The sequence below is a fragment of the Mirounga leonina genome, unplaced genomic scaffold (genome assembly GCF_011800145.1).
Source record: "Mirounga leonina isolate KUSES-001 unplaced genomic scaffold, KU_Mleo_1.0 Mir_82, whole genome shotgun sequence".
Classification (NCBI taxonomy): domain Eukaryota; kingdom Metazoa; phylum Chordata; class Mammalia; order Carnivora; family Phocidae; genus Mirounga; species Mirounga leonina.
Genome location: NW_023270825.1, coordinates 5,744,012 through 5,816,100, shown reverse-complemented (window position 1 = coordinate 5,816,100; position 72,089 = coordinate 5,744,012). Strand labels below are relative to the sequence as shown.

At 45.5% G+C, this 72,089-nt stretch overlaps 1 non-coding gene across 1 annotated transcript; it reads left to right on the top strand.

The window, feature by feature from the left end:
- The first annotated feature begins 30,745 nt into the window (after positions 1 to 30,745).
- On the top strand, positions 30,746 to 30,852 carry LOC118002785. The gene has a single exon (XR_004677160.1). It is a non-coding gene; the product is annotated as a U6 spliceosomal RNA (small nuclear RNA).
- The last annotated feature ends 41,237 nt before the right edge of the window (positions 30,853 to 72,089 follow it).

Here is a 72,089-nt window from a genome sequence, read left to right as displayed (position 1 = left end):
CTTCTCTAATCCCCACACTGGCTCTGCCAGGGAAGGATATTAACCCATCCCACAGATGAGGAAAGGATCATCCTGTTTCACACAGCTGGAAAGTGACAGCATCGAAACTCAAACCCAGGTCTGCTGAACTCCCCAGAAAAGCCCTCACAGCAGGCGACTGCATGGGACACCAGCTTGTGGAAAGTGAGGGAAGGGAGGCGGCCAGAAGGGTCTTTGCCCCAGTCTCAGACCACCCCTCACTGCCCCACTGCCTTTCTCAGGCAGGGCAGCTCTCCTTTCCTAGGATTGAGTTTCAGGATCCTTCCAAGCCAGGACTGCTCGTGAACACCATTCACAGACTCTTGCATTCCCCATGACCACATGCAGGTGTGACACCAACTTCACAACCATCATGAAGACCTTATGAGCTTCCTGTGGCTGTGTGACAAATGACAAATGTGGGGATGAGCTTGATGGTTTAAAACAATATATATTTATTATCCTGGAGTCAAGAAGTGAAAAATCAAGGTGTCAGGTGGGCTGTGCTCCTGCCGAAGTCTCCAGGGCAAAATCTTTCCTGGCCTCTTCCAGCTTCTGGTGGCCCCTGGCATTGCTTAGCTTCTGACTGCTTTGCTCCAATCTCTGCCTCTGGGGCCACATTGCCTCCTTTTCTACATCTGTCTGTCTTCTCTTTTCTGTCTCTTTTAAGAATGCCCATCTTTGGATTTAGGACCCACCTTAATCCAGGATGATCCCATCTTGAGATCCTTACCTTAATTACATCTGCCTGGGCCAATACTGCAAATATGCTCACATTCTAATGTTCCAAACAGGCATATCTTTTGAAGAGGGTTGGCCACTTGATCTGCTACAATGATCTTAATTCATTTTCTCCTCACTTCCAGCACTCCACCCGGCTCCCCATTGCCCACCCCCTCACGTAGGAGGGGGGTTGTTAGTGGGAAGAGCATGGGTTCTGTGTCCACTCAAACCCACTTTGAATCTTGGCTTTGCCACTGGGCCAGCTGCAGGACCCACACAGGCCACCTGACCTCTCCACACACCCCTATCTTCACCTCTCAAACGAGCAAACTCCACCTCCTCAGTTTAGGAGAATTATATCATCTAGTAAATGTAACCTGTTTGGTTTTTAACAAACAGAGGATACCCCTTGTGCCCCTCTACTTTTGTAAATACCCAGGAGATCAGACTAGTAAGGGGTTCTTTGAGAGGGCCACACAACCAGTCGAGGTCTATGAAGATTGGGATTTTATAAGCAGCTGCAATATTCATCTTCCAAAGACTCTGTTGGCCATCACTAACGAGTATGAGGACAAACCTTACACCAATATGTGAACTCACGCACATATTGGAAATCTACGCGCTTGGGGAGAAACTGAGGTGAGGTGACTTGCCCAGTGTTACAGCAGGACTTGAAGCCATGGCTTTAGAAAGTATCTCCTCCAGTGTTTCCCAAGACACCTTAGCTCTTGACAGTGATACAAAAAGCCTGCCTGTCCACAGCATTCCATCTGCCTAGATCTGGAGGATCTTCAGAATGCCCTTTCCACTTGACACTCCTATTTGTCCTTCAGGATCAATGCAAAGTTCCCCTCCACTGGCCCTCCTGTGGGCTCCCACACCATCCAGCTCACTTGTCCCCCTAAGCCCTATTCCTCATGTTGAATATAGCTGTTTGTGTGTTTGCCTTGCCCAGAACACTGTGGGCTCTTTGTGGGTGTGGACCCATGCGTGATCCACCCCTGCATCTCTGCCATCTAACTCAGGCATGACACCTAGTAGGACCTTGTCATACCCTAAGGCCACACCAACAAACTCAAGACCTAAGTTTCTTTGTCATTTGCAACATGATTGTTGTTCACAGGAGAAGGAAAAATAAAAGGGGACATTTGTGGTCAAATTGGTGGGAACCACTGAGCTAGTTGAAACCCTTCATTTTCCATAGAAGAAACCAGAGGGCTTGATGGGAAATATCTTGCCCAAGATCATAAAAGAAGGTGGTGACATACCAAGAAATGTGATCCAGAAAAATGATTCATAGTCCCCACTCCACTTCCTTGCTTGAGAGTAGGGAGAAGAGGGAAGGTGGTTACAAACAAGGGGAGATGACTCTTTCTGGGAACATTGGTTCTGCAATTAGCTGGGGGTCCGGGGCCAAGTCATTCTGGCTCCAAGACCATATTTAAATCTTCCACTTTTTTAATTTGTTAATTAAAAAAACTTTCTCAGAAGTACCTGGGTCAATCTCTGCTGATAACTGAGTTGCCTGTGCCTCCATGGACACAAACAGTACATTTCACCACATGCTGGCTGCTCTGTGGGCTGCACCTGCATAGGGGCTTAGAGAATTCAAGAGTCATTGAAGGGGTACCTGTGGAAGGGAATTGCCAGCTAGGCCAAGAAGGCTGAATTTGAAAGTCAGTTGAGTTAACTAAAAAAAACAAGGTGGGGAAGAGTATGAAGGAAGAGGAAAAAGAAAGCAAGGGGTGGGGGTGACAGACAACAAGATGAGGGAAGCAGGCTCTGGGTCACAGTCTTACAGAGTTTGCTCTTAACACCATCACCAAAGGTCTAAGCAAAGGAGGAGCATATCAAGTTTCTTTTGTTTTGTTTTCTTTTCTTTTTTAGAGATCAAGCAGGTTGCACTAAAAAGAATTTCAGAGTTAGAAGGAAGAGTCCACAGGACTGCCCTCACTTCCAACACCAGTTAAAAGTTTGGGGATCTCCAAGGCCATCCATCAATAACATACTAAAAAGACTCAGAGAAGCTGATGAAAGCTGTGAAACTTGTGGTTACAGTTTATTACAGCTAAAGGATGCAGACTAAAATCAGACAAAAGAATTGTAGAGGCCAGAGGTTCCAAAGGCAGAGTTTCCAGTTGTCCTCTGCCTGTGGAGTCATGGACAGCAAAACTTTCCCAGTGTCAGTATGTGACAATATGCATGGAGTACTGCCAACCATGAAGCTCACCCAAGCCTTGATATTCAATCTTTACTCAGGCTCATTCTCATAAACCTGTTTGGCTGCCAATGTGGTTGACCTGTCCCCATTCCCTCTAGAGGTCAAGCTGATGCCTCATGACCCAAAGCCCCCCACCCCAAATCACATTGTTGGTATAGCCCAAAGTCCCCAGGGAAACAAAGATACTCCTATCAGGAATAACATTCCAAGCGCTTAAACATTTCTTTCAAAGAGCTGAGGGCAAAGGCCAGGCCTCTCTTTGAGCAAGGCGAAATGCTCTACTACATAGGAATGGATTAGAGAGGGGCTGACGTAGAGACTGGACGACCCTATAGAAGTGATTGCAGAATCCAAGTAAACGATGGTAGTGGAGGGGATGCTGATGGTGGAGAGGAAGACATACTCAAGAGAGGTCTGATCAGTTTCTTTGGAGATGTAAGAAATTCTGAGAATTTCCTCTCCAACAAAGATGGGCTAGCAGGAACTGGATTTACTATGCTGAGTGAAACAAACAAAATAACCGGGGGAAGGGGGGAATATATATATAATTTTTTTGAGAGAGGGAGAAAAGAGGGGGAGGTGCAGAGGGAGAGGGAGACAGAATCCCAAGCAGGCTCCATGCCCAGCATGGAGCCCAACAGAGGGCTCAATCTCCCAACTGTGAGATCATGAGCTGAGCCAAAATCAAGAGTCAGACCCTGAACTGACTGAGCCACCCAGGCACATTTATATATATATATATTATAATATATATATATGTATAAAATACATGTCTTGATAGATACAGATAGATATACATATGCATATATGTATATATCAAGAGTTTTCAGGATGATGAAGCACAATAGGCAATGGAGGGCAATGATCCCAGTGAGATAAGAAACAAATGTGGTGAGGTGTCACAATTGTCCCAGTTTACTGCTTTGAGAGTTTCCAGGAAAAGTTGAAGACGTGGAGCTGAGAACAAGAGAAAATAAAGCACTGGAGAGAAGACAGCTGCAGAGAGAAGGACAGACAGACATACAGAGAAAGAGAACTCCAGAGATCTGCAGAGTGTTCCCAGAGCATCCAGCTGAGTTTGGACCACAGCATATGTGTGAGGAAACTATGCAAGGCTAATGAAAGAACCATCCAATGGTCCCATCCAAGGGACAAGTGCTGGGGCTCACACAGAGCCAAGAGTAGTCCCTGTTGCTACCCACAAGACTGGAAAGCCTCATGATTCATGGAGCATTGTGTAGAGCAGTCAGAAAAGTTGAGTTTAATAAAGGAAAATAATTAGCCTTAGATTGAATACTACTCTTATTCTGCCTAAAAAAACTTAAAAGCAAAACCCGAAAAGAGCCACTTATTTTCAAGTATATTAATTACCCCACATAACAAAACTCAAAAATATAAAAATATAAAACTATCCAATACCTAACAAGGTAAAATTCACAACGTGTGGCATTCAAGCAAAAAGTAATAGACATTCAAAGAAGCAGAAAAAATATGATCAATAAAAAGACCAAAATAAAACTTCTAGAGATGAAAACTATAATGCCTGAGATAGGAAATTCACTATATGGGACTAATAGCAGATTAGGCCTTGAAGAAGAAAAAATTAACAGTTTGAAGACATAAAATAGAAACTATCCAAAATGAAGCAGAAACAGGAAAAAAAAAAAAAACAGTTTAATGAACAGAGCATTAAATGCACCTGTGAGCTGTGTGACAACTTCAAGTGGCCTAAAATATATGAAATTGAGTCCCAGAAGATGAGGAGAGGTATGACCAAAAAATTTTTTTTAAATAATGGCTGAAATGTTTTTCCAGATTGGATGAAAACTCTGTTTTACAGATCCAAGGGGCTCAATGAACCACAAGAACAAGAAACATGAGTAAAACTCTATCAAAGCATATCTTCAAAAAAAAAAAAAAAGCATATCTTCAAATTATTCAAAACCAGTAGTAAAGAGAAAATCTTAAAGGCAGTAAGAGGAAGAAAAGTCACAACATACAGAGGAATAAATGTAAAAATTACAACACATTTCTTTTCAGAATAATGGGCCTGGGAAACAGTGGAGTGGCTTCCTTAAACTACTGGATAGAAAAACAAACAGCCAACCTCAAGTTCTATAACCAGCAAAAATATCTCCCAAGACAAAGGGGAAACCAAGACTTTGAAAAACATGCAAAAGTCAAAAAAAAATTATCTTTATTAGATAGAAGGAAAAATATTCCAGATGGAAATATTTCAAACAAAGAAGAAAGAGCACCCAAATGGTAAATATACATGGGCAAACACATTAGATGTTTTTCTTACTATTCAAATTTCTTTAAAGGTAGTTGGTCATTTGAACAAAAATAATAACAATGTAGCATGGAATTTATAAGATATAAAAAGTAAAATATGGGGCAACAATAACACAAAGGGCAGGAAGGAAGAAATGGGAGTATGTTATTATAAAGTTCTTATTCTATACTTATATAGATGATATTCAGAAGAAATAAAACATCACTTCAAGTTAGACTGATAAGTTAAAGCAACCACTAGAGTTATCAAATCAATAGTTATGGCTAATAATCCAATGAAAGAGATACACTGTAATCATAAAAATACTCAAATGATGAACATTAAGGAGGGCACTTGTTGTAATGAGCATTGGGTGTTATATGCAACTGATGAATCACTAAATTCTACCCCTGAAATTAATAATACATTATATGTTAACTAACTGGAATTTAAAAAAAAAAAAAAAAAATACTCACATATTTCAAAATTAGGAAGAACAAAAGGAAAACAAGAACAACAGATTGGACAAATAGAAAAATAAAACAGCAAGACAGTAGATTTAAATCTATATCAATAATCACATTAAATATAAATGGTCTAAACATCACCAATTGGGTGATTTTTTTAAAAAACATAATACAATAAATGATGCTGGAATAACTGAATATCTACATGGGGGGGGGATTACCTCAATCCATACCCCACACCATATTCAAAAACTAACTCAAAATGGATTATGGATCTAAATTGTACCTAAAATTACAAATCTTCTGGGAGAAAACATAGAAATCCATCTTCATAACTTCATTTTTCTTCCTCTGGACATTTTCTCAGGCCATTCTCTCTACCTGGAGTACCCTTTCCTTCACTTCTGTGTATCAAGATGTTATATGAACAACAGTTCTTTCAAATCTATACTTTTTCAGGATGCACATCAAATATGATCTCTTCCACATTCTCTGAATCCTTCCAGGTAGAATTAATCTCTCATGTTTTGTAATTTTCCAACCTGTTCTGGTTTTGTCAGTATTTCTCACTGACTATCTAGAATTCTTGAGATATATAGATATCCTAATTTTCCTACAAGACAGGAAGCTCCTTGAAGGCAGAGATCAGATCTAATTTATATTCTAATTTCTCCCAGTGCTTAGCAAGGTACTTGGCACCGAGTAGGCATTACCAACATTTGCCAAGACCTTGCCGTATGCCAAGAGTGATGGAGGTGACAGCTCAGAGCCAGCCCATGTGTCCTGCTGCTGGGATTCTAAGAGCTGGAAGCATACCTGTTAATTGAGCCTGTTCATTGCCTTCATGATCACTGCAAACATCAAACATTAGAACCACCATTATACTGTAAGTACTAAACAGTATAAATTTGGGTAGTTCAATATCTTTACCCGACATGTCCAGTTCAGGGGCTAATGCATATGTGTAATAGAATCTCTTGATCACTCAAGAATTGCATTGGTCACTTTCAGTAATAATTTCTTGTTTTTTGAATGCTATTTCTTTTTTTGAGACAGAGAGAGAGAGAGAGAGCGTGTGTGTGCACAGGCAGCAGGAGAGGGAGAGAGAATCTTAAGCAGGATCCTCGCTCAGAACTTGATCTCACAACCCTGAGATCATGACCTGAGCCTAAATCAAGAGTCAGACACTTAACAGACACTCAATGAGGGGCGCCTTGAATGTTATTTCTATTTGGTGCCATTATATCACTGAAACAGGGACTTGGCCTCAATTTTAGCACTGCTGGGAAAAAAATGTAGATTTTATTATAAATTTACATCCAAAGACGTGGGCTTGCAGGACCAGGGAGGATTTTTCCGGATAAGAGTCTCCCAAGGAGGCTGGACCCATTCTCAACCAGATCTGCAATTAGCAGGAAGAAACTGGCATCCGTGATCTAGCTCATTAAATGAATAGTTGAATGTGCTGGCGTCTGCATGGGGTGCCGAAAATGCTGTCCCAAACACTGCCTCTCCCTCAAGACAATTTCATTGCAAGGAATGTACGAAAGCCATGGTAATTCCAGCGACTCTAGGCACACAGAGGAAAGGCACTTAGCTCAGACCTGGGGGAAAGAGTGGCAGCTTCCTGGAAGAGAAGTCATCAAGACAGACTGAAGGAAGTCTACGATCTAACCAGAAACAGGTTGACTCATGCAGAGTTTTCTGGGCAACGCCCAGATACCGCAGAGCAGAGGGCCACTCGGGGCCCTTGGGAGAAGGGCGGGTGAAGCCAACGGGTGAGAGGTATGAGTAGGGATGGGCTGGAGCAGGAGGTAGAGCCAGATCACGAAGGACAAAGGGCCCAGAGTGCAGAGCTCAGTATTTGGGATCTACTTTGAAGGCAGTGGGGGTTAATGAGAAGTTCAAATACACAGGAGAGGGCATGTGATTGGTTGCCCTAGTGGGCGGAGCTTGAAGGACCCCAAAGAGACTGGTGCAGCCTGCTTCAGAAGAGGGGAGGCCATGTGGAACGGGTGGTGCCGGCCGAAGTGCCCGGAGAATAATCAAATCCCAGAGAAATAAGCGTTAAGTCACAAACTGAGTAAATGGGAGGAAGCCTAGTCACAGGGTGCTATGAGGGCCTCAGGAGGTCAGGAAAGGCTCCCCAAAGAAGTGACATTTAGGTGGAGACCAAAGAGGTGAGAAAAGTCGATGAGACATGAGAAAGCCTCCAGGCACAGGGGCACAGCGTGTGCTAAGGCCCTGAGGCAGGCAGAGCAGCTCTGGCCTCTTCTAGGCTTTCCACACCCATCTTCCATGAATCCCCCACTCCAGTCACCCTGAGCATATCCAGTGCTTTCCCATCTTCCTGTCGGTGTTGCTCGTCCTTTCCCTGGGGGCCCTGGGGCCGATTCCAGGGGCACCTCCTCTGTGAAGTCCTCAGTAGCTTGCCTGGCACTTGGCCACTCACTGCAACATGTAAATGCATCTCCTCTCTGGGGTTTATCATTTCTGAAAATATTTACACATTTGGCTTTCCCACTAAATTGCAAGCATCCTGGTCCAGAGACTGTGCTTTGTTTTGTCTTGTTTTCCTCTCTGGCTTTCCCCATGGTTTGGCACACGGAAGTCCCTCCATGAGCGGGGACTTTTACATTAAGAGATTCATCCAGGTTACTTAACCCTCAGCACTGTTGACATTTGGGGCCGATACTTCTTTGTTGTGGGGACTGTTCCCTATGCAGGAGGATGTTTAGCAGCAGCCCTTGTCCTGCCCTTTAGATGCCAGCGACATCCTCCACCCCAAACTGTGATCACTAAAAATGTCCCCAGATATTGCCAAATGTCCCCTGGGGGTAGAAGTTGCTCCCAGTTGAGAACCACTGGATTAGTCCAATGCAGGCTCTCACTTTTCCAGCAGGGAAACAGGGGATGGAGGTTGTCTGCCAGCCAGGCTTCCCTCCCTGGAGGACTTCCCGTCGACAAGCACACGTCAGGAGGGAACTGAAAGTAAAGAAAGGGGGAAAGAAACAGGTCTCCAAACACACAGATTTCCTTATCTTAGCTCTTCGGCCAAAATCAACTATTTGACCACGGAGTTGATCCCCATCTTATAAACAAGAAGGGAAGCGTCTGGAAAGACAACACCCTCCCTCGCAGGCACTGAGAAGGGCTGGCCCCCCTCCAGGCCCCGGGAGGTGGCCACGCGGAGTCTCCACAGGACACACAGCCCGGGAAAGGACAGCCCAGGTCCAGTCCCAGAAGCCTGGCCTGGGGCTGTAAAGTGACAGACTGAGCAGGGAACAAGTGAGGAAAGCAGCCCGATGGGATCAAACACAGGAACGCACACAGTGGGGAAGTTGTTCTCACACTAGAGATTTCCCAACCAGAACCAGAGTCGGTGTAAAGGCTGAGAGTGACGATGTGGGGGCCAGATCACGCAGCCTTGGATTCTGGCTCTGCCACCTCCTGAAAGCATAATACTGGCTAAATTATGCAGCTTCCTCACCTGGAAAATGGGCATCATCATCGCCCAGTGAGGAGAACTCACCGAGCACAGGGTAAGCACCTGCATGTGTCTCCTACTACCATCGTCTATGCACACACACCAGGTCAAGGAAGCAGGTTTTCTCTGAGAGATTTTAAATTAAGAATGGTAAGGAAGCTCTGTGACATCTGACGGGGGGTGACAGGAGAGGAAAAGTCCCGATCTGCCATGTAACCTACCTTCTCATTTCGGTGTCCTCGTTGATGGAAAAGAAGACAGTGAAACTGCTCCTACTTTCTTGTCAAAGCTGTAGTGAGGGTCAAATCAGATCTCACCGTTTTCCTAACATTTTTGACTATGACCCACAATAAGAAATATACAGTAAGATCTAGAACACACACACACACAACTGAAACAAAAATTTCATGAAACAATGATTTCCTTTACTGTGTATAATGCACTCTAATAAATTCTATTCTATTTGATTTAAATTTTTGCAATCCACGCAAGTGATCTCAGGATCCGCTAATGAGTCATGACCCTCCATTAGAAAAACACGAAGCTTTACAATAAATGGAAGAGAAATGGAAGAGTCATTGATAAAGCTGCAGAGTGATGGTCAACCCTAAGTTGGCAGATTAGTGTTATGGGTGGAGTTCCAGTTAAATATCCCTGCACATCAAGCAACCCTACAACATAGTGGCTTACACCAATAATTTATTATTAATTCTCACAGCTGGGAGGATTACATGAGCTTGCATGCATCCAGCTGGGACTGTAGTCATCTGAAAGCTCAGCTGGGCTGGACATCCAAGATGGTGCACTCCAAGGGCTAAAAAAGTGGATGCTGGTGGTCAGCTAGGAGGTCAGCTGAGGCGGTCACCTGGAACACTGGCTTCTCCAGGTGACATGGACTTCTCCCATTATGACAGCTGAGTTCAGAAAGAAAGCGAACCAAGAGTAAAGTTTCCAAGAAGCCAGAAGCAAAAGCCTCCGGGCCATTAAAGGCTACGGCTGGAAGTGGTCAAAGCAGTCACAGCATCATCTCAGATTCAAGAGGGAAGAAACAGACTTCACCCTTGAGAGGAAGGACAGAAAGTCCACATCGCAGAAGACCTTGTGGAATGGGAGACATGGCTGCATCCACCCGTGGAAAATACAATCTGCTGCAATGGCTAATTGGGTAATCCTTTCTCCCTCGGCTCACTCTGGGATTGCGAGTAGACTGCTTCATCTGCTCTGGGCTCCATTTCTCATCAATAGAAAACAGGAATTAATTAAATATGTCAAAAGACTTTCCAACTCCAAACTTCTGTGTTCAGGATAAAGTTGGGGGACACATACACCACCTTAGATTTTGTGTATTTGACATAGGCAAAAATCACCCCTCTAACTCACCCCGATTCTTGCTTTGTGTTTGCCAAGCCCTGAAACGCTCCCGTGGTTTTCATATCAGAAAAGACACCTCTTTTCCCTCCTACCAGCCTGGCAAAGTCATGCTGACAAGAACCTCATGGGCTGTCCTTAGTTTTCACTCCTCAAACCGATCAAGACATGAACAAGGTTCTCCGAAGTACCCATTTGGTGAGAACGGATCAGTGGCACGATGAATACTTGCAGCAGGCAGGGAACCTCGTTCTCCCATCAGTCCTACACAAGCCACACAGGAAAGAAGCAAAAACCGCTAGGATTTGATGAAGCATCACCTTGTCAGGCTTAGAGGACGTAGAAAATAAATGCACAGCCAGAACTACAAAAAGAACATGTCTGCCAGACTTCAAGATCAATTCCAGGATAAACCAAAATGACTGCTTTTCAGGGGGAATCGTATTTCTTGTCCACTGCATCAAGAAGCTATAGGCACTTAAAGTATTTGAATCTGTTCTTCTTCTCTTTGGATACAATCACTAATCTTTCTTCCTTGCCTTTTTTCTTTCTTTTTTTTTTTTCCCCCCTGGGGAGGCAACCTACTCACCTGGCACATAAAATACTCATATTATGACACGCAGGCTTTAGAGATTTACATGAGAATCAGCAAACCTTATTTTAGCCCAATATAGAGAATGTGTGATGCATGGAGGGAACTCTGGGCTTATTCCCCAGATAAGTCATTTATTTCTTTCCTCAAAGAAAAATCCAATATCCTGAGATCAGATGCATATTGAAGCTTTGGTGGGAAAGAAGCAGACGGGGCTGGATTAACATGTTCACATCGGCCTCTCCCCGTAGAGTGATGTGTGAAGATGCAGGGAGCCTCTGTGGAGGAATGTCCCATGCTGGGCAAGGGCAGTGCTTCTGACCTGGTCGTTGGCCACACCGTCCTGGAACGGGTTAGCGTCCACCTCACCTGAGCAATTCTGGAAGCACTTTCTGATTTACCAACTCATGAGGGAGGCATGTTTACTCTCCTTGCTTCAAGAGACTCTTTAACAGCAAGCAGAAGACAGCAAGCCTGGCCTTCACGCCTCTTCAGGTCCTCCTTCCTACCCACTGGTGCTGCATGCCCAGCTACACCGCTCAGGTCACGCTGTTGCAGGGGTCAGGGCTTGGCACATGCTGCTCCCTCTGCCTATGACGCCCTTCCCCGCCCCGTCCCTGCTTAGAAGCACCTACTCATTTGGGGGTCTTCAGCCCAGGGCCGCCCACGGTCGACCCTCCATGGAGTTTGCCTCTCCCACCCCTGCCCCCCACTCCCCAGAGCTCCCTGAACGGACTTCGATTGTGTGCTTTAACAAGCCACCGCCTCCCTCACCAGCATGCCAGTTTCTTAAAGACAGAAACTCATATTTTTGTGTAGCTGGAACCCCAATCAGCGCCTCATACAGAGAAACACTGGTACATTTTAATCGAATAACCAGACAGACAGCAGAAAGAATGACCAATCAGCCACCAACTAGGTTGCAGACCTTATATCCCCAACATCATCTTTCAGGCTGATTATTTGGAACCAGCCTCAAAAAATGGCACCATCCTCCATGGTAGATCCTCACAGCAGGAACCCAGGAGTCTTTCCCGGTCCCTGCCTCTTCCTCACACCACACCTCCTTCCCATCCCCAAGTCCTGCCCACGCCACCTCTAAAACAGGTCTTACAAGCCCACCCACCTCTCTCCTTCCTCAAGGTCCTGCCATCTCTCACCCAGATCCCCTTAAACAAAGGATTTGTTGCCCCAGCCAACAGCCCCGAGCCAGTCACCCCCTTCACCCAATAGCATGTGCTTCCCAGAGCAACCCCCAGCCAGAGACTAACAGGAGTCTGAAGACCGGGCCATTTCACCAACACGGACCATCAATGCTCACCGTGGGGTAGACAGAGGGGCTGTCAGCCCGCATCCCAGCTGGACTCCCTCCTCCACACAGCCCTGCTGCCTCCCCTGACCTCCCACAGGAGTGAATCCCTAATTAACGCCCTGCCCGTCGCATTCCTATCTGCTTCCTGAGACGCTGACCTGCCATTCGTGTGGAGGTGGGTAGGATTCCATCCGAGCACCTGCACTTACTTCTAGTGTAGATACCGGGGTGCTGTAGAGGCCATTCGGGCTGCTCTCACAAAACACAAACATTTATTTCTTAGGTTCTGGAAGTCCAAGGTCAAGGTGCCTGCAGACTCAGTGTCCGGTGAGAACCTGCTTCCTGGTTCATAGGCAGCACCTTCTCGCTCTGTCCTCACCTGGCAGAAAGCACGAGGAAGCACGCTGGGGTCTCTTTTATAAGGACACTAATCCCATTCACCTCCCAAAGACCCTACTTCCTAGGATTCGGGATTAGAGCTTCACCATATGGATCTGGGGGACACAAACATGCAGTCCGCTGCACATGCCATGTCAAGCTGCATTCTTAAAAGGGGTCCACTGCTGAAAATCAGAAAATTATGAAAGCTTTTGCACCCCGCAGCACTTCCTCCTCAATGCAGCATTCCCAAAGATAGCTGATCAAAAGCAAGAAGAAAAGAAAGACAAGGAGGAAAGAAAGAGGGAAAAGAAGGAGGAAGACATCTGGGGCTTCCAACACAGTACAGGACCCTATGTGATGCTCTGCCCCCTCTCTGCCCTTTCTCCTACCTGTCTCACACACACACACACACACATTCACACAAATTTTCTGCATCAAGCTCATCTCCCCACTAGACTGGAGCCCCTTGAGGGCAGGGAGAGTGCCCACCCTTCTGTGTAGTGCACATCCAAGTCCCAGACAAGACAATCATGTGCCATAAGCTTGCAAGTAGTTTGTGCTCACTCCTCATCAACCTTATGGATCTACATTTCTTTTGTAGCTAACATTACTGTAGCTATAGAGTAAGTCTTGAAGTCAGGTAAAATGACTTCTCCCAGTTTACTCTTCTTTTTCAAAGTTATTTTAACTATTCTAGTTCCTTTCCATATAAATTTTAGAGTAAGTCTGCCGCTATCTACAAAATCATGTTTTGATAGGCCTTCTATTAAACCCCTTTGTCAACTTGGAGAGATTCTCTATCATACTGACTCTCCCAGCATGAACACAGCATGTCTCTCCATTCGCGTGACTTTCTTTGATTTCTTCCATCAGTATTTTGTAGTTTTCAGCATCTGAGCTCTGTTAAGAGTTTGCTTAGATTTATACCCAAGTATTGTTTGAGTGTTTATAAACAGTACTGTTTTTTTTTATTTCGATTTCCATGTGCTCATTGCTGGTATGTAGAGATAAAATCGTTTTTTTGTATGTTTATCTTGTATCCTACGACTTTGCTGAGCTCACTTATTAGTTCTAGGAGCATTTTTTTGTAGATTCCTTGCGATTTTCCACATAGACCATCGTGTCATATGCAGGTGTATATTTGTTTTGATTACTGCCTTCTATTTCTAGTACATGATCCTAATTTCCCATTTATAATGGTAGTCTAATGTCTCCATTTTAAACAAGTTTATGTAGAAAAAAGTGAACTGATTTACACGAAGATAGTAAATAAGTAGTAGTAAAGGAAGTGCATACGTGGGGCCAAAGTTGTAATCTCCTCACGCTGTTGAGGAACATTGCATTATATCATGTAATGCTCACACCAGCCCCACCCCGCCAGCTGGGGCCCACCTGGGCTACAAGGAGTGCTAGCAGGGAGCAGACAGGAGCAGAAGGTATTATTTTTGCCAAGTTTTTGCCAGCATCTGTATGGCACTAGCTCCATGCTCCTTAAAAACTCAGAATATCAGGGCGCCTGGGTTGCTCAGTCGTTAAGCGTCTGCCTTCGGCTCAGGTCATGATCCCAGGGTCCTGGGATCGAGCCACGCATCGGGCTCCCCGCTCAGCGGAGAGCCTGCTTCTCCCTCTCCCACTCCCCCTGCTTGTGTTCCCTCTCTCTCTGTGTCTCTGTCAAAAAAATAAATAAAATCTTAAAAAAAAAAAAAAACATGCATTTAAAAAAAAAAAACTCAGAATATCAGTCAGTTAGGTCAGCTGTAGGTAAAACTTCTGAATGAAGGCTTTCCACGTTGAGTTGCATAACCCAGAGAATCTTCGCCAGCGTGTCTGGTAGACCAGAACCCTCCTAACACACTCACCCGAGCTCCGCTCTCCCGTCGGCCACCCTAATTAGCTTTTGTGCAAACAGCCTCATCAGATCTAATAAAAATCTCTCCCTCCGAACAAGACGTTTCATGACATCACTCCCCTTGGGGAAGCTGGGAAGATGACCTTCCATTTGATGAAAGAGGAGGATTCGTTTTTATGGTCTGCCCCTGCTAATGTGTATTTAGACAGAGCAGGACGATCAATACTGAGGAGAGGATGCTGATTTGACTCACCGGAGTTGAGAAAAGGACGTTGCTTCCCCATCCATTTTTATAAATCACTTTAAAGGCCTATCGATCTGTCCCTGGGCACCGAGGGGCACTAACCCCTAGGGCAGCAGCTCGTCAAGCCTCTTAACCCTTTCTGGTATCCCGCTCCCAGCAAGAGCCATTGGCTTGCCGACACAGGCTGATGCTCCCTCCCGGGCCCGGAGCCTGGCTGAACCAGTTCTCCAAGTGTGACTTTCAAGGCATTTGGGAAATAAAGAGGTGCCCTTCACCCCTACCTACGCACATGCACGAGTGCACGCACGCTTGCACACATCATCTCAAGTACACCTATGGAGACCCCTGCAAACCCAGCACTGAAATAAAGCAAAAGCATGAGGGGCATATACAAGCAATAGGTCTGTAAACCACCTCTGAGCACCATGACAAAGGGGCCATTCGCTGTCTCTCCAACTCTATTTTGTCCCAGTCTCACCACTTGGGAAGGTGGGACAATGGTATGCAATGGAGGTCCTTCTGGGCCACCCCAAGTTGCAGGGACAACTCTGATCTGAGCCTCTCCTTCCCCCCGGCTCAGAGATGTCACCCACACATGTAACTAACGGTTCTCATCCACAGCACTACCAAGCACAGATGCACCATGGAGATAGCTCTTGAGATGTCCCAAGTTGTTATTAAAAATAGTCACTTAGGTGGCACCTGGGTGGCTCAGTCGGTTAAGCGTCTGCCTTCAGCTCGGGTCATGATCCCAGGGTCCTGGGATCGAGCCCCACATCGGGCTCCCTGCTCAGCGGGAGGCCTGCTTCTCCCTCTCGCTCTGCCATTCCCCCTGCTTGTGCTCTCTCTCTCTCTGTCAAATAAATAAATAAGATCTTAAAAAAAAATAGTCACTTAAAAGAGAGCTTTGGGATAGTTTTATAACTTAGACGAGAGCTCATCCCTGGAGTGGCATTACTATGGAGCATTTGAATCCCAGCCTGTCCTCCTGGGTCTGTGATTTCTCCCCACAGTGGCTTGATGTGCCTCTGCCTCAGCCACCCCCGGTGGCCCTTCATCTTTGCGGGGGGATTGTACGACACTGTGTGTCACTGGGGTTGGGTCTGCACAGGACTGTGAAGGGATGGGGTCCAGCCAGCAGCGAGAGCCCACGTGGGGCTCGGGGTGCAGGTGAACCATGCGAGTTGGGGTGCTGGGTGGCTTGAGCAGCAGTGACGGGGCACCTCCATTGTCCTCAGTGATGGCCAGTCTTGAGGGCCTCTGATAGGGCATCTGTTGTTGCAGGGTTCAGTGGACCCTTCTCAGGGGTTGGGGCTCAGGGCTTTCCAGGGAACACGAAACAGGAAGTGGGCATCAAGTGCAGGGGCGGCGGGGAAGGAAGGGGGACCTGCTCTGCCCTCGCACTAACCTTGAGGATGCCTCCTTTACCTTAATTACAAAAAAGCTCCAGCTCCATTAACTAAAACCAAAACTTCCAGCAGGGACAGGAAATAGATATTACCGACCGCATAAGGAAAGAGAACTGAGGGGAACCGAGGATTTGTTTTTGCCTGAGCCTCCTCCATTCCTTAGCCCCTTGCCCCCCGTTGTTACTCCTGCTCCTGCCTTGGTCCCTCCGGGCCACCCTCTTCCAATTTGGCAAGCAGGGTGGCCTTCCCAAGGCACCAAGAGACAGGTCAGCTCCCACTTAACCCTCAGTCTCCTGCGGTGAAGGGGATAAAATCAGACCTTTTTCTTGATGTTCAAGGTCCTTTGGAGTCTGGTCGCGGGGTGATCCTTGCTGCAGACCCGGCCTGCCCGTGGCCACGAACCCCATCCAGACACCAGAACCTCAGGGTCTCCCCATGGTGCGCCCCGCACCTCCTCTCCTTCATTCACGCTCCTGCCTCATCAGCCCCAACTTCAGGTGGAGAAACCAAGGTTTGGAGAGACTACGTTCCTTGCCCAAGGTCGCACACTGGGATGTGCCCAGACCCGAAGCCCACACCCTTTCTCCCACAGGAAAAGGGTCAGATGGTGAGGCCTTGCCCGTCTTCTCTGCCCGTTTGTACCCCAGATGGCGCAGAAGCAGCATGGCCTTCAGTTCCTGATGGCCCTGGTTTGAGGCCCAGCTCCTCCCTCCTTCCCAGGGTGACCTTTGCTGGGTCACTGAAGGCCTCAGGCTCTTATTCCGGGTGGAACGAGACACAACCTGGAAGGCTTACTGTGGCATCCTGGGTCTTTCATAAAAGTGCAGTGGCCTTCGGCAGGCAGAGCCCCCATTGCCAGGCTTCTCCCCACTTGGGAAAGTGGACAAGCATTCAGGGGAGGACTGGGGCTCACTTGGTGCCCCCTCAAGTTTCAGGGATAACTCTGATCTGCAAGTCCCCAGGGACATGACTGACTGTCCACCCCGTAGGATCAGAAAAAGTGCATGAAAGCACACTTGGAGCAAATGGGGAGATTACGGTGACCAACGCCTGGCTGCCTGGCTGGGGGTGGGGGGAGAGAGTGGGGGTTAGTGAAAGGGAAAGAGGCAAGGCTGGGAAGGAGCTGGAAAATGGTCTTATGGGCTGGACTCCCCCAGAGAAGTGCTGATCTGCAGAATCCTTTGTTCATAGAAGACTTTATTTGCCCATACCTTGCTGTGTGATCCTGAGTATGTTCCCGAACTTCTCTGAACCCCTTCCCTACAGCTGTAAAATCAGAACATTGGGCTAGCCTTTTAGATCTTTCCAGGCATTAAAAGCATCACCCATGTTCCCCCAAGTCTATGCCATAAGGCACAGTCACTGCCCTCCTGGGAGGTGTCAATGCTCCCATATTCAACCGAGGCTCTGAGAACCACGTTGTTGCTCCCAAGGTTGCAGAACGAGATGGGGGCTGGGCCAGGAGCAGAACCGGCTCCATCTGCCTCCAGGGCGGTGCCCTCCCTCCTTGCAGGCGCTGGCCTGAACCGGCTGGCCGGCCCCCCAAGCCTCCCATGCTGGTGGGAGGGCCGCCAGGAACAGCCAGTGTGTCCTCCGTGGTGGCCCATGCCAAGCAGCCCTGCCCAGACCGCACGAGGAGCTGGCCGTGGCCTGCCAGCCTGTTTCTCATTTAGAGCAAGCCCCGGCTGCAGCCCAGACATTCCAGAGGGGACATGCAGACGCCAATCCCGCCCATGGCTTGGGAAACCGGGCTGCAGGCAGCCCCGTGGTCAGAAAGTGCCACAGTGTTTTCCCTTCCCCGTCGACATTTTAAAAGTTGCTTAACCCCTCAAGGAGTTTGGGCCACTCGTTTTGGGCCCTGACCCTGGCATTCAAGGCCCCCATGGCCAGGAATACAAGTGAGTCTGCAGAGCAGGCCAGACTCCTCTCGCCCCCCGCGCGCTTCTGCATCGGGCCCCTCTGGGTCTGTGCGCACAGGCGGGTCTCCACGTCTCAGGCAGCCTCACCCCCAGCTGGGAGTCCAGAGGCTCCCTGCCTTGAACAATACAATGACACTAATTATGTATCAGCACTGGCTGGAGTGAGGTCCCCACCTCCTCCCGGGAAGGTGCAGGTGGGATCACTCTAGCTGTCCCTGGAAGGATCCTACCCTTCACACATCCTTGAGTGAGTTAATTATAGATTGCCTCCTAATGATATAAGTAGTGCTCCCGAATTCTGCCGAAGTGACAATTTGCCATCAACCTAAAGCCGCTGCCCGTGTTGCTAGCCAGCTGGGCATCTGGGCTCGAGGCTCGGAGTTCTTCCTGGCCGTCCCCCTCCACCTGCTGCCCGGCACCTAGATTATGCTTGCTTCGTCTGCTAGTCAAAACGAATTCTTTCTGCCGCCAGGGTGCCATTTCAGCCCCCAAAGGTAGGGCTTTTTCTTCTTTTCCCTTATCTGTTTTGTCCCCCCTCTGATTTATAAACCCTTGCTACTGAGACCAGGGGCTTTTAAAAGTGGTTCCCACGATATGGTGGTTCCTTAAAAAATTAAAAATGGAACTATCATGAGGTCTAGCAAGTCCACCTCTGGGTATACCGTCAGAAGAACTGAGAGCAGGGTCTTGAATAGATATTTGTATACAGATTCATCACAGCATTATTCCCAATAGCCAAAGTGTGGAAGCAGCCCTAGTGTCTCCCTGTGGATGAATGGATAAGCCACACGTGGTCCATCCAGACAATGGAATATTATTCAGCCTTAAAAGGGAAAGAGAATCTGACACCAGCCCCAACGTGGCTGGACCTCGTGTCACTGTGCTGGGTGACATAAGCCAGTCACAGAAGGGCAAATACTGAGTGATTCCACTCAGTGCAAGGTCAAAATCATAGAGACAGAGGAATGGGGGATGCCAGGAGCTGGGGGAGGGGGAATGGAGAGTTAGTGTTTAATGGGACAGAGTTCAGTTTTGCAGGATGAAAAGTATTCGGGGGATGGACGGAGGTGAAGGTTGTACGACAGTGTGAACGTACTTGGTACCACTCAGCTGTACACTTGAAAATGGTGAAGACGATCATTTTTATGTCATGTGTATTTTACCACAATAAAAAAAAAATTGGTTATAAAGAAAACAACAGGGGCGTCCGGGTGGCTCAGTCAGTTAAGCGTCTGCCTTCGGCTCGGGTCATGACCCCAGGGTCCTGGGATCGAGCCCCACATTGGGCTCCCTGCTCCGTGGGGAGTCTTCTTCTCCCTCTCCCTCTGTCTGCTATTCCACCCTCTTGTGCTCTCTCTCTCTTTCTCTCAGTCAAATAAATAAATAAAATCTTAAAAAAAAAAAAAAATAACAGCTCTCCAGCCTCCCCAGATTGGTGGCCTTAGGCTGACAGGATGACAAGTCACTCTGATGCTGCAGAAATCAGCGTCTCTACAGGGCAGAGCATCTTGCATGTGCAGACGCCATGCCAGCCAGGGTCAAACTCAGACCTCAGGGAGAGGGAGGGAAGTGAATGGCCCAGGGACACACACCGTGCAGAAACGAGACTGAGGGCAGGAATCTGGCCCTGAACCACACAGCACTCTCTCTGCGGGACAAAAAAAACATTCTGGGTAAAGCAGGATGCACACTCCCCTCCAGGAGACAGCCCTTCAGTGAGGCAGCTGGGAAGGATGCAAGTGCCTTTTTCCAGTGCCATTCTATCCTTCCCTGCCCCAAACACGGCCAGGCCATGGGTCATGACCCTCCTGACCAGCTTCCTTCCATCACCCCAGAGGCAGACCACCCTGGGAGTGCACAGACATTGCCAGGGATATACATGTGTCTTCCTCTGACCACCTGCCCTTCTCCTTATCCAGCTCCCAGTTACGGGCTTCGCCCAAGACCGGCCCACCCCCAACTCCAAGGATGGACACGTGACCCAGCCTGGCCAGTCAGAACACTGGAACCCCTACCACCAACCACAGGATATATATGTGACCCAAATGGGCCAATCAGAGTGGACTTCAGGCCTTACTCTAAAATGGTTGAGGTAAATACCATCTCTTTCCCCAAAGATAAAGGAGCTGCTAAGTTCGGAGCTGCTACTGATCATCTTTGCCACCTTAGAGAACATGAAGTCAACATAAAGAAAAACAGGGAAGAGAAAGAGAGCTTGCCACCATGTCTGAGCACCTAGATCTAGCCATACCTGATGCTTCTTTATCCCCAACCCTTTAATAAATTCTATTTTCTTCTTAAGCCATTTCGAATAGGGTTTCTGTCCCAAAATAAAATTCAACTGGATACAGAAACAGACCCTCAGATTTAATCCCTGCCAGCTTCCACCCACTCTTTTCCCTCTCCCCGTGCTACTAGCTGCCATAACACACCACCTGAAAACCTAAGTGGTTTAACACAACCAAGGTTTATTTCTGACTCACGTCCTGGTTCACCACAGAAGAAGGGAGGTGACTGGGGGGCTGGCCTGGCTCCAGGCAGCTTTCTGGGGACCCAGGTTCCTTCCAACAAGTGGACCACCACTTTGGGCCTCAGAGCATCCACTGGGGTACATGTCTGCCCCCAATGAATGAGGGGCCAGAGCATCAAGAGAGGACACAGCTGCTCTTAGCAGCCCAGTCCAGAGGGAACAGTTGCCCCTGCTCGTCCTCCACGAGTGAGAGCCTGGCCCAGAGAAAAGAGGCCGCACACAGCACCCATGTCTGTCTACCCTGCCCTCCCTGGTCCCTCTACCCACGCCCTGCCCCCGTTTGAAGCTGTTCCTCACAGCCGGATTCACAGTGTTTGCCCACCTCCCCACCACCTTCCACCCTCCTCGGCTCATCTACGGTTCCAGTGTGATGATCCCGAAAGGCTTTGCCCTCCCTGAAGGCCCGGTATGATTGACACTGCGGGCCTGGCACCATGAGCCCCACAGCCACCCTTAAAAGGAGGGGTGGAACGGGAGGGGGCTGGGCAAAGGCCAGGAGAGGGGTGGATACAAAACAATGCCCTTGGCACCCGGAATGCCTGTTTTGCTCTGATGGCTTCTGTCTCTCCTCTCCCCCATCGTCCGTCCCTCCGTCGCTGCCCGGACAGGACCCTCCAATGGAGACCTGGAGAGGACTTGCAGAATGTGTCCCAAACCCAGCTCATTTTACAGACGGGTAGTATGTGAGTTACAGGGTGGAGCCCAGATGCACATCCCATGGGCCCTGTCCAGGGCTGGACCTCTGGGCCAGCTCCCAAGCCCAGACCCAGGAGAGGACAGACAACAGGAAAGACCCTGCATTTACAGACCCCCTGCTGAGTGCCCCAGCCTGTGGAAGTTGCTTTTTGTATAACAGACTCTATTTCCATAATTAGTTCCTGATTCTGCCAGACAGGTAACAGGGCAGGCTCCTCGGAGAGGGGGCTGTGTGCACTCAGGAGGTGAGGAGGGCAGCCAGTCCACGGAGGAGCAGGGCTGAAGGCCGGACAGCGGGGGCTCTGTGCTGCCTGTCACTCACCTCCAGGTCCTACCTGGATCCCCGGAGCTGATCCCAGAGCTCCTCCCCGGTCCCTTGGCTGCCAGCAAGACAAGCGCGAGCTGGGCTGGTGCAGGACAGGGCCAGGGGGACAGGGACAGGGCCAGGACCAGGGGGACAGGGCCAGGGCCAGGGGGACGGGGACAGGGACAAGGAGACATCACGCATCAGCTCAGCCGCCAAAAGGGAGGAAAGGGAGGGAGAGAGAAAGAGAAACGTGGCCAAAATGAAGGCACTGGGAAAGAAAAGCCAAGAACAAAGCCCACTAATATTACTAGTTAAAGACCCGTTTCTCTGTAAACTTTAATTCATCCACTAAATGTCAAGCACCGTTGGCTGGAGCACCTTCTCCACACTTCCCCTGGTTATTAATGCGTACTTAGCGGCAGCGGGAATTAGAAGCTCCGTAATAATACCCTTTCCAAAACACTGCAGATGAACATTTCTGTTTGAAATCTAAGGAGAATTCTATTACGGCTGCAACACATTATGTGACAGGCCGGCGTTGGCGGGCTTTCGCTTCTGCCGCCCCCCACACCCGTGGCTGGAACTCCCAAAACAGGACCCATGCCTGTGGAATGTGGCCACGTGCGGTCGGGGGCAGGGGACACAGCCAACGTGGCCTATGGAATTCTGCTCCCCCGCGAGGCCTCGACAGCCTTCCCCGAGCTCCGTCCTCCTTACCGGAGGCATGCAGAGGGGGCGCCCGCAGGGTGTCTGGGGACCCCCCCAAACCCGCACCTCTTGCTCCAGCCCCAACCAACTCAGTGTCAGGAGGCCCCCTGGCTTGGGAGCTCAGAGTGTGAAAAATAAAGTCTGCTCTTTGTCTAACTGACCTTCTTACGCCAAGACTGGGGTGTTGGTCACCCGTGTGTGTTTTCACTTCCGCCCACACTGTGAAGGAGGTGACACGATTAGGTCCTGTTACACCTCCCTGTGTCCTTCAAGCTCTCTGTCATCGCTCACCAGGACCCAGAACTGGCCGGCCTGCCTACAGTCTCTCCCCTCCTATCCAAGTCAGAACATCTCCTAAAGCCCACGTGGCACCCCGTATCTCTTCAGCCCAGTTCCTTAGTGGAAAACCTAAGATCCTGCCAACGTCGGCCCATCCTGGCCTTCCCTGCCCCCATCTCACTCGTCCAGAGCTTCACCCCTCCACGCTCTGGCAGGATTGTGTGGCTCATGCTTCAGCATTGTGTGCGCTTCCTCAGGACCTTTGCATATGTTATCTCTGGAACACCCCTCCTCCTCTGCCTGGCTGACCCCTCCATCCTTCAGGCAGCCCCTCCTCCAGGAAGCCTCTGCGGCTCTCCCACCACTCTGCAGGCTGGTTCAGTGCCCCTCTGTGAGCCCACAGCCCCATATAATCTCCACGATAACCTCTGCCTGGTCCTGAGCCTGTCCCTCTCACCATGCAGGTGCTTAGGGCAGAGACTGGGTTCCAACCATCTCTGTGTTGCCAGTCCCCGGCACTGGTCCTGGCACATAGTAGATGCCTAACAAAAAAAAACTTGCCCAGTGAATGAAATTTGCTGAACTAGACACAATCCCTCCTTCTGGGTGTTCAAGTTTACCAGACCAGTGGGGTGACTTTGTGACGCACAGGATTGGCTAGGCGGGGCTATGCCTCCCAGATTTCACTCCCCACAGCCCTCCAGTTCGGAGGGGCCCCACACACACCCTCAAAGGACGCTTGGACGGTGGGGTGAAGTGGCAACCACTCTTGTGCTTTAAGCTCAGCACCCTGGGCGAGCACTTCTGTAGCTCACACCCAATGCCCATCTGCTGGCTTGCCTTAGCATGAGGCGAGGCTGCAACTGCCCCGTCATCACCCGCACACTCCTTCGGCTCTCCAGCCCTGGGACGCCGTGCCTTTCACTTCTCGGTGCAGGGCTCCAGCTCCTTCAGGCAGGACAGCCTGGAGGACATGACCAGCGCTGGGGGCAGCAACGTCCGTCCCCAAACACGGCAGCACTATGACTCCACTTGACTCCTGACGTTCCCACCTCCCACCTCATACCCTGCTGCCCTTCCCAACCCTTTGCTTTGCAGACTGGGAGCTCCAGCATCAGAAGTTAAGCCAACAGATGCCCAGGGACTGCTTGCACAGCTCCCACAGCGGTGTGAAGCCAAGTGCCTGCAGCAGACCATGCACTTGCTGGTGGTCCTGCTCCTCTGACCCAACCCTGATGGTAGAAGAAGATGGCCCTGCACTGGCTCAACAACCAGACTGAAACATGACGAGAAGCTCCGATATGGGAACACCGAAGCATCGTGGGGCAGAGATGCCAGGGGAAGCTCCAGAGAGGAGTGTCCTCCGAGCTCAGCCTTGAAGATCAGGAGCATCTGATGGAGGCAGCCTGTGGTCCCTAGGCTGAGGAAGGAGGCCCCGTCAGAGCCAGGCCTCTGCCGTGTGGGAGGACGGTCACCCAAGGGTCCCCAGCTCCAGCGCCCAAGCCTGAGGGGTCATGCTAACCCAGACTGGGGCTGCTTGGCCTTCCCCTGTGCCCGAGGTCCTCATCATTGGAGAATGAAGGTTAATCAATCCCAGGAGAAAACTGCTCGAACCAAACATGAAGTCAGAGAGTTGGGTGCTGGCATTTTTTATGGAAAAGAGAGCCGAGTCCGGGGGGAGACGTGGAGGTGGAGTTCGGCCAGTCTGAGGACAGAGTGGAGCTCTGCCTTGCTTCCAAGAGAGCACGGGATATGGCAAGCCCACGGCATCGCCCCCACCAGCAGTGTGCCCAGAAGCAGGGATGTGGCCACAGAGAGCTCTCGGGGGCCTGGGAAGATGCTCCCGGGCCTCCCTGCCGGTCTGCAAGCAGCTAGAAGACCACCATGAAAAGGCAAGGGACATGCAAGGGACCACATAGAGTAGAGAGATGGACAGGCAATGATCACAGGTGGCCCACACATGCTCCCCTTAGAAGGTGGACTCGACCCCAGAGCGAGGGGCCCCCCTAAACTGACTAAGATACATTTCTGTCATTTGGAATTAAGCTCGGTCATAAGGCCTTCAAGGAGGTCCTTGGCACCCCCGCAGATAGTGGCCTGAGATTTGCACAGAAACCAATCTCCAAGTTTGTATTTCAAGACGACTCCCATGCGTTCACCAGCACTGGAAATGCGGCCGCCGCCAGAGGGGCCAACGGCCGTGGGCCGAGGATTTCCAGCAGCAGTGGAAAAAGCCAGGGCAAGATTTAAAGCTAACCAACAAAACCAACTGGAAACAGGAGGAGAATTTGCTGTGAACATTGGTTTCAAGCTCACCCCATCCATAATTACTCACTTTGAAAGTGTCATGATTCTCCTGCCAAAATTATGGCTTCCCTCCCCTTATTAAGCCCCTTTCACGCCACTCCTTCTTCGCTCTGCAAAAATGGATTTCACTCAAAAAAGAAATTAGAAAAATAATTGATGTAATAAGCATAACCTTGAAAATACTTCTGCCAGAATTTAAGAGCAGAAGGGAAAGGAGGCCCAAAATAAAGGCATCTCTCTGGAAATCAGAAATCTAAATTAGTTCTAAGCACTGGCTACACCCACTTCCCCGCCAACTCCCTGAAGGTGAACATGAGCGATCCTGCTCCTGTTACACAGGAGACAGGACCGTGCGCTGCCTCGGGATGCATGGTGCCCGCCGGTCCTGCCTCCTGCTTGAACAGATGGGCAAACCGAGGCACACAGCTATGTCGGTTCTCTTCCCAGAATGCGGCTCCTCACCTCCTTTGAAGTTAGGTGTGGCCATATGCCTGGCTTTGGCCAACGAACCAGGAGTAGAAACAACGTGTGCCATTTCTGGTGGAAGCTCTAAGAGTCTCGGGGTGACTCCCCAGTCTCCCCCTTGCGCTGCTTCAGTGATCATGAGGGCCCGTGTGGAGGTGATTCTGCATCAGCCTGCACTTCGGAGCCCTCCCGCTGACCGGCGTTAGACACGTAGCAAGAGCCCAAGTCCAGCTTCGTTGTTTTTAAGCCGCAGCGTGTGGGGGTGTCTGTGACCGCAGCGTACTTGCTTCACCCTCACAGACACACAGCTCCGTGGTGCTGCTACGGATTCGCCGCTCTCGTTTTTCTGAGAATGGTCCCTAATGACAGGATCCATGTTTCATGTTGACTACCAGGCAATGCATGATGCGTGACCAAAACCTAGCATGTCGCCGGGCTTAGAATGTCTGTTCAACGACAGAATGAAAACTCCATGAGGAAATGAGTCCAAAAAAACAATGTAAATGATGGATCTTGAACTGGGGAGATAAATCTGACCCGTGAGCGGATAATGACAGTCCGCCCTCTGGGGGTGGATGAACAGGGCACACAGGCTCTTAACTCGTAGCCCAAAAACCCACCCAAGTAACTATGAACTATTGCTTCTTAAAGGCAAGGCAAAGAGGTCCAGAGCACTTAGGTGAATCACCCAAGGTCACAGCCAACCTGACTCCAAAGCCAGGGATGGTTCCCTGCCTGCCCGGGCGCTCGCACTCCAGTGCAGGAGCCCCAGGGGGAAGCCCATGCCCTCGCTGCTCACCTGCCCCTCCCGGTCAAGCACGCTCAGGCAAAAGCCCAAAGGTGAGACGAGCAAACACGTACCAAATGTCAATATAGCGTCGGCCTTCAGATGCCTTTTTGAGAATGTGGAAGCCAAAGGCATCAGGAAGCCTGCAGTAAAAAGAGCGCTGAGCTGGAGCACTGAGCTGGTTACAGGGAGTCCTACGCTCCAATCCTGCCAACTGATCACCTCTCTGCGCCTCAGTTTCTCCTGTTGGTATAGCAGACAGGCTGGACAAATTCACCCTTAGGACCTGTTCCAGCTCTGAAGTTCTACAGTTCCTGTAAACATACCTCTGGCTGATAAAGGAAAGAAAGTCGAACCCTTTTAAGAAAATCGCTAAAGCCCTAAAATTACGCGAGAGCCTTTGAGATCCGTGAAAGAAAAGCATTTGCTAAATCCCCTCTATTATTTCCAAAGGATATTTTCTATTATTATTATTTACCAAAGGAATTTCTGGACAGAGTTTAAGTGCCTCAGAGCCTACTAAATAACCATCTCTTCGAAACATAACAAAAGGTTCTGAATATTCTTGGCTGATGACTTTTTCTTTGAAACATGTTCTCCACTGAACAAAAGATTTTCTTCTTTTTCCCAATTTTTCTGAATTTAAGTGAAACACACACACAAAACCTCATCATGATTACCAACTTAAAATACTTTTTAAGTTAGCCAAAGAGCCTAAGAACACATTTATAATATCGATGATTCTCATTTCGGACATTCTCAGTATGATCCACTATCCTAGGAACTGGTTATTAGGAAGAAGACAAAAATGGGATGCATTTATCAAGAATGATGAGCCAGGCTCTGTGCCAAGAGCTTCACATTCATTCTCTTACTTAGACCTCTGCATAACCCAGGGAGATGGGGAAACTGAGTCTAAGAGACATTTAGTCTAGGCTGATCTAAGATCAGGCAGCTGGTAGGAGCTGAAGTTGGGTTCAAACAGGGGTCTCACGGACTCCAGAGTCCATGCTTTTAACCATCAGGCTATGTTCACTCCCATGCAATGTCTCATTGAATCCTGACGCTCAGCCTACAAGGCAAGGAGCCCCATTTTACAGATGAGGAAACTGGGAATGGGCCAGATCAAGTCACTGGTCCATTGTCACTCAGAGTGAGTGTCTATCAGGGAAGCCAGGATTCAAATTCTAGTCCATCAAAGTGGACAGCCCTTTGCCTGACTCCACACTCTTTCTGGGTAACACAAGCCTCAAGACGCATGTTCTTCTTGGCTGGGCCTACCTTGTGGCCCAAACACTGCTAATGCCAACTCCCAGAACTTCCAAGTCTTCAATGAATCGAAGAAAAAAGGAATTCTTTGCAATGCCAGTAAACATGTGTGGCTAAAGGAACTTTTAAATATCTGGAGCCAAGGTGGAGAGCTCTGCATTTGGTGGGCATTGCAGCAATGCCTACTTTTGCCCAGAGACCTAGGCCCTATCAATAATTCCACTGTGGGCAGCTGCTCGCAAAGGTTAACAACTCGACCCATAAAAACGTACGGCAAGTTGCAACTTGGCACTAGCCGCCTCAGACTGGGAGAGAAGCTAGCGTTTGCAAAATATGGTTCAAATAATCCCGCCTCCCCCCTTTTTTTTCTTCTTTAGTTTTAAGAGTGCAAGAAACATAGAAGTTTTGTGGTTTCACACTGGTCTTTTTATGGTTCAAAAGACTCCAAAACAGAGTTGATTAAAAAAATGCCTCTGCATAATGCCGACCATTGTGTGGGCATTTCCAAGGAAGCATGCCATCCGGTGCTGGGACTTTGGAGACTTGGATGTTCTTCATTGGCTTAAATAAAAGGTTTTGTTCTCAAACAAAAGGGACATCCTGACTCAACAACTGTTTGTGTTTTGACCTCTGCACCCAAATCCCAAATCTGCCCACAAGAGGCAATTTGATACAAGAGAATGAGCATGGACTTTGGATCCAGCCAGGAAAACTTAATGCCTAGCTCAGTTTCTTCCTAGCATTAGGACTCTGTGAATCTTAGGAATCTCAGAGGATCCTCTCTCCTCATCTCTATAATGGACACAGTAAGTTCTACCTTAGGGTTGTTGAAAAACTTGAAAGAGATGATGTATGTAAAGTACAAAGTAGATTCACCCATGCCTTCAAAAAATAATTGTTGAGTACCTACTAAGTGCCAAGCATTATTTTTAATATTGGAAAATCAACAGTGAACAAGGCAGACCCAGATGCTGCCCTAATATAGCTCACATTCTTGTTGGTGTGAGACCATAAATGAGTAAAGACATAAATGAGATCATATTTGATAATGAAGGCTTAAAGAGCTGAGGGTACTGCAGTAGAGAGTGATGGGGGGAGGGGCTGGGCTACTTCAGCAAGGGTAACCAGTGAGGGCCTCTCTGAGGAGTTGGCACTTGAACTGAAGCTGAGCGGTATGAAAGAGACATCCATGGAAAGATGGCTGGGGCAAAGTATTTCAGATGAAAGGATCAGCATGTGCAAAGGCCCTGGGGCAGAATGAGATGTCCAGGCTAGAACATGTGAGCTAGCAAGGAGTAGAGGAGGAGAGGCTACAAGGGAACACAACAGCCAGATCAGGGGATGCCTTGAAGGTCACAACAAGAGGTTGTTTTGGGCTTTATTCTAAGTTCAATGGGAAGCCATCTGTAGGTTTTAAGCAGTGAAATTACAGGATTAATTTCCATCCTGACTCTGCTAGATGGGGACAGAATCACAGTAAGATATTCAGGAAAAGAAGAAGACCAGCCAAGACACTTTCTCAGTCTAGCCAAAGATAATGAACTACCATGGCCACAATGGAGATGGAGAGAAGCATATTAATCTGGGAATACAACTTGTCGATGAAATTAGATGGAATCTGGAGAAAAGAAGTTTAACCTTTAGAAGCTGGATAAAGGAGTGTGGGAAGTGTGGCCAGTGAGATGGGAAGAAACCAGGAGAGTGCAATGTCCTGGAAACATAGCGGAGAAAGAATTTGGTAAAGAAGGGAAAGCCAGCTGAGCCAAGTGAGCAAGAAGAGGACAGAGAACAGCCTATTGGATTTGGCCAGATGAAGATCACATGGGTGACTTTGATTGATACACACCATTTCTGTGAAGGAGTTGGGAAGGCAGAGACTGAAAATAAGTTCAATACATGCAAGGTATTTTTAAAATTCCTCCTTTAGGAATGGAAATTGGGCACCTCATACCTTATCTATGGAGACTTAGACATTTCTTTCATGATAATAAAAATATCCATAATAATAGCAACTCATGAGCCTCAGATGTCCAGTCAGTATGGTAGACTGAGCAGACACTGGAAGACTATCCACCCCACCTACCCCCAGTCCAAACAAATAAAAATGTTGGATACAGTGTAACAATAAATTATTTAAGTACAAAATTAATTTCAAAAGTACAGAAAGGAAAATCTCCAGGAGCTCAAAATGAAAATAAAACCCAAACCAGAGTAGTTGATAAAAGCTGAAGACAAAAATCTCACAAGATATTGGAAGTGGTTATAGGAGCTAAAGTCTAGGGGAAGAACAAGACTTCAGGCTTAAGTGAGGAGAGTATGCCTCTGAGTCCCTTCATAAAGCCAGGAGCCATGAAGCATGACATGCCCATGAAACTCCAAGCTGAAATGTTATAAAAATTTGTCCAGAACCGATAAAACTCACAGGATCCTGAGTAGCTCCCCATGTGAATCTACTCAGAAGGGATCCCTCCAAAACTCAAGAGAACAAGACTCCTATGAAAGCCTCGCCCCTTCAAGATGAGCTCACAACAAAAAATTACAATCCACAGGAACAAAAAAACCACCCTGAGGTCTAGTAACAATCAAAAGACATAGCAAATGAGAGAAATTCACCTTAAGAACTAGAAATAAAAGAAAAAATAAAAGAACTGAGGGTTTTAGAGGGGAGGGGGGTGGGGGGATGAGTTAGCCCGGTGATGGGTATTAAGGAGGGCACGTATTGAATGGAGCACTGAGTGTTATATGCAAACAAGGAATCATGGAACACTACGTCAAAAACTAATGATGTAATGTATGGTGACTAACATAACATAATAAAATAAAATTTAAAAAAAGAAACTTTAAACACATGTAAAATCTTCAAAGAGAAATAGGAAAAAATACATACAAAAACAAGATTGAATGTCAAAGCAAAGGCACATCTGAAAAGAACTAAATGGAGATTCTAAAAATGAAAAATACACTCATTAAGGTAGAAAAGATAAATAGGTTAAGTAGAAGAATAGATACACTGAAGCAAAAATACTGAACTCTAAAACAGACATTTGGAAATCACACAGAATGCAGAAAAAATAAATAAGTGGATAATATGAAAGAGTAATTTAAGATCTGCCTAACAGAAAGGGAGCTCCTGTGCTCACTCTGGCAGCACATAGACTAAAATTAGAATGATACAGAGAAGATTAACATGGCCCCTACACAAGGATGAGATGCAAATTCATGAAGTGTTTCATATTTTTAAAAAAAGAAAAAAAGAGTAGCTCCAATATAGTAAGTTGAACTCTCTTTGTAGGTCTAAAATGGTTGACTATCAGCAATTTCATACAGTTTTACCTACAGTGTCTAATATAAGTGGTGGAAAGGAAAACAATAAAGAATGTGGGAGGGGCTCCTGGGTGGCTCAGTCGGTTAAGCATCCCAACTCTTGGTTTCGGCTCAGGTCATGGTCTCGGGGTCTTGAGATCAAGCCCCACATTGGGCTCTACGCTGGGTGAAGAGTTTGCTTGAGATTCTTTCCCCTCCCTCTCCCATCTCCTCTGTTCCTCCCTCTGCTTGCACTCTCTCTCTCTCCAAAAATAAATAAAATAAAATCTTAAAAAAAAAAAAAAGAATGTGGGAAAGAGACAATGTTTAGAGAGCTGACAGCTGAGAATTTTGCAGAATTAAAAAAACATGAGTCCTCATATTGACTCAAAACAATAGAAATAAAGTGTAGTGGACCTATCAAACATCAAAGACAAAGGAGGAAAGCTTAAAAATGACTAGAGAGAAAAGAAAGGAAGGACTGAATGATAGTTGAATGATAGCAGACCTCTTCCCATTCCTTTTCAAGTCCAGAAGACAATGAAACAATCTTATAAAGACTTACAGAAAATGATAAGCCCACCACTCAAGTGAGAGCTGTAAAGGACATATTCAGATACACACGGAAAAGGACAAACACATCACCCACAGACTCTTAACTAAGAAAAGTGCTACAACGAGAAAGCGAAGTCAGAAAGAAGGAGGGGAGTGCACAAAGCAGTGTGAGTCTACAAATTGGTAAATAGTTGGAAATCCAAATAAATATCAACTGAAAGGAAGTGAGAATGACTAAAGGAAGAGTAAAAATAGGGTAGAACTAAAATATTAAACAACACTAATATTCTTTAAAAAAGGGAAGAGTTCAGAATTTAAAGCATTTTCTAAGGTCACTGAGTAGTTAAGGCAGACGATACAGAGACCTGCAGATTTTGCTAAATATTCACCTTAAAATTTGAGGACAACTGCTAAAAATATAAATGTAGAATGTATTTCTTCGAAACCTGTAGTTACAAAAAATAAGATCAACCCTACAGACAGGGCTAGACACTTTTTCTATAAAGGGCCAGATAGTAAATATTTTCAACTTTGTACGGTTCCTGTCAAAACAATTCGACTCTGCAGCCATGGACCATCTGTAAGTCAATGAGCATAACTATGTTCCAATAAAGTTTTATTTACAAAACAGGTGACAGGCCAGGTTTGATTTGAAGACCATAATTTGCCACCTTTGCAAATGAAAGGACAAAAGAGAATAATCAAGAAAATGTATATATGTAAAAAACAAAAAAAAATAAGTCCATGAGGAATCACAATAAAAGTAAATGCATTAAATTTATCTATTAGAATATCCACATTGCAGAATGATACAGTGTGATGCCATGTATATACAGGTTTAAAACAGAACAACACCATCTACCATTTACGGATACACTCATGTGTAGTAAAGGAAAGAAAGGATGCATCCAATTCCAGAGAGTGTTGCCTCAGGCAGGAAGTGAGAAAAATAGATTTGGAGAAGGGTACAATGGAGAGTCAATATAACTGTCAAAGATTTTGTTTCCAGGGGGCGCCTGGGTGGCTCAGTCGTTAAGCGTCTGCCTTCGGCTCAGGTTATGATCCCAGGGTCCTGGGATCGAGCCCCGCATCGGGCTCCCTGCTTGGCGGGAAGCCTGCTTCTCTCTCTCTCGCACTCTCTCTGCTTCTGTTCCTGCTCTCGCTATCTCTCTCTGTCAAATAAATTAATAAATTAATAAATTAAATAAAAATCTTTAATAAAAAAATAAAAATAATTTTAAAAATAATAAAAAAAAAGATTGTGTTTCCAAAACAAACCAAAAAGCCAAAGCCAGTTTAGCAAAACATTAATATTTGTTAATTCTAGGTAGTGGGTACATGGGCATTACATTACTCTTCATATTTTTAAGTTCGAAAAGTGTCTTTTTTAAGCACTCATATCTCATTCAAACCATAGCAATCATTAGGAGAAGAGTATTACAAACTATATTTCCAGATGAGGAATTTGAAGTTCCACACAGGCCCAGAGACTTGGAAAAAATGAGACCATAATCTTCCAAATCAATTAAATGCACTCTAGATACTGCATGACATTTCTGGGAACTTGAAGACATCTATTTTGCAAACACCCTGTCTCTATGATCCCTGGGACCCCCATCTTTACCAGATACTTATTCTCTTCCAACCAATCCTCCTGCCTCACCCCCTTCCCACCCATCCTCTGCTCTCTAGACATTTATGGTGCGAAAATGCAGCTTGAATCATACCACACTCCACCTCTTCAGTGTCAGTTGTGGGCCTGAGGATATGAAAACAAAGAGGACATAGTTCTCTGTGTGATAATTTCCAACTCAACATCTACCTGGGCAAGCATTAACTTCTCTAAGCCTCCATTTCTTCATCTTTAAAATGGGCATCACCAACCCTACCATACAAGTTACCTAAGGTTTTTTCAAGAATAAAATGAAATCATCTAGTAGATATCTGTCCTTACAGAAAAATACCAAACTCCTGAGCACAGGGCCTCATAGGCTTACCCAGATCACACAGGTCACATTTGAAAAAAAAAAAAAAATGGTGTATTGTCCTGCACACACGTGGCCATCCCCAGAACACCCTAAGCCAATCACACACCCTCTGCAGGCCTCTGCTTCCCAGTCATTAAAGAACAGGTTGGTCCAGACAGTCTCTAAGAATACCTTCAGCTCTGCCATCTTGGGTCACCCACTTGGTTCCCCTGGGACCCATAAAAGCAGAACCTTCAAGGCTTGTCCTATGCAAACATCAGCCCCAGCCATGGTGAAGAACATGGCATCATTAGTATTGCTCATGATAAGTGGGATGTTGAGTTCCTAGAAATGAAAAGGCTTATTTATAGAGGTGTGGGAAAGGGAGCCAGCATTCCTGCTGCTATTACTCCAGCTGCCCACCACATGGGCCCCTGTCAGTTCCTGAATAGGCCAAGTTCCTCCCACCACTGGGCCTTTGCACACACACTGTCCTCTCTTTGTGGAATACTCTTCTCCACCCTTTCACCTAGTTAACGCCTACTCTGCTCTGCCACCAGGTCTCAGCTCAGTCTTCGTTTCGTCAGGAAAGCCCTCCTGGACTTTCCAGACTAGTCAAATTCACTGATTACACATTCTCATGGAGCTCCCTGTATCGGGTCATGTATTACCATGATAATGCTGTGGAACAAAACCTCCCCTAAGCTTCACACAATCACTGCATATTATTCCTATAAGTCTATAAGTCAGCAGGACTGTTCTACCAATCTGAGCCAGACTCAACTGCTCTCAGGTGGGTTCACACTTATATCTGGGGTCAGCTGGTGAGTCAAAGTTGGAGGCTGGTTCAGCTGGTATGACACTGCCATGCTCCACATGGCCTCTCATCCACAACAAGCTCACCTGGGCATGTGCTCATGGTGGTGGCAAGAAGCATGTAAGGCCTCTTGACACATAGATTTGGAATTGGTACAGCATCCCTCTCACTGCACTCCATTGGCCATAGTAAGTCACTGGCCATCCCATAGGCACGGGGTGGAGAAATAGCTTCCACCTCTTAATGGGAGGAAATGAAAAGTCACATTGCACAGGGAAGGTGGGGAGCTGGGACTATTTTTGCAATCAGTGTATCACACTCCATTTTGAAGTACACATCACAATCGTAATTTTCCCTTTTATTCATGTGACTAAACTGTGTAGTGTAAGCAACAAACCTTGGTTGTATTAAACCATTGAGATATTAGGACTATTTGTTATACAACATAACTAACCTATCCTGACTGATACAAATGTTTACAGCTGCCCACAGACCCCAAACCTCCAGCTCTATTCCTAGCCTATAAAGTCAATAGAAATGCATGTTGCTGTGGTTGTTTGGAGGTTAACACTCTGGCCCTAATTGAGATTCTTAGTAGAGTGGGCACTTTTATGTGTCCTGAGCATCTATGGTGTAATTGTATTTCTTCCACACAGAGAGGGTTCTCTAGAAACAGACAGAGGGTAGTGGGAGGGGGATCAGGACTTGGCACAAAAGAATCTTTCACTTGATGGTTTAAGTTCCACACCAGCTATTCATCTCAACAATCATTAACATTCACCTACTATTCCAGGCCTGTGCCAAACCCTAGGCATAGAAAGGGGAGATGCTCACTTAGTGAATAATTGAGTCCAACTCCCTGATTAAGCAGATGTTGAGCACAAGACTTTATACCATTTGCTGGGGCAGAGTCATTGACCAGTAATGGCTCCCCCAAAATATGTCCAAATTAAGGATAAATCCACCCAGCCTCCACTGACACAACCATCCATCCATTCATTCAATATCTTGAGCACCTGCTATATGCTATTCCAGAACACCCTGTACTAGTTACTGAGGATATATTGGAGAACAAGAGAAGCCAGAACCCTGCCCTGTGAAGCATTCATTCTGGTGAGGAGTGGACAGAAGTAGACAAGGTTATCCATGATGGTAGACATCAGAATCACTACAAGTGCTTTGGGCCACCCTTCTGCATTTGCATCAGTATCTGTAGGAAGTTATCCAGAAGCTGGTCCCATAGCAGTGTTTAGAAGCACTTAAGGAGTCCTGAGCACCCCTCCCAGAGGAGGAGACCAGCCTCCAAGCCAATATCAAATGTGGTAGGACCCACAAGTCTCAGATGAGCTCCAAGGGGACTACACAGTCTTGCCATGAAGAGACGCTCACCATGTGTTCCCTGTCCCAGCCACGTGCCAACCTACAGGAAAGAAGAGAGCGATGCTGGGATCCCACCACCCTTGGGGGCTCTACCCAAGCCTTCCACGTAGACCACAGTGAGGAGCTTCTAATAGCATGTTGTAGCTGGTGCGCTCAAGTAGCCACTTGGCTTGAAAAATAAATCAACAGTATTTGTTGCCAGAAAAGCCACAGCAGCCAACCCCTCTTTGAGGTTTGAGGGCCACACATGCTTGAGGCTTCCAGTGCTCGGGAACCAACAGGTCCATACTGTCAGAGGGAGGGCCCTCCAGAAGCATCACTAACAGCCTTGGTTGACACAGAGCTTTGGATTACTCAGCCGACCTTCTAAAGGCCACCTCTCCAACCAGAGCCCACTTCGGTGTGCTGCCCATCCTCAGCCATCCTGCAGGCCGTGAACGTGGGCTCGGGTGGGTGCAGCAAGGAGATCACACTGGTGGCTTTGGCAAACTCCTGGGGTTCCGCTTGCCAATGCCATGCCCCACCCTAAGCCTTGGTTTTCATATGTACAAAATAAAGATGTAATAACAACCTCCCCCAACCGCCAGGGTAATTGTGATTTTTTTAAGTGAGATACATGGATATAGCTCCTACCATAGAATCAGAATATTTGCTGACTTACAATATTAATGCCTTCATATTAGAGCATGCACTGAGTTCTTGCCATGAGCTGGGCATGGGGCACAGCTGTCTTCATGCATCACTCGTTTAATCACTTAACTGTACGGGTGGGCATCTTTATTATACCCGTTTCATAAACACTGAGGCTCAGAGAGATTACTTGTGGGCACGTGGTTAGAAACAGGGCTTAAGCTCTGAGTGTGTTCGAGCCTCTTACTGAGGCTGCAGAAAGAGGCAAATGGGCACACCTCAGGGGCAGGCTCCACCTTCACTCTTGCCCTTGACCCTGTCTTCTCTTTTCTTGTTTCAGTGGCCTGGGCACACACCTTCCCTTCCAAAGTGCGCCAGAAGTGTGGGTCTCAAGACAGTGGGACCCCAAATCCAATGAGCCCAGGCCTATCAAAGAAAAAACATGCAAATGTATTAAGCAGGGTGGGAATGGATTTTTATGATTCTACCAAATGTCTGATAGTGGGAACATCGCCCACGACAAGTATGTATCAGCTCAAGAGAGGCAGGGAGCGTTTTAGGACACAGTGTGCACCCGGCCTGTGAGTGGCAGCTTCGGGGGTGGATGACAAAGCAGCCCAGAGGCTTCTCTCTCATGGAGGCTGGTGCCTGACTCCGAAGGGGCCGAGGGGCACCGGCTAGGTGTGGCTGGTCTCACAGCCAGCCTTGGCCACATGCTTGAATGTCTTCTGCCTCCCAATTCACTGCCCATTCCTGTCGCCCTGCCTGAGTCAGCTCCTTTCAAATCCCCATGCTACAGATCCAGAAACTGAGGTTTGCGGAGGTGACATGACCAGGGACACACAGTTCATAAGGACTTGGCCCCAGGACTTGGCCCAGGTCACAGACTCCAGGCTTAGCCCCTCACCCTGCCTACCTTCAACTTCCCCCATGAGGCCTAAGCAGGGAACGAGGCAACACACAGGTGGAATAGCTGATTCCAGTTGGCGGGGTTGAGACACACTTCAAACGATGGGCTCCGTGGAGCTAGGACGGCTCTGCCACAGGCATGCCATGTGCCCCTGCAGCAGACATGCACCTTGGCAACCCTCAGTCCCACATTCGTAAGTGGAGAACCCATGAGCTCCTGGGAGGCTCAGGTTAGGCCGTGGTGGTAAGAATGCCCTGCAGCCTGCAGACAATCTCAGACATCAACCGGCATCTGCAGAGCATGCGCCGCAGGCCAAGAGCTACAGGAAACCCTCCATTCACATGATCTCATGGTCCTTGCCTTTCTGGTGATGCTCATTTTTACACGCACAGCAGAAAACCAGTTCTAGAAGATCTCCAGAAGAGCAGAGCTACCTTTCCTGCACAAACTATTTCCATGAAATAATATGGGTTCTAAACCCCAGAGACTCAGACACTTTGTCTCCCTCTTCTGTGAAACTCACCATATACAACCTCCCCAGCTTCCCAAGACTTTTTGAGGCATCTTACGCTGGCACACTCACACTCTAAGATAGCCAACAAAATTGGAAATGCCGACCAGAACGCAGACTTCTCGGAGGGAGAGATGTCACCTCTCCACCCGCTTCTTTATCCCCGGGGTTTGAGTATTCCTGGTGCATAGTAAGTGCTCAATAAATATTTCTTGAATGAACAAATGCCTGAGCTAACAATAATGGGCATTTGAATAAAGCATTACAAGGCACATTCGAAGGCAAGTGTCCAGACATTGTCTTGTCCAGTCTTGATGAGAGGTGGTTGTTACGTTCCCACTTCGCAGATGAAGCAATGGACACTGACAGAGAACAGGAATCTCTTCACTTGAATGGCAAACCAAACCCTCTTTGCTTACCGAATTCCTTTTCATCCATCAAGGCTGAGATCCCATGCCACCTCCTCTGTGAAGCTTTCCCAGTCTTCCCCTATCTCCCAGAGCTCTTCATCAAAACACTATTACTTTTGTTCCCACTCTGGTGATACTAGGATTTGCTGTACACATACCCATCTTCCTCCTACTGGCCATGTCTTACACTTCTCACCTCCTCAGAAGTAACACAATGCTCAACACACAGTAGGTCCTCAAGCAAGGTATGCTGACTTAAATATGTCCTCAATAATCAACTTGTGGCTAAAATGTCAGAGCCGGAAAAGACTTTAAAGATCATCTATCGTCCCCCAATTTAGTAGTCTTGCTTGTGCTATCCAGAGAGTTAACAGCAAACAAGTCTCCTGCCTCCTTCCCAACCACCAGGCCCCCACCGACACCTAGATTTACCCTCCTGTGCCAACTCCAGTGGATTAGCAACAGTTGTCCCTGGCTCAAGCGGATAGCATGCCACAGTCAGTTAGCAACGTCTACCCCTGACACAAGATGGGGATATGGTAGAGGGTTGTCAGCTGACTGTGACATTAGACCATACTATTCACATCTATTAACATTATTGTTTATTGATAGATCCTGCCACCAGGACAAAATTTTAAAGTGATCCATTCCGCATCCTTGCCAAATTTTCCGTACCCAGCCCTTCTCTCCTGCTCTGCCTGTTTTTCTCTCCAATTAGTTTGGAGTGTTCTTCAAGGGCAAGTTTTGAGTTTGGTTAATTTCTGCACTCCCACCACCTGCACATAATACAAGGTCCTATGAGTGTGTGTGGGGGGAAATAAGTAAATTAAACTTGGTTCAACAATGATGGGTCCAGAAGGTAAGTGGGTGGACATGCAAATGGACAGTAGACTCTCAGATAACACTTCTCTAAATGTCCCGTCTGCATCAGCCTCACCAGGCAGGGTACAGAGAGAGCCTGGTTCCCTGGGGTTCCTGGATACAGGACTCTCACCCACCACTTTACGCGTGAGCTCACATTTCAGGGGTGTGGAAAGTGCATGCCCATCTTTCCAGCTGTGGGTTGGCACATTAGCAAAATATCCACAAAATATAGGTTTGGGGAAATCATCCTATAAAACAGAATGAACCATTTTCCAAAATAGAAAATTGCCCAATCGTTAAAGGGTTGGTTTGTTTTGTTTTGTTTTGTTTTTAACCATTCAAATATCCATGGCCTTTATTCCCAGTAGTCCTGTACCTGCTGTGTTACAGAGAAAGGGAAATGTGGATTTATTTGCTTTTTATATCCCTACTTTCTGTATGAGGCTCACATGCCAGCTATGTGTGAAGAAATATAAATATTCCAATTCACTTATAAAAGGATGTAGAGTTAGAATTCTGAACCTCCTGATTTCAATTGTTTACAAATTCTTTCTCCATGCTGCGATTTGTTCAAGGTATTTAATAAGCAAACGAGTCTATAAAAAGACAAAAAGCATATTGTTTTTCATTAAAGATGACCCTATGATCTCAAGCCTTTAAAAATATATTCTGCTTTTGCCTTTCCTAGAAGAAAGGAAACACTTTGATTTTTAGGAGGGAGGAAGGACAAAATGAAGTTGCATAAATTATAATAAAGAACCCCAAACAGAACAAAATATTTTTTAATTTAGTCTGTTTCAGTTCTAGAAGCTACTAAAAGTTGCCTCTCACAGCTCCATTTGTCCCTGTGTCTGAGAACCACAGAAATGGGTGGTAACTCATCCTGGGATATAGAACTCATGTTTGTCGGATGGGATGCTTGTCCGAACAAGAGCTGGTTGCGGCTGGGACCCCAGGGCCAGGCACTGGCTTCAGGTTTTCTTGCGATCAGCTTTATCTTATTTGGGGAAATTCACATTTCCATGTTCCCTTAGGTGTGTTCAATCAAGCATCCACTCCTTATTCCAAATCATGGGCAAAGTACCTATTTGGTGCAAGGAACTGGGCTGGGCTGTGGGAACCCAGAAATGGATGAGATCAGTTCTTGCCCTCCAGACGCTGACAGCCAAAAGCAGATGCCCCCAACTCTACTGAGTACAATCCAAGGGGCCCAGTAGCAGGCTGGTGGAAGCTGGGTTGAGGATGGGAGGTGATACTGTGATCTATTATAAGAAATATATATTTGGTCTCTGTCCCTATTTCTGGCACAGGGCTACTAAAACCCTTGGAATTTCCTAAGTGATAAGAGCCATAAAAGTGTCTTAATATTCATAACAAACTCCTTGCAACCATGCCTAAGTTTATGTTAATGATGACTTTTGGAATTTTGGGAAGCACCTAAGGATGGGGGCTGGTTGTCAGGGGAACAAGCCATGTGACTGGAGGTTTCAGTGCCACCCAATCTTGACCTCCGGGGAAGAAGAGAGGAGTTGGAATTTAAATCCTTCATGAATGGCCAGCGATTTTATCAGTCACACCTATGTAACAAAATCCAACCCTCCATAGAAACCCAAAAGGATGGTTTTGTAGTGCTTCTGAGTTGATAAACATGTGAAGATGTGGGGAGGGTGGCATGCTCAGAGAGGGTGGGGAAGCCCCAAGACCCTTCCTGCACTCTTTGCCTTGTGCGTCTCTTCCATCTTGCTGTTCCTGAGTTATATCTTTTTATGATAAACTGGTAACCTATTAAGCAAGATGTTTCTCTGAGTTCTGTGAGCCAAGCTAGCAAATCCATAGTGCCCAGGGAGGGAGTCATCATAATCTTCGATCAATAGCTGGTGGGTCAGAAGTACAAGAGACAACCTGGACTTGCAATTGGCATCTGAAGTGGGGGGCAAGGCAGGCTTGTAGGACTGAGCCTTTAACCGGTGGGGTCTGATGCTGTCTCCAGATAGATGGTGTCAGAATTGAGTTGAATTATGTCTGGTGTCAGACAACTGCTTGGTGTAGGGAAAACCTCACATATTGTAACCGGTGACCAGAAACCTAAGGATCTGGAGACCTGGGAAACAGACACAAAAAGTCACTTTCTTTCTCAGAGGCCTTCAAAGATATCTTTGTAAAGCTGATGGTGATTTTTTTAAAAATTCAGGGAGGCAGGCCAAGATGTGGCATAGGAAGACGCTGAACTCACGTCCTCCTGTGGAAATCTACAGCTGCAATACGGAATAATTTCCACTGGAAAAGAGCTGAGAACTAACTGAATAATTCCATCCACAACAAGGGGATAAAGGACCACATCAAGATGGGTAGGAGAGTCAGAGAGGCGGTTTTGCCAAAAATCCCATCCCCAGTATGGCAGCCCACACTAGGGAGGGATCTCACAGGTCCAGAGCCTCTCCCAGAGGAGTGAGGGGTTCATGACCCACATCAGGCACCCCACCCTTGGGACCTGCACCAGACAGATTAGACTTCAAAAATGTCTGGCTTTGGAAACCAATGGAGCTTATATCCAGGGGACCGCAGGGGCTGTGGGGATCTGAGATACTCCTTTCAAGGGGGCTCACACACTAACTCGCCAATCCTGGGACCCAGCTCAAAAGCAGCAGTTTGAAAGTGGTTAGATTATATATGGAGGATACGCTTTGCTAAACTTAAAGCATCTGCCGGAAGGGTAGACACCAGTTGAGGCTCTCTTGGGGTACAAGACGCTGACATGTGCCATTTTTGCGCTCTCCCTCTACCTTGCTAGCACAGACACAAACGTGCAAACACAACCTCGCTAAAGCTACAGATGTGTCCCGCCCCAGTGCTGCTCTTCCCTGGCTCCAGGGGGGTCACAGCATGCACTGCCCCCAGCACTCTCCCACAGCCTCACTAAGGTTGGCAGATGAATACAGTCCTCATAGGAGACATCCCTGGGTCCCCTGGCCATGGTGGCCAGAGGGGTTTGCATTTCTGGACTCCATGGGACTGTAACAATCAGAAAGACAACTCCTGGAAGCCTACTACACCCGGAAGACTGCACAGACAGCAGTCTTTCAGCAGTCTGCTGTGAGAAAGGCCCATCTTCTTACCCTAGAGCTTCAACCTGAGGTACAGGCTTCAGGTTCATTACACATCTAGAGGTTACAGAGGCACTCTCAGGGAATATAGGCAGGGAGAAACCACCTCTGAGCCCTCCTTCAGGCTAAGGGGAAGCTAAATGACACCTTAGACCAGATCGACTTAATAGATATATATAGAATATCCCATCCAAAAGCAGCAGAATACACATTCTTCTTCAAGTGCATATGGAACATTCCCCAGGATAGATCACATGTTGGGTCACAAAACAAGTCCCAATAAAGTTCAGAGGACTAAAATCATATCAAGCGTCTTCTCCAACCACAATGGTATGAAACTAGAGATCAATTACAAGAAGAAAAACTGGGAAAATGACAAATATGTGGAGATTAAACAATATGCTACTGAATAACCAATGGGTCAATTAAGAAATCAAAGGGGAAATAAAAAAAAAATACCTTGAGACAAACAAAAATGGAAGCACAACAGTTTAAAATCTATGGGGTGTAGCAAAGGCAGTTTTAAGGGGAATTTCACAGAGACACAGGCCCACCTCAAGAAATAAGAAAAATCTCAAACAGCAATCTAACTTTACACCTATAGGAACTATAAAAAGAAAAACAAAAGAAGCCCAAAGTTAGTAGAAGGAAGGAAAAGATAAAGAGTGAATAGAGACCAAAAAGGTAGAAATGATCCCTGAATCTAAGAGCTGGTTCTTTGAAAAGATAAACAAAATTGACAAACTTTTAACTAGATTCACCAAGAAGTAAGAAAGAAGTCTCAAATAAATAAAATCAGAAATGAAAGAGAAGTCACAGCTGATACCACAAAAATGCAAAGGATCACAAGAGACTACTATGAACAATTATATGCCAACAAATTGCACAACATAGAAGAAATAGACAAATTCCTAGAAACATACAATCTTCCAAGCCTGAATCATGAAGAAACAGAAAATCTAAATAGATGATCACTAGCAAGGAGATTAAATCAGTAATCAAAAACCTCTCAATAAACAAAAGTCCAGACCCAGACAGTATCACTGGTTAATTCCACCAAACATTCAAAGATTTAATAGCTTGGGGCACTTGGGTGTTCAGTGGGTTAAGCATCCAACCCTTGATCTCAAGGTCTTGTTCTCAGAGTTCGAGCCCCACATTGGGGCCTACTTAAAAATATATATTTGTATATATACACACACACACATTTGATAACTATCCTTCTCAAACTCTTCTAAATAATCAAAAAGGAGGAAACACTTCCAAACTCATTTTATGAGGCCAGCATTACCTGATACCAAAGCTAGACAAGGATACCACAATGAAAGACTACAAGCCAGTATCCCTGATTAACATACATGCAAAAATCCTCAGCAACAAAAATATTAGCAGACCGAATTCAACAACACATTAAAAAAATCATACACCATGATCAAGTGAGGATTTATTCCAGGAATGCAAGGATGGTTCAACATCTGTAATCAATCACTGTGGTACACCACATTAACAAAACGAAAGATAAAAATCATATGATCTTCTCAATAGATGCAGAAAAAAAGCATTTAACAGAAATCAACACCTATTTATGATAAAAATTCTCAACAAAATTGGTATAGAGAGAACATGCCTCAACATAATAAGGTCCATATATGATAAGCGAACAGCTAACATCATGCTCAATGGTGAAAAGCTGAAAGTTTTTCCTCTAAAATCAGGAAAACGACAAGGATGCCCACTCTCACCACTTTTATTCAACATAGTATTGGAAATCCTAGCCACAACAAATAAGTGGAAAAAAAGAAGCATCCATATGGGAAAGAAAGAAGTAAAACTGTCACTATTCTCAGATGACATGATATACTACATATAGGAAACCCTAAAGACAACTATTAAAAAACTGTTAGAACTGATAAATGAATTGAGTAAAGTTGCAGGATACAAAAATCAATATACAGAAATCTGTTGCATTTCTCTACACCAATAACAACCTATCAGGAAAGAATTAAAAAACAATCCCATTTACAATTACATCAAAAAGAATAAAATACCTAGGAATACATTTAACCAGTGAAGTGAAGGACCTGTATTCTGAAAACTGTAAGACATTGATGAAAGAAATTAAAGATGACACAAATAAATGGAAAGATATTCTGTGCTCATGGATTGGAAGAACTAATATTGTTAAAATGTCCATACTACCCAAAACAATCTGCAAATTCAGTGCAATCCCTATCAAAATTCCAATGGCATTTTTCACAAAACTAGACCAAACAATTCTAAAATTTGTGTGGAAAGACCCCAAGTTGTCAAAGCAATCTCTAGAAAGAATAACAAAACTGAAGATATCATGTTCCCTGTTTTCAAACTATACTACAAAGCTACAGTAATCAAAACAGCATAATTGACCTAAAAACAGACACGGAGATCAATGGAACAGAATACAGAGCCCAGAAATAAACCCATATATGTGGTCAATTAATTTATGACAGTCAATAATTGTGTTGGGAAACTGGACAGCCACATGCACAAGATTGTAACTAGATCATTTCTTACACCACACACAAAAATTAACTCAAAATGGATTAAAGACTTGAATGCAAGACCTGAAACCATGAAACTCTTAGAAGGCACATAGGCAGTAAGCTCCATTGGTCTCGTGTTGAATTTTTGGTTCTGACTCCAAAAACAAAGGCAACAAAAGCAAAACTATACAATGTTTGGGACCACATCAAACTAAAAAGCTTCTTCGCAGCAAAGGAAACCATCAACAACACGAGAAGGCAACCTACTGAATGGGAGAAAATATTTGCAAATCATGTATCTGATAAGGGGTTAAAACCCAAAATATATAAAGAACTCAACTAAACAATAAACAAAACATCCAGGTAAAAAATGGGCAGGGGTGCCTGGGTGGCTCAGTCAGTTAAGCAGCCAACTCTTGATTTCGGCTCAGGTCGTCATCTCAGGGTCATGAAATGGAGCCCCACGTCAGGGTCCATGCTCAGCGGGGAGTCTGTTTGTCCTTCTCCCTTTCCCCCTACCCCTTCCCCCACTCTCTCTATCTAAAATAAATAAATACATCTTTTTTAAAAAAAAATGGGTAGAGGATCTAGATAGACATTTTTCCAAAGAAGACATACAGATGATTAACAGGTACCTGAAAAGATGTTCAACATTACTAATTATCAAGGAAATACAAATCAAAACCAAAATGAGATATCACCTCATACCTGTTAGAATGGCTACTAACAAAAAAACAAGAAATAACAAGTGTTGGAGAGGATGTGGAAAAAGAGAACCCTCGTATACTGTTAGTCGGAATATAAACTAGTGCAACCACTCTGGAAAACAGTATGGAAGTTCCTCAAAAAAATTAAAAATAGAACTACCTTATGATCCAATTCTACATCTGGATATTTATCCAAAGAAAATGACAACACTAATTCAGAAAGATTTTGCCACTCTCCGTTCATGGCAGCATTATTTACAATAGCCAAGACAGGGAAACAACCTACGTGTCCATCAGTGGGGAGGTGGATAAAGAGGATGTGGTGTGTATATACAATGGAGTATTACTCAAGCCACTTGCAACAACATGGATGAACCTTGACAGTATTATGCTACATGAAATAAATCAGAGAGAGAAAAGCAAATACCATATGATTTCACTTATATGTGGAATCTAAAACACAAAACAAATGAGCAAAACAGAACTCATAGATACAGAGAACAGATTGGTGGTCATCAGAGGGGAAGAGTGTTGGGGTGGACACAATGAGTAAAGGAGGTCAATTGTGTGGCGACAGATGGTAACCAGACTTATTGAGGTGATCACTTTATAGTGTATACAAAAATCAAATTTTTATGCTATATGCCTGAAACTAATATCATGTTATATGCCAATTTTACCTTAATAAAGGTAAAATTAAAAAAGTGACGACCCCATGACAAGCCCCACACTGGGTGCTCCTCAGATGCTAGCTCATTTTATCATTTACTCTCAAGAGACTGACCCTCTAGGATGTGAGTAAATTTCTCAAGACCTGGAACCTGTATGTAGCTGACCAAGATCCAACCCAGCACTTCCAGCTCCAGACCCTGGGATGCTCTCTTCCCTGCACCACATTCTGCCTTAAGAGATGAATCCGGGGCATCTTTAAATGCCCAGCTGATTTCCAGACTTCAAATGAATCAACATGTCTGCAGAGTGTGTATTGGAAAGAACCCAGGAACTAGCTAAGTGATCCAATCACTTTATCTTGCAAGAGAGGAAATAGGGCCCAGGGAGGGGAATTGCCCTGCCCAGAGTCACACAGCCCTTAGAATCCAGGTCTTCCAACTCAGGGCTCCGCGTGCAACTCCATGCCACACGCATGCTCTCCCTTCCCTCCCTCCATCTTTTAATGACGTTTGGATACCAAGTCAAAAACTATCTCAGTGGAATCCCTGCAAATATTTTCCATTTGGTTTGCAGGTTAGAGAGACTCCTGCCTCGTGGTTTTAGACAATTTACGCTTCCATTCTCAAAACAGATTTTTCTCCTAATAAAGGCTTTTATTACTATTATCCACCTGTCATTACCAGGCATTAGACAATTATAGAGCACAGACTGGCTCTCCCACCATGAACCTTCCCCTCTGCTTTCGGCAGGGGGAGGGGCACACATAAACAGAACATTTCATTAAAAAAATAGAGATGAATCTTTAATTTTTTTTTTAAGCACTGCCAAGACTGCTACCTACGCTTTTTAAAACTTTGTTATGAAAAGTCATTGGCGTGAGTGAGAGGGGGATAAAAAAAAAGTGTGGGCTAGAAGCCGTCTCCAGCCCCATTTTGATTGCCAGACGATTGACAAAATAATTTGTACCCGTCGATGCTCATGAAGGGAATTTTTACAATGGATTTGCCAAGCAGATTTTTAATTTTAATCAGTAATGAAAAAATGACAACACGGATCACAACAAGACATCAGCTGCTGAGCGGGCTTTGCAGTCCCTGTCAGGCAGCCTCCATCAGGGACCCGCACCTCCGTGAACATCAATCACCAGTTTCAAACTCCTGTACATCTTCAGGATTTAATTAGACATTTAAGTTCTGTACCCGCAATTTGCAAAATTGTCACTTACCAAAAGTGCAAGACACTAAAAAATGTTCCGCATGAGTCCCGGGAGCCTGTTTGTTTACCTCCCGCCCTGGGGAGGACTGCAAGGTATCGGACACTCTCTCTCCCGGCTGCGGCTGCTGACCCACAGCTACAGATCATTTTCAAAAAGCAAACACTTAAAGGTTGATGATTATGGTAAAAAGCAGCCCAAACCATTGTGGAAGGACACGGGAGAGGAGGAATGGATGTGACCATGGTTTGTTCTCTTTGCGCAAGCTTATTCTGAAACCATCTCGGTCATGATGACTGGCCCTGGTCTGGAAAACAGAAGGGCTTTAGAAGCAGGTTGGTGTCCTGGCTCCATCGCGAACCAGCTGTGTGGCCCTGAGCCAGTCGCTACTCCTCTCTGAGCCTCGGCTTCCAATAAGCCCAGAAATAGATATGTAAAAATAAAGAAATAAGCAGCCTTCATTAATGAACTGCAAGAACCTACATAAAGTTCCTGTAGCATGCTTTATAGAGGTTAATTCCACCTTGCTTAGGGGATCAGGAAATGTCCCACCCATCTGAAGAGGGATGTACCATGCAGGTCATGCGAGTGAGAGACAGCTCAGCATTCCTACCTATTGTGGCCAAGAGGAAGGCTCCTGACAGCCAGCCTGGCTGGCCCGCCCTGTGACCGCCTGTCCAGGATCGCTGGCCAGCAGCCGTGACCAAAGACATGCACGACATAGAGTATATTTTGCCATCTGGGGCTTTCATCTTCCACCTTCAAAAGCCCCTAAAGCTGGGTTGCTTTGAAATCTTTGGAGCTTGGGGTTTTTCATTCTGTTTGGTTTTCTGGTCTAGATAAAACGAGTTATTCTTGGTTTAATTTTTCACTGATGGGAGAGTAGGTTGGAGGATGAAACTCCCAAGGTTCACTGAGGCTCTTAGCTCAGGTGCAGCGCTCAGGAAGCAGATTGGAAAATAAGCAGCACCTTCTCCTTTAAGAGAACCTTGGCTTAGGGAGGTGCATTATTGAAAAGAACATAAAAGGTGGATTGTGAAAGCCTATTACTCACAGATAAGAAATGCACCCCAGGCGAAGCTGAGGAGCACAGACTTCTTTTCTAGCTGAAGTTTCTTTCAAGTGATGGTTGGCCCCCACCCCTAAGAGTGGAGGGACGGGAGGGATGTTCTCACCTTGCACTCCAGTCTCCAAGTACGATGGACAAGCGCCCCAAACTACAAGTGTTAAACCAATTTACTAGTCAAAACTGACAAAATGTGCTTTACAGTTTCACCCCTACCAAGATTACCTGTCCTCACCTGGGCGAATCCCCGCTGCTTTCCTGAAGGAGACAGACAAGGCGCTGTCTCATTCCCCACTAGCCATCGTGGCAATCTTGTCTTCGGAGCGACCACGAGGGCCTTTCCCACGAAGATGCAGTCTGTCCCGTCTGCACTGCGGACTCACAGAACCCACAGCCCATGAATCAATGTCGGCAGGAACTGAGCCTTGGCAAGTCCAGGCTGGGGCTCTGAGGCCGGCGGCTCTAACCCCACTCAGGTGCCAAACCACTGTGTGACAGAGGCAAGCCACTGCCCCCCTCTGGGCCTCAGTTTCCCCATCTGAAAATCAAAGGTGCTGTTAGGATGACCACTAAAATTCCTTCCACCCCACAATGAGCCCTGATTCTGTGAAGCCATGACACTAATCTAGGGAGAAACAAACTAACACAAGTTTAGAATCTGTAGATCTAGCTTTGAATTCTAACTCTGCCATGAGTTTCTGCCTCTGTGTGTGTGAGCGTGTGCGTGCGCAACAAAGGTGTTGCCTCCTCCGAGAAGCCCTCCCTGATTTCTCTTCCCTGGGCTCCCGGGGGAAGGGCCTCTCAGGAGTGCCTGACCCAGATCCACCTGTACCATCTCACAGCTTTGCCACAGCTCCTTCCTGGGGTGTTAGTGGGAGCCATGCTGGGGGCTTTCACTTCATAATGTCACGGTCTGTTGACCTGTCCTTCCCTCGTCGGGTCTTGGGCCCTTTCATCTCTTTTATGGGCCCAGGTCCCCAGGATCCTCCTTGCATTTTTGTGTGTGTTCTCCTCTGGTTCCATCAATTTTGCCTCTATCAGCCTGCACCTGCAACACCCTTTAGGGGACGGGTCTGGGCTACCTGAGCTGCCTCATCTGCATTCAGAAAGTCTAAGCGCCCAGAAGTTTACCAGTCCCTTGGAAAGTCTTTGGCTGGTGCCTGGCCCAGCTCCCTGGCCTTCGGTCCTATGAGCTCAGAGGTACAACTTGTGCTCCAAAGCGCCCCTGTGGGATCAGGCTGAGAGGGGGGTTTGCCCGAAATCACGCCCTCGCTGAGCTTCTCCCCTGTCCTCTTCTCATCCCTACCCCTGCCTCTTACCAGCTTCTCCTGGGAGCACTTCCTTAACACATGGTTCTTGTGTGTGGATCTGTTTCTGAGCAGCCAAAGCTAAAACATCCCCATTGCTAAGGAAGGGTGTGGCACACAGTAGGTGCCCCTCAACAAATGTTTGTTGAATGAATGAGTGTATATCTCCCCGGACTCAGTAAGTGTTGGCTGGACACGTGAATTATTTCATAGAGATGGAAAGCCAGGTTAGGCCAGAGGAGGCCTTCCAGAAGAAGTCTACCTTGGAATATAAGCCCCACGAGAGTGGAGATTTGTATCAGGTTTCATCGCATCCACAGAGCCTGGCCCATCATGGGCTCTCAACAAATATTTATTGACTGGAAGAGCGAATGTGGTTCGCCCCTTTGCTGCCGACAAATGCAGCATCCTCCAGTTAAACATCTTCTCTGTTTGAAAAGAACCCTGGGACTTGGCTTTCCACCCTGATGCTGAACAGAGCCTGGGCCCCTTCTTTCCAGACTCCTCCCTCCCACCGGAGCCATGGGCTATGACCAGGACCAAGCAGGGCTGCAGGACAGCTAGGCCCATCTCAGCAAAAGTGTGTTCATGGCCCACACCCAGAAAAGACGCCCCTGGGCAGCATCACCCTGGGTGACCTGCCTGGAACTGAGGGAACAATGGCTGGGCAGAGCGATGCCAGCCCTCCGTGGGCCGAGGCGGGCTGGGGCGGCAGGTTCACACACTTCAGACATGTGTGTGAGCGCCCTTCATAATAGGGCTTTGTCCGGGCCCCAGTGAGCCAGCGTCTGCAAAGCCCTGGGAGGGTGCAGGCGGCGGCCCACATACACAACGCCACCCTCCAGCTCTGGGAGGCTTGGTCCAGAGTCTGCAAACACGAGGACTTCCAGGGAGTGGACGAGCTGATCCTAGGACCCCGCCTGCCAACACTTCTCTGTGGGGCTAGAAGTATACAAGGACTTACTCCCCGACAGTTTGGAAACAAGTCTTACTCCCTGGCCATTTGAAAAGAAGGACATGATGTGGACCATAAGGAAGAGGGAGGAAATCTCCAACCACTGAACACTTACTGGATACCAGGCCCTGTGCTATGTAGTCTATCTTCCTTTATCTCATCTCACCTCTGTGAGTGAGGAGGGCATCATCATAACTGGTATACAGATGAGCAAACTAGGCTCTGAGCCGGAGAGGGACTTGTCCACCCTCACCAGGACCCCAGGTGTCTCTGCCTCCAAGGCCTGTGCTCTTGCCCCTCCCCCACACAGATGTGCAGAGGCCTCCTCCTCCCTCCCTAAACATCCGCCACCCCTCACCTCTGTCAGAGCAGTCCCAGCTGGGTGGATGGTGCACATGGACTTGGCAGGGCATCCAAAATGTGATTTATATTTTATTAAAGTCTGAGGACTAAAAACAGAGATTCTTTACCAAAAGAAAGACAACAGAAAGCATGATAGGAGAGCTACAGGAGAAGGGGAGAAGGGTGGTGTGATGGCGGCCTGAGTGTTAGAAGCAGAAAGACCTGGGCTCAAGTGACAGCTCCACCACGTCCAAGCTGTGTGACCTAGGAGGAGTTCCTTAACCTCCTGAGCCTCTGCCCCATCACCTGTGTTTTGGGCAGAGAATCATGCCCTCCTACTACACCTAAGAGCATCACAAGAATGGTCTTGTCATATGACAAATACCCGATGAAGGTTTCCTATTAATATTACTATTGACCATCATCCTTCTCCTCATGTTTCTAGACCCAGTTCTGCCACTTATTGGCTGGGGAATTTAGACAAGGGGGTGAGTGTCTCTAGGTCTCAGTTTCTTCATCTACAAAATGGGAATATAGGTCTCCACCATGGAAGGCCATGAGGGTTAAGTGAGGTCATGTGCATTAATACTCTTAGTGTGGCGCCCAATGGACACACGCGTCGGCAAATCGTACCATCAAAACCCTACCAGTTTTCATTTGGCAGATCAACTGACTATGGCCAGTCCTCAAAGGTAGCAATGACAGTCACCTCAAGTGCACGTTGTGTCCACCTCCAGGGGCATCCATGTCCTGGGGAGGTATCTTACAGCAGCTCCCAGAAGCCGACTGGTCATCTAGTCCTACCTCGGCGTTTAGTAGCATCCTTTGGTAGCTTGAAATTGTCTGGGGTAGAAGTATTGACACCATGGAAATTGGCAAATTGCTGCAAATCAGGAATTTCCCCCCAAAACGCTGGTTGTTACACATTAACAGCACACCACACCACTGATTATTTCACTTCCTCTGACAACCTCAAGATAACGTATAACAACCAGACAGCACAGACCCGTCCTGCTGGAACGCACAAGAGATTTGAGACCACAGCCGAGATCCCAGCCTTGGGTCCGAGAGGTCCATTTCACAAATGAGGAAATGCAGGGCCAGACCCCATTTCTCAACACACTCTTGAGTCCTCAGGGGAATGACACCAGGCCATTAAAATCACAGGAACCATCAGAAGGTGCTTAGCAAGGATGCACAAACTGCCAGTTGAAGGATCACAACCCCTACACTGTCAGAGGCAGAGCCGGGGCCAGCGTCCAGAGGGCACTGTACCTTGGGAAGCAGCCAAACCCTGATCCATCCCACTCAGACAGCCAAGGGGGAAAGGTCAGTCTCCCAGTGATCGATTATCTGCAGGAACTATCCCCGTGCACACACCAGAAATGTAGACGCTGAGCCAAGGAAGCAGCCTTGCCCTTGGTCCAAAAAGCTGTCTGCCGGCCACAGGAAGGGAGAACGTGCTAGGAGAGAGACGTGAACGCCAAGGCGTAGCTCTAGTCGCTGTAGGACATGCTGCCCCTGCTGGCTTCAGCCCTGCCCGCCAGTCTTCCCAGTGCTGGGGCTAGCCCTCCCGGACCCCCTGCCTCTCACAGCAGCCTCTCCTTTTATTAAAATATTTTATTTATTTATTTGACAGAGAGAGTGAATGGAAGGGAGAGGGAGAGAGAATCTGAAGCAGACTCCTCACTGAGCATGGAGCCCGACTTGGGGCTTGATCCCACAACCCTGAGATCATGACCTGAGCTGAAATCAATAGTCGGTGCTTAACCCACTGAGCCTCCCAGGTGCCCCTGCAGCCTCTCCTTTGTCCTCCTTTGAGGTAGCTCATGTTTACTGAACACTTGGCTATATGACAGGCCCAAAGTGAGTGCTTCTGTGCATCCCAACACCTCATCCTCCCAGTGCCCAGGAGGTAGGCACTGCCAAGTCCTCGTTCTGCAGCTGAGAAAGCAAGGCTCAGAGAGTTTGAATAACTCAGCCAACATCACTCAGCTAGGTGACTTTGATAGTCAACAATAGAAACTCCAGGGCCCAAGGAAAAAGCCAACCAGTAAATATCTGTCAAGCTAGTGAATGAGTGACTAAAGGTAAGAGTTTTTTAAACTGTGAATTTTTTAAAACACAAATTTGATCTCGTTCCTGCCTTGCATAAAGCCCTTCCAAGCCACCATGACCTTCAGACTGAGCCCAAGCTCCTCGCCTGGCATTCGGAGCTCCCGTGGCTGCCCCACACACCTGCAGCATTCTCTGCCACTGCCCAGGCAGCATTGGAGGCCCCCAAGGGTGCTACCAGCGCCCTCCCAGGCCACCATGCTTCATGAGCTCCCAGAGAACACCCTCCACAGCACCTGCCTTGGCAATCCACAAAACCCTGGTTGGCCATTCACTCCCACCTATGTATGGCCTCCTATGAAGGCTTCCAGACCCTCCCAAGCAGACTCAGCAACTATTTCTCCGCTTCCAAGATACCTTGGTCCAGCTCCTAAATGGTTGTCCATGGCCTTCCCGCCTTCCCACTGGGCCTTAGGGTCCCAATGTCTGGGGTTGAAATATGTCCCTCCAAAATTCCTATGTTGGAGGCCCAACACCCAGTACCTCAGCACATGATCATAGTTGGAAAGAGAGCCTTTACAGAGTTAAAGTGAAGTTTTCAAGTTAAAATGAAGTCATCAGAGTCGGCTCTAATCCAATATGATGGGCGTCCTTCTGAGAAGGGAACATTTAGACACAGAGAGACACACAGGGAGATCACCACGTGAACATGAAGACAGCATTGACAAACAAAGGAGCGAGATCAGAATAGATTTTTCCTCAACCCACGGAAGGAACCAACCCTGGGGGCACCTTGATCTTGGACTTCTGGCTTCCAGAACCATGAGACAACCCATCTCTGTTGGTTTTACTCACCCAGGCCATAGTACTTTGTCATGGCAACCCCCAGAAACTAACCCAACTGGAGCCAGCACTGGACTCTCAAGCTTGTACCCCACACCCACCTCAGTGCCCGAGTCTGAGGAGTGGACATTCGGGTAAGCAAAGGGACAGGTGAGTACGATGTTTTGAGGTCAAAATAATAGACTTTTTACCAAATTAACTGATAACTGAGGCTTTTTTTCCTTCTGCTGGCCAGGCAATTTTCAAATAATACACCCTGGTAAAAAGAAATGGGGCATGAAGCAGGGGGCTTCATTCATCCAAGAGGATTTATTGAGCACCTGCTATATACCTAGGCCAGGCTTCCATATGTGCCTAATGCTCTGGAGCAAAATCAAAGAGTTCCACTGCAGTAGAAGACTTTTTCCACCCCACCTTCTCTCTCTCTCTCTCTCCCTCTCTCTCTCTCTCTCTCACACACACACACACACACCATCAATGAGCAGAATTTTCTCAGTTTCAAGTTCTTCCTGTCCTAAATTTCTCTTAAACTTTTGACTCTTTGTGCTAGTAGAAGATATCACCTATCATACTTCAAACTATACTTAGTGTATTTCATCATTTTAGGCTTAAAATGCCAACAATGTTTCACGACATTCTGCAAAGTACATCACGACCCTTTCTATTTTTAACTTGACAACCTCAGTTAAACTGTTTTTTAACTGCCGTTAAAAAAAAAAATTTTGTTTGTTTTGAGGGGCTAAGTTGGAGTTTATATATCCATCAGCAATTCAAGAAACATTGGTCAGTCCTACTATGTGCCAGGCACACGTGAGTGCCGGGCACAGAGCAGGTGAGGCTACTGAGAGGAGAGGTCGTGTCTCCACAAAGACCTCCCAGGCCCACTGCATGAGGGGCCAGTGTGGGCACTAAGGGGAGGACAGTTGCATGAGACCGTCCTTGTCCTAGATCTACCTGCGCTCTGCCCATCAGTCCAGCAAAGTTCCGGTTCCTGGACAGTTGAGGGGCAGGTGGTCAGGCCAAGCGGGGGGATGAGCTTTAGCTGCCCTGTGCTGCCAAAATAGGGAATTCAAACCTCATATGAGCACATCGGTCAGGAAGTGACCAGGAAAGGTCCAAAGCTGGTAAGGCCAGGCCTGTTGGATAGGAAGACAGGAGATCAGAGAGGCTGCCCCGATGTATCTCCAAATCCTCACGAAACTGCAATTCATTATGGGCACGTCTATCTGCCCGCTTACACTGTGAGCCATTTCAGAACTCTGCCTGCATCCCTGACCTACCCTGGCCCCAGGTGAGCTCTTGGCAAATGCTGCTGGGACTGAACTATTTCCAGCTAGGGTCACAGCAGGACAACAAGGTGGGGTGTGGCTCACCCTGAGCTCTTGGGACTCTGCCTCTCCCAACCCAGTGCTCCCCAGCCCACCCAGCACAGGACCTGGCCCCTTTCCCTAGGGGCCCAAGTTGGAGGAGATGAAACCAATAGGTCCTGAGCAAGCTCTGTGCGCACGCGCTCACTGGGGGCCTCCTGTCTGCTGCGAGACGGCAAGACCTCACACACCTGTGCGTGCTACACACTCACAATTCTCACACCGCAAGTCTGTCTAGCTCCAGTCGGACACTTCCGGCTGTGCCAGGCTCCATCACTCACGAGCCAGACGGTGATAGTGATTACCGTGACGACAGAAAGCCTGAGATGGCACACTCTCCATGAGCCTGGCACTGTCCTCTCCAACCACCCCTGAGGGAAATGTCGTTATACCCATTTGACAGTCGAGTGCACCGAGGCACAGAAAGGATGAAGACCTTGCTGGAAGTCTTGCAGCTGGTAGATGGCCAGGCCATCTCCCCCCAGTCCTCCCCCCAGGACTCTGACCCCCTCTGCAAACCTTTCAGCAACACTTGCCCCCCGTGTGCTGTGGGCTGTTGGGAGCCAGACAGCTTTGCCCTGTGGGTCCTGTGGGAGCCCCCCTCACGCAGGCCCTTTGCTGTGAAGCACCTCGTGGGGGAGCTCGGACTCCCGGGGCCAGGAGCTCACGGAACAGGGATTCCCATGTCAGGCAGAGCAGATGAAGGTGGTTGGAGGTCAGTGGGCCTTGTCAGGAGGTTGGATCCATTTTGTAGAAGAGTCACTCAGATGCAGAGACCAGAACCTGCTGGAAGGGGGCGAAGGACAAAGAGTTTTCATCGACCTCCCAGCCAGCTAAATACATACCTCCCACACACGCCTGTCAAAAGGCAAAGGAGGGGCTCCTGCACCCTGGCCTAGCTAAAGGAGCGCAAGTTTTGGAGACTGGTCCAAACCCAGTTCCTGCCATTTGTGAGCTGTGTGATCCATAGAACATCATGGAACCTCTCTGAGCCTTATATGCTGCAAAGAACAGAGGTGGAAATATTTTCAAGGCTTATGTGTAATTGAAAAACATTTTCTCCCACAGTACTGAGTAGTTTGTAGGAAAGGCAAATTCTCTTTTGTCTGGAAGGAAGGTAGAGCCTTCAACTAGTTCTTTTCCTCCCCTCCCCACCCCTCCTATCTTCAGTGGACCAGGCCCCTCCAGCTAATCCTGCTGTGTTGAATCCATGGGGAGGATGCTGAAATGGGTGCCCTGAGTCAGGGCTTCCTGGGTCCCCCAGGAGTCCCAGCTGCTGGGCCCTGACTTGCCCCTTGGCCTCTGGGAGGAAAGGGAAAGAAGCACAGTCCTCCACCGCACCCCTGGCTCCGGACCCTTTACCTGCCTCGGGGACCCTCCACGCAAGTCTCCAAAGACACTGTTCTTCCATTTTACGGATGAGGAAACCAAGGCTTAGATTGTTGAAATCAACCATGGACACATCAGGATCCAAATCTAACGCAGTAGAACCCCAACACCCAGCCACACACCCTGGGATCCGCGAGCAGCCCAATCTCACGGCACCTTCACTGTGCTCGCACCAGGGCCGGAAGTGAGATGCGCTCCTCGGCTGGAAACAGGCAAGAGCCGCCCCAGCCCTGCCAATCATCCGGCAGAACATATGCATCTCAAGGATGGAACAGTTGTATGCTCTTTTTTCCCCAAACTTAATATTTTGCATGTTCCTCTCTCAAACACCACAAACCTTCCTGTCGCCATGTTGCATAAGCCGCAGAGAGATTTTCTTTCTTATGTTTTACCCCACACAGCGGCTGTCTTCTGAGAAAAGAGATCGACCAAGGGACAAAATCTTGTAAATATTCCAGCCATTCACTTATCCAGCATAATTACCGTGCAAGGAGCAACATTTGGGCCTCAACTCACTAGCAGATAACTCACTTTATTATGCAATTAGCCAACACCCAGTTAGCGGGGTTTCAACGCATGCAAGCTCACGGGGGCAGCACAGGGTTCCAGGAGACCCTGTGTACCGGGACAGACACAACAAAGTGCTACCTGCCCCGGGGAAGATGCCTAGAGAAGGTTCATTTGGAAAAATGAAGGTGAGCTCCTAAAATCTTGGAATCCACCTCCTCCTCTCCATCCAATCTGCTTCCACAGGCCCCGGGACTTAGCTCGGGTTGCTCTAACAATGCAGACGGGATGTTCTAACTGACAGACGCTTATTTCTATTTATTCTGGAGGCTGGGAAGTCCAAGATCAAGATGCCAGCTGACTCAGTTCCTGCCAAGGTCCCTCTTCCTGTAGACAGCCGCCTTCCTACTGTGTCTTCCTGTGGTGGGAGAGAGCGCTTGGGTGTCTCTTCCTCCTCTAATAAGGGCACCAGCCCTAATGATTTAGGGCCTCACCCTTATGACCTTCTTTCACCTTCATCACCTCCCTAACTCCAAATACAGTCACACTGGGGATTAGGACTTCAATCTATGAATTGGGGGTGGACACAAACTTCAGTCCACTTGGGGGCTGAGTCTACTCCTCGCCACTTGTAAATGTAGAACGAAAGCAGAGGTATGTGCATGAACCCGTAATTCTTCCAGCCACCCTCTAAGGCGGACGTTCTCCTGGCTCACTTTACAGCAGGGCAAAGTGAAGCTTGGAGAGGTTGGAGGTCTTGCATTGGGTCGTACCAGCTTCAAACCCACCACTGAAAAGCACCAGAGTGCATGCCCATGCTTCTCAAACCTCCTGCACCGAAACCACTCAGAATGACTTAAAAATAAAGATTCCAGGACCTACCCCAGATGGACTGAATCAGAATCTCTGGAGCTTTGGCTAAGGAATCTGGATTTTTTTTTTTAAACACGCCTCCTGAATGATTTGTATAGACAGTGAAGTTTGGGAATCACTGAACGGCATGCCATCTGATGAGTTAGTCCAGGAAAGAGTGCACCTGCCAGGTTTTCAGCACCCATTTCCCAAGCCCAGCGCTCCACCTCTGCTGTCACACTGCTGGTGTTTTGCTTGCTGTTTAGGACAATATGCATTCAACACACTTCTAAGAGCCAGCCCACACCCTTCGTCCGCTCCTCCCAAAGAATCCTTTCCCTCCAGTTCTGACTGAGCGTGTCGTTCTGTTCAGAGCTGGTGTGCAGTCTTTTTCTTGATGACACCAGCAGGAATGAGGCATCTTCTCTGCCAAATTAATTACGTCCATCATCACTAAAAGAAACCCACTTAGCCCCGTAAGCCTAGCAGGTGATGGGGATGCCCAGGCCATACGCCCACATCAGCAACAGAAACTGACTGCAGGGGAAGGGGTAGAGGAGAGGCTCCAGGACTTGATGTCATCAGCCAAGGATGAGGAGCAACCTGGACTCAGGAAAACCCAGGTTTAAGTTCTGTCTGCCTTTTGCAAGCCTTTTGCAAGCTCCCAGCTCAGCGGGGAGTCTACTTCTTACTTCTCCCTCTCCCTCTGCCTGCTGCTCTCCCCTCCCCCCTGCTCATGCTCTCTCTCCCTCCCTCTCCCGCTCTCTCTCAAATAAATAAGTAAAATCTTAAAAAATAAAAATAAAAAAGACAAAGTGAGGAACTAGGCATATACATTGCTTCCAAACATGCCAGGTAGATGCAAGCATTTGGATTTATTTTGCACTCCAGAGTAGAGCTTCTTTGTTTTTAGAGGAAGAGGGAAACAAAGAAGGTGGGGAAGAAATGATTGTTTAAAAACAATGTACAGTCTTTCGAGGTGTATTAAAAAATGGTAAGATACTGGGGCGCCTGGGTGGCTCAGTTGGTTAAGCGACTGCCTTCGGCTCAGGTCATGATCCTGGAGTCCCTGGATCGAGTCCCGCATCGGGCTCCCTGCTCGGCAGGGAGTCTGCTTCTCCCTCTGACCCTCCCCCCTCTCATGTGCTTGCTCTCTCTCATTCTCTCTCTCTCAAATAAATAAATAAAATCTTTAAAAAAAATAAAATAAAATAAAATAAAAAATGGTAAGATACTGAGAGAAAGGAGAGAAGGACAGGGTGTTTCCCGAATCCCCACAGGCTGCTGTCACTGTGATCTAAGGCTGACTGATTTCACCATGACCAGCAGGGTCACGGGCATCTGGCCCTTCCCCTCCTCCACTCACCTGTGCTGGTCACAGCCCAGACCCCCAAACTCCTACCTCCTCTCCCAATACTTACACACACACACCCCAGGCGGGGTCTTTGCCATGCTGTTCCATCTGCCTGATGCTTTTCCCACAAAGGGGTGCCTGCTCACCCCCTCCTCCCTCCAGGCTCTGCTCAAATCTCATCAGCCAGGAGCTGCTAGACCTACGCCCCACCTGCCCCATGTACAGGGACCACCGTCTGGCACCTAGTGTGCTAACTTGTCTCCTCGCCAACATCCACTTCTGCCCCGTGAGCACCCGGACTTTGTGTATTCACACCCCCAGCAACCTGAACACTGCCTGGACACTCAATAAATACTTGATCAATATTGTCTCGTTAATTAATCAGTCACGGGCTTTATCTCATTTTATCTCCACGTCCCTTCTGACAGGTGGGTGTCCTTGTACCGCTTTTGTAAATAACAAAAATGAGGCTCAGAGAAACTGAGCAACTGGCTGAGGCCCCACAGCCAGCACGTGGCAGCAGGGGGTGCCAAGAATTCAAATCCAGGTTTGTCGGGATGCAATGCACAAACCTCACCATTTCACCCACAGCCTAGAGGGGAAGGTACAGAATCGATGAGCTATGTGTCTGAGGACATACTAGACTAATCAGAAGACCAATGAAACCCCTTTCTGAGCTTTCGATCTGGACATAAACCACAGGGAATAAACCTTTGGCTTCGCACTTCACTACCTACAGCAAGAGAGCCCCCTTCCCAGGGCTGTGGGATGTGAGGAATCAGAACACTCTGGGGTCCCCAGGGGTGAGCTCGGAGTATGGGAGAGGGGAAGGCCCTCTCTGTAAAGTCACCAGACGAGACAGAAACCTCACAGGTCCGCACTGAGGGTTTGGGAAGGTGGGGGAGCAGATCTTTGCTGAGGATCTGCTCTACCCAGGCTCGCAGAGCCCCTTCCCTTCCCTTCCACCCTCTTCTTGCCCTCTCAACGGCTGTGAATGGCAGAGGTCATTGACTCTGTCCACACCTCCAAGGGGCACCATTCATGTGGTCGACTCTGTGGGAGGTGCTCCTGTAGTGTGCGTGTGCCATGGCCACCCTGGACATCATTCCACTTTAGAGACAGGAAAACAAGGGCTCAGAGATGGGTCCTGCCTTATTTAAGGTTCCCAGTTGAACCACTGAGGCAGGATCCAAACCCACGCACACAGCCCACACTTAGCCCATCACCACCACAGCCCCCTATGCTCCCCACTCAAGCATATTATTTCACTAGGTCTTTGCCGTGACCCACGGAAAGTTGTGTTATAAAGGAGCAAACTCCCCAAATCAAAGGACTGTGACAGGGACAGCCTCCAATGTGACTCTCAACCTAATGAACCCACTATTTTACTGTAATCACAGCAATCTCAAAGGAAAGGTAAGACTTGCTGCAGTTTACCCTCAAACACTGTACAAGTCGGCAGCAACCCACCAGACATACCAGGACCAGAAGAAGGGAGAACTATCTAGAGTAGGTAGAAAGGCCCCCACTCTCACCCCACACCCTTGTCAGTCAGGCTCTGAGTGACCGAGTCCACCGGCATGTGGTCGGCTTGCCCACAGCTCAGAAGTGGTGAAATCAGAGCCAGAATCCAAGCCCTCCTGACACCACACCAGGCTGTTTGCCCCATACTTCCCTGCCCACTGGTGTCTCATTTATGCACACAGTGACCCGCCCACCAACTCCCAGGGCATTTTCCAGAACAGCCACAGTATTTCCCATCAGAGCCTTGCCTCTCCTCCATTAAGGGCTGCAGTCCATGTCCCCGCCCCTTGCCCCTGGTGGCCCTGGAGAGTGTCTAACAATGGAGGACTGCGTAAGTACAGCTGCGTGACCTCTGAGGCTCAGTCGTAGAGGGCAAGGCAACATCCTCGGGTCTCACAGGACACTCACCCTGAGAACCCAGCCACTATGAGGATGCCTTCAAGTGGCCCAGACAGCCAGCATCTGACCACAACCCCTGGCACGTCCTGAGCGAGAACCGCCCAGCTGAGCCCAGCCACCCCCACAATCAGGAGAGGCGATGATGATAAATGAGTATTGGTTTATCCCCCCAAGCGTGGGGTGGTTTGCTGCAGCAACAGACAACCAAAACACTCACCTTATAAAGGAGGAACAGCCTCAGAGTCATGCTGTGACACGTCCAAAGGGAGAGGTCAAACCACGCTGCGTGTCTGACCCTTGGCTCCTTCCCGGGAGCAGGTAGGAGGTAGAGGCCACTGCTTTGCCCCTTCTTCACTCCATTGCTTGTGTTCCTTCAGCTTATTAAACCACAGGGGCTTCTTATACTCAGCAAAGTAAAGGAGGGATGTTTGCTAACATCATTTCTGCACAGTTAGATGAATACAATATATCATGTTCTGTAATGACCATTCAGATAAAAATTATGTTCTCCTTACGAAGAGTCTCTCTCCCTTTTTCTCTCTCCCAAATCAACCCAAACTGCAAGAACTATGAAAAGTACAGCCTCTGAGATGTTACTCAATCTGTCAGATTTGCAGCCCATCATTGTAAGCATAATCATAATAAATAAAACATAAGCCTTGGTGTAACCAAGTTCATCACTGAAAGGTGCAAACCCGCCAGCCCGTCTGCCTATGATGCCTGCCGGACCATGTGGGGGATGTTGGGGGAACATAAAACCTTAGGAGGTGGTTAAATGCCCCCCATCAGCTGGGGAACTCTGGGAGCTCACCAGAACTAGTGCAACAACCCAGGCTGAGGCTGAGCAAGTTCCTTCCCACACACTCTGGTTTCTTCTCAAACTTCTCCAAGGCAACAGATTTTCACTTCCTTCTAAGATTTCCTTTTGCTCAGGGAAAGAAAGAGAATAGCACATACTGAGTTCTTACAACACGAGGCACTATGCTAGCCATACACAGAGTATCTCCAAGCTTCATAACCACCCTGGGAGGTGGGTATTAGGACCGATGGCAGAGCGTGGACTACGGTATCCAGACTGAAATGAGTTTGAATCCCTTCTGTGACTCTTGGTAGTTGTATAAACTCAATACTCAATAAATGAATACTTACTGGATGAAAAAGTATATTTTATATCATTTAATAAAGGATGCTGCTCATTATACTCTGAGCCTCAGTTTCCTAGTCTATAAAATAAGAATAATATTACCTGGCTAATGGTGTACAAGATTAAGTGAGATAATATATGTATAGGGTCTATGCATCTATAACAATCAATATATGGTCAATTAAGTCCAGCAAATATTTAATCACCATCATCATTGTTATTAGCTCTCATATATTTAGCATCTGCTAAATGCTAGAGGCTTTCTAAGCTTCCTGATCCTCATAATAATCCTTCAAGGTGGATAGTACAGTTGCCTTTATTATGTAATCTTTATGAGAGCTTAAGAAGTAAAAAGGTTAGTACAGAAAAATACAAGAACTTCCACTCTGGGAGTACAGCAGATCAAGTCCTCCAAGGTACTCTGTCATGTCAAAACAAGACTATCCTGAATAACATGCACTTCTGACACACTGCTGGGCTGGCAAGGCATATGGGGTCTCCAAATCCCCCACCCCATTCTTTCCCCAAATGTGAGCTAGACCTGTGAAGCAGGGATGAGGTAGCAATGCACGGAAAGCAGGAGTTCGCTTGCCTTGAAGATGAGCACCAATAAGAGTACTGTAATTTGCATTCTGACCCTTCAGCCAAAGTCAAAGCAGAGGAGCTGAGCCTAGTGATTCCTTGCAGATCTGGGATGCTCAAAGGTAATAGAAGTGTCTCCAGGTCTTTGGTGGCCCTGAATCACAACAGAACCAGTTAGAAATCTCTGGAGGAAAGCATCCCCAATTTAGGCTTACAAGCATCCACAGGTTAAAGATAAGCAATGAAAAGTTACAGAAATAGAAGGAGGCAAGTGTCCATGAGAGGCAGTGACAACAAACAACAGATGTAAACATCCAAAGATGGCAGATATTGAATAGTCTGATACATAATATATAACATCAAGTATGAAACATATAAGGACAGAAAGGAAGGAATTACAAAGATGAACAACCAACAAAAGATTATCAGGAATGACCAAACAGGTTTGAAAAATAACCAAATATAAGTTCTAAAAGTGAACTTTTTGATTGATTTTTAAAAACCTCAAAGGATGATTGTTTATACACAACTAAAAATAAAATTTATGAGCCCAAGAATAAGAGTCTGATTAAATTACCAAAATGCAGTAACAAGAGACAGGGAAATAGAAAACATAAAGGGAAACGTAGGAGATACGAAAATAGAATGAGAAGTGCTAACATATATCTAATCAGAGTCCCAGAAGGAGAGTGCAGAGACAGGCCATATTTGAAGAGATAATAGCTAAGAACTTTCTAGAACAGATGGGAAATATAAATCCAAGATTCAGGAATCACAATATATTCCAAGTAAGATTAAATATTTTAAATCCCCTCAAACGTCCTATGGTGAATCTTTAAAATACCAAAGACAAAAATATTTTTAAAGCAGTCAGATAAAAAGAAGAGATAATCTTCAAAAGTATGACAATAAGACTGAGGGAAAATTTTTGGCTCCAACAATGCAGCCAGAAGGCATATGTGAGTGCCTTCCACATGTGGAGATGCATTTAGTGTCAATCTAGAATTGTGTACTTCACAAAACTGTGTACCCAGCAAGAGCAAAAATGAAATGAAGATATATTCAGACACATGTGGTTGGTGGTAAACCAGCAAATCTTCCCTAAGGAAGGAAAACAAATGATCACAAAAAGAGCAGTGTGAGATGCAAGAGGGAATAACTGACAGACATGTATATAAAATTAACAAAAGTGTGTGTCTAAAATACTAATAGTCTAATTTATAAAGTTAAAGAAAATAACAGAATTAAAATATTAGACAACAGTAATATGTAAGTCAAGAAGGTGGTGATTTAATTTTGGATATTCCTTTTATTATTCAAAAGATATTACAATAATGCTTTATTTCATGGGTTGTTAAGTTAAATATGCATGGTTTAGTGTCCAAGATGATCAGAAAAATAATAACAAGAAAGAATAAATTTCAAAGCAGTAGAGGGAAGAGAAAAATGGAGTAAGAAGAAAAAGCAAATGGATAACTTTTTTAAAAACTCAAAAGGCAAGAAGGAAGAAAAGGGAATCATAGGAAAAAGAGAAATCACAAAGATAATAGAAACAATAAAAAATAAATCAGTAATCTAGATAAACATAAATGGACTAAACTAACCAATTCAAGACTGTCCAAATGGTTTTTGTTTTTTTAACTCAAGAAACACCCAGGTGTGAGCACCTGGTTGGCTCAGTCATTAAGTGTCTGCCTTCAGCTCAGGTCATGATCCCAGGGTCCTGGGATCGAGCCCCGCATCGGGCTCCCTGCTCCACGGGAAGCCTGCTTCTCCCTCTCCCTCTCCCCCTGCTTGTGTTCCCTCCCTCGCTGTGTCTCTCTCTGTCAAATAAATAAATAAAATCTTAAAAAAAAAAAAAAAGAAAGAAACACCCAGGTGTACCCACCACCTCATTTAAGAAGTAAAACATTATCAGCAAAATTGACACTTCTATGTACTCCTCCCTGATCATAAACCCATCCTCCCACCAGAAAGAAAATGAGTATCCAATTCAGGGCCTATTATAACCATCAATTCCCATATATTTTACTACAAATGTAAGTATTACTACACACAAAAAAAATCACACATTTTTTGACACATCACATTTTAATCAATATTATGTTCATGAGGTTTGTCCATTTTGATACATGTAACTTTAATTCATTAATTTTCACTGCTGTATTATTTGTATAAGACTATGCCACAATTGATTTCTCCATTTCCCCTGCTGGTTGGCATTGTTATTATAAAAACTGTTTACATTTGCAAAAGTTTCTCTCTAGGGTAAATATTCTTAGGTGTAGAATTTCTGGGTCATGGAATGTAAGTACCTTCAATTCTCTTAGATATTGACAAATTGAAAGTAGTTGTACCAGATTACCACATTTCTGGCAATGGCAGACTAATAATTAAGGCCAACTTCACCACTGTAAAACCTAGAAAATATGGATAAACTTTTAAATTAAAAATTAAATGCCTGAAGGCATTGGAGAGTTATCAAGATAGTGAAGAATTACGGCCAAGATTCAGGAGAAGGAAACTCAATGAGACAAGCTCAACATTTGGACAGCTTTTCCCCTAAAGGTGCCCACTGATTCTGGAAGGAGAGGCTGAGAGGCTGAAATTTTGATAAATTCATATAATTAGAGGGACAAAAATTAAAATTCAGGGACCATTAATAAGGGGGACTTAGTAAACCACTGACACCAAAATGGTATCCATTTTTCTTATGATTTTCTTTTCTTTTCTTTTTTCCTTGCCTTTTATGGAAGAATTGATTGGGTTTTGTTTTTTAACTGACTTTAGAGGGATCCACCCTATAATATGCTGTCCTTCAAAAGGAATGAGCCCAGTCTAAAACATCTCCACCCCAATTGTATTAAACACATCTGGCTTTGCTAGTAGCCTATGCCAGAATCAAGCATTAAGCCCAACATTCAATTTATCTCTACACATTTCCCAGTGCTCAATCTAAACCAGGCATACAAGGAAACAAAATTACATGGCTGAAAACAAAGAGACACTACGTAATATGGAAATTTCCCACAGGACCTCCTGGAAATGGAAGTATCAGACCCAGAGTTTTAAATTAACTAGCTTATTATGTTCAAGGAAATAAAAGATTGAGGATTACATCAGAGAACCAGAAACTATAAAAATGGATCAAATGTAAATTCTAGGACTGAAAAATTGAATAACTGAAATTTAAAAATCAGTGGATAGGTTTAATAACAAGATACAGCTAAAGGAATAATCAGTAAACTGAAAGATCTGTCAGAAGAAAATATCTAAAATGATGCATGGAGAAACATGAAGATAGGGGAAAAATGTAAGAGACATATGAGAAACTACCAAAAATCTAACATACGAAACTGGAGTCCCAGAAGAACAGAAGAGTGAGGAAGAAGCAATATCTAAAGAGATAATGGCTGAGAATTTTCAAAAAGTGGTAAATTATATTTGCAAAGATTCAAGAGGCACTATGAACCCCCATGCAAAATAAACACAAAGGGAACCACACCTAGACAGATCATACTAAAGCGATTAAACACCAAAGACAAAGAGAAAATCTTAAAAATCAGAGAGAAGAAAAAAAGAAGCACTACCTTCAAAAGAGCAAGAATAATACTAACATCTGACTTCTCTGCAGAACAAAAAAGCCAGAAGACAATAGAGCACTATCTACAAAGTACTGGAAACAAAATTTGTCAACACAAAATTCCCCAGCAAAAAAATGTCTTTCAATAATAAAGGTGAAATAATGACATTTTCAGATTGGGAAAAGTATATTTTCAGGCTGAGAAAATCCACACTAGCAGCCCACAAGAAAGGAAATACTGAAAGGCACTCTTGAGCAGAAAGCTTGGACACAGGCGACAATGACAAAATGATGGAAAGTTGAATGTGTGGGTAGATGTAAATGAATATCAACTGTATGGAAGTTAGTAATAATGACTTGTGGGGCATGGAATAGAGAAATAAAATGCAAGTAAACTATCATTTATAAGTAGATAAGTGGGGGAGTAAATAAGTTAAAGCCTTCTAAAACCCTTGCCAAGAAATGGGGAAAGTCCTGTTTCATATTAGATAGGAAAAAAAAAAAATCAAAGATTTCCATTGTAATCTCTGGGGCAGCAGTTATCAAAATGTGGTTAATAGAGCCCTAAGAGTTCCAGAGGGGTCTTCAAGGTCAAAACTATTTTCATAAAAATACTAAGGCATTATTTGCACTTTTTTTATCTTGTCGACATATGCACTGATATTGTAAAAGCTACAGTGGATAAAAATGCTGCTGCCTTAGCACAAATCATGAGAGTGCAAGAAACCACAGTACCAGTCATTGTAGTCTACACTACAATAGACTTGCAGGGAAAAGGTGGGATGCGGGGAGCCGATTTTATTCGACTATCCTTGATAGAATAGTTTTTTTTAAAGCATTAATTTCTATTAAATCATGACCCTTGACCACATATTTTTAACATTCCATGTGATGAAATGGGACATGGGCAAAAAGCACAGCTACTGCATCATGAAATAAAATGGTTGTCTCAAGGAAGAGCACTTGTGTGATTAAGTTGCAAGGTGAACTAACCACTTTTAATCCAACACCATTTCAGTTGGAAAGAAGAGCTAACAGACTATGGTTATTCCAACTTGGATATTTGGTAGTCCTCCTCTCAAAAATTAACAAAGTTAACATGTCACTTTAAGGAAAACAATTTATGGTGTGTATTACCCATGATATAATTTGAGTTTTCAAATTAGAAATTAGAAGTTAATATTTTGGAAAACTTTTTATTAGCCATCATGAACTTAGTGGTTCCCCAAATATTTAAAGACTTTTCTGGTAAGATTAATGCTGATATAAATAAGTGTAATTTTTATGTCACATAATCAAATATGTCAACATTTGGAAGACTTGCATAAGTCAAAGAAATAATATTTTTCAAATAATCAATATAGTGTTACAAAATTATGCAGGAGTAATGACCTATTCCAATTGCAAGAGAAACCAATGGATTTTAATGAAACAAAATATTAAAAGTTCATTGATATAGTCTCAATTCAAATTATAATTCAAATTCAAAATTATAACTAACCTTTAAGAAACTACCATTTGTGAAGTTTTGATATCAGATAAAAGAAGAAAATAGACAATATTCTGAAAAAGCTATTAAAATACTCCTCTTTTAAGGAAATAGGGAAAATAAATTGAGACTTAAAAAAAAGAAAAGATCAATGAAACCAAGAACTGGTTCTTTGAAAAGATAAACAAAATTGATAAACCTTTAGCCAGACTCACCAAGGAAAAAAGACAGAGAAAACAAATAAATAAAATCGTAAATAAAGGTTGAGAAATAACAACCAACACCACAGAAATACAACGAATTAAAGAGAATACTATGAAAAATTAAATGCCAATAAATTGGACCATCTAAAAGAGATGGATAAATGCTTAGAATCATACAGTCTTCCAAAACTGAGTCAGGAAAAAATAAAAAACTTGAACAGACCAATTATTAATAGCAAAATTGAATCAGTAATAAAAAATATATATATATCCCAACAAACAAAAGTCCAGGATCAATGGCTTCACAGGTCAATTCTACCAAACATTTAAAGAAGAGTTAATATTCTTCCCAAACTATTTCAAAAAATTAAGAGGAAGGAAAACTTCCAAATTCATTCTACAAGGCCAGCATTACCCTGATACTAAACAAAGACATTACAAAAGCCACAGGACCATGTCCCTGATGAACATAAATGCAAAAATCCTCAACAAAATTTTAGCGAACTGAACTCAATAATGCATTAAAAAGATCATTCACGGGTGCCAGGGTGGCTCAGTCAGTTATATGTCTGCCTTAGGCTCAGGTCATGATCCAGGGGTCCTAGGATCGAGCCCCATGTCGGTCTCCCTGCTCAGTGGGGAGCCTGTTTCTCCCTCTCCCTCTGCTCCTCCCCCTCTTTGTGCACTCGCTCACTCTCTCTCAAATAAAAAAATAAAATTTTTAAATAAATAAATGGATCATTCACCATGATCAAGTGGGATTTACTCCAAGAGTGCAAGGGTAGTTCAATATTCATAAATCAATCAATGTGATGCATCACATTAACAAGAGAAAAGATAAAAAACATATTATCATCTCAATAGAGGCAGAAAAAAAACATTTGACAAAATGCAACATCCACTCGTGATGAAAATCTCAACAAAGTGGGTTTAGAGGGAACATACCTCAACATAATAAAAGCCATATATGAAAAACCTACAGCTAACTTCATACTTAATGGTGAAAACCTGAAAGCTTTTTCTCTAAGGTTAGGAAGAAGACAAGGATGTCCACTCCCACCACTTTGATTCAACATAGTACTGGAAGTCCTAGCCATAGCTATTAGATAGGAGAAAAAATAAATAAATAAAAGGCATCCAAATTGGTAAGGAAGAATTAAAACTATCACTATTCACAGATGGCATGATATTATATATAGAAAACCCTAAAGACTCAACCAAAAAAAACCTATTTTAATACTAATAAATGAATTCAGTAAAGTTTTAGGGTACAAAAAATCAATATATAGATATCTGTTGTGTTTCTATACACTAATAATGAACTATCAGAAAGAGAAATTAAGAAAATATTCCCATTTACAATTGCATCAAAAGAATAAAATACCTAGGAATAAATTTAACCAGGGAGGTGAAAGATCTATACTCTGAAAATTACATTGATTAAAGAAATTGAAGATGACACAAACAAATGGAAAAATACACCATGTCTATGGATTGAAAAAATTTTATATTGTTAAAATGTCCATACAACACAAAGCAATCTATAGATTCAATGTAAATTTTATAAAGATACCAATAGTATTTTTCATAGAACTAGAACAAATAATCCAAAAATTTGTATGGAACCACAAAAGACCTCGAATAACTAAAGCAATCTGGAGAAAGAAGAGCAAAGTTGGAGGTATCACAATCTCAGACTGTAAGATATACTACAAAGCTATAGGATCAAAACAGTCTTGTACTGGCATAAAAATAGACACATACATCAATAAAACAAGATAGAGAGTCCAGAAATAAACCCACACCTATTTGGTCACTTAATCTATGATAAAGGAGGCAAGAATATACAATGGGGAAAAGATAATCTTTTCAATAAATGATTTTGGAAAAACTGGACAATTAAATGCAAAAGAATGAAACTGGACCTCTTTCTTACACCACACACAAAAATAAAGTCAAAATGGATTAAAGACTTAAATGTGAGACCTAAAACCATAAAACTCCTAAAATAAAACATAGGCAGTAATCTCTTAGACATTAGCCTTAGCAACATATTTATGGATATGTCTCCTCAGGCAAAGGAAACAAAAGCAAAAATAAAAAATTGGGACTACACACACACACACACACACACACACCCCAAAAAAAAGCTTTTGCACAGCAAAGGAATCCAACAACAAAACAAAAAGGCAATCTACTAAATGGGAAAAGATACTTGCAAATAATATATATGATAAGGGATTAATATCCAAACTACATAAAGAACTCATACAACAACACCAAAACAACAAAAAATCTGATTAAAAAATGGGCAGAAAACCTAAACAGACATTTTTCCAAAGACATACAGATAGGCCAACAGACACATGAGAAGATACTCAACATCACTAATCATCAGGGAAATGCAAATAAAAACCATAATGAGATATCACCTCACACCAGTGAGAATGGCTATTATCAAAAAGACAAGAAATAACAAGTGTTGGCAAGATTGTGGAGAAAAGGGAACTCTCATACATTGTTGATGGGTTATAAACTGGTACAATCACAATGGCAAACAGAAGGGAGTTTCTGCAAAAAATTAAGAATAGAACTACCATATAATCCAGTACTTTCACTACTGGGTATTTACCCAAAGAAAATAAAAATACTAATTTGAAAAAATATATGTACCTCCGAGTTTATTGCAGCATTATTTATAATTGCCAAGATATGAAGCAACCGAAGTGTCCATTGATAGATAAATGGGTAAGAAAGAGATGGCATATATTTACATTGGAATAGTACTCAGCTATAAAAAATAATGAAATCTTGTCATTTGCAACAACATAGATGAACCTAAAGGGTATTATGCTAAGTGAAGTAAGTCAGAGAAGGACAAATACCATATGATTTCACTTATATGTGGAACCTAAAAAACAAAACAAAGTAACTAATGAACAAACAAACAGACTCTCAAACACAGAAAATAAACTGATGATTGCCAGAGGGGAAGTGGATGGGGGATGAATAGGTGAAGGGAAATAAGAGGTACAAACTTCCAGTTATAAAATAAATAAGCCACAAAGATGGAAAGTACAGCATAGAAAATGTAGTCAATAATATTGTAATTATGTTGTAATGGTGACTGTATTTATTGTGGTAAGCACTGAGTAATGTACAGAATTGTGAAATCACCTGCTGTACACCTGAAAGTAATAGAAAATTGTATGTCAACTATACTTCAATTTTAAAAAGTAAGATAAAATAAAATCCTCCTCTTTTTTTCCAACTACATATCTGAATTAGGCCAAGTTTTCTTTATGTATCTTACCATCACAACAAACTGAATGCAGAAGTAGAAATGAAGATAACAGCTGTCTTCTACTAAGCTATATATTGAAGAAATATACCAAAATAGAAAACAATGCCATCTTCTCAATTTTATGTTTCAGAAAAGACAGCTATTTTTCAAAAATAAGTTATTTCTATTCACTGGTATGTATTATTGTTACTTTTAAATTAATTAATAAGTATTTTAATTTTTTTAGTTTTCAATTATAACACAATAAAATATTAATAGATGTAAGTGAGATAAATAATCTGGGGGTTCTCAACAATTTTTAAGAGTAGAAAGGAGTCCTGAGATCCCATAGTTTGAGAATCATTGTTCTAGAGTAACCATTAAAAGAATGTAGAAATACTGTGAAGGGAGGGGAAAAAAGAATTAAAAAAAAAAAAAAAAAGACTCAGTGAATCCAAAAGGCAAGAAAGGAAGAAGAAACAGCACACAGCATAGACTATATCAATCATTACATCAAGTATAAATGGACAAAGCCTGTAAGACATGATTTAAGAAAAAAACATATGCCTAACTATATGCCATTTACAAGATACACACTTCAAAATATAAGGGATACAGAGAGGTTAAAAGTAAAAGGATGGTATGATATCTCAATGCAAATACTAAG